The 72,089-nt window shown below is 40.9% G+C and overlaps 1 protein-coding gene across 1 annotated transcript; it reads left to right on the plus strand.

Annotated features, from left to right (window-relative positions):
• Nucleotides 1-12,194: 12,194 nt before the first annotated feature.
• On the plus strand, nt 12,195-48,382 carry LOC127042714 (dynein axonemal heavy chain 7-like; the record flags this gene model as incomplete). Its single annotated transcript, XM_050935965.1, has 4 exons — nt 12,195-12,353; nt 12,876-13,098; nt 47,758-47,884; nt 48,319-48,382. Coding segments are annotated over 4 exons (573 nt in total), but the record flags the coding sequence as incomplete, so codon positions are not given.
• Nucleotides 48,383-72,089: the final 23,707 nt, after the last annotated feature.

Below are 72,089 nucleotides of genomic sequence, written 5' to 3' on the forward strand. Positions count from 1 at the left end.
AAATACCAATTTGAACTCCTTTCAGCCAAATACACATTTGAACTTCTTCCAACCAAATACACATTTGCAAATAAAGAAAACAACCATAAGCCTAACTCGCTTTATCTACCTAGTACTCACTAGTCTGAACTTATAAGAGCCTGTACTGGAGAGATTGGAGAGAAACCTGGTTGCACGTCTGATCCCTCTGAGCCCCCAGAGTGAACAACAACCAAAACTAACAGCACAGCCCAAAAACTTCCCTCCCTCAAGTTTTGAAAGTATCCTGTCCTCTGATTGGTCCTCTGGTCAGGTGACAGCCAGGCTCACTGTTCTTGTTAACCCTTTCCAGGCAAAGAGATATGAAGCAGTTTTGTTCTATTAACTCTTACTTATCTGTTTATGACAGGGTCTCTTTGTATATATGTATATGAAAGAGTGGCTCATCTCTTGCTCTGATAAAATAAGAAACCTTCCAAATGTTCATCCAACACTGGAAATGAATCAAACTCCTTTAAGGGTTTGAAAAAGTTTAGTTACGTGTATTTGTCATTATTTGTATGTCATGTAGTTGTAGCCATGTCGGTCTTAGGATCTTAGAGAGACAAATTGGGTGAGGTATTATCTTTTATTGGACCAACTTCTGTTAGTGAGAGAGAGAGAGAGAGAGGAGCTTTCAAGCTACACAGAGCTCTTCTTTAGGTCCAGGAAAGTATCTTCCCCAGAAGAAGAACTCTCTGTGGCTTGAAACCTTGCCTCTCGCACCAACATAAGTTGGTCTAATAAAAGATATTACCTCACCCACTCTGTCATTATTTGTCATTTTCAAACACTTCTGTGCTGCTTTGGGAACTGGAAATAGAAATACCTGGAGTTGCACAAGTGAGCATGTTTTCACAAGATTTCAAGCCCAAATCTATAGGCGCAAGAAACATTATCCAAAGCAAGAACCAAAGTGATCTTCTAACCATTAGAGGTTCATCCATCACTCCTTCATAGTAAAAGTAATGGCTGCGATTATATCCTTGACTACAGTTAAAAACAGAAGCATTTGAACTCAGTGATATGTTTTATACAGTGCCAAGCACTGTATTCTTTTAATCCCCAGCTGAGCCTTTTATCCCCCTTTTCAGCTGCCTTCCAGGACCCCTTGATGGTTCCATGTGTTTTGTCCTAGCTTCTGCTTCTAACTCACAGTTTGTTTTTCAGGCTCACCTGGGGAAACTCTACACCTCCCAGGACCCAATCAATTTTTCACATCAATCACTGAAACTAACAGCTAATTTAACACACTTCTCATTATAGTCTACAAATGCTTTATTACACACAAACTCCCAAATTCTGTACAAGTTTTTCCTTCAAGAAATAGTCATTCAAAAGGCAGATCTTAAAAAATAAAAAGAAGAAGAAGCAGAAAAGGAAATTTCCAAGGGAGAAGAATATCCCATCACAAGAGGAGAATAAAGAGTAAACAGTGTGATGATGATTTATTGAGCGGAGCTCTGAACCTCTCACTTACACCAGGTTTACACTGACATGGCTCCATTAACTTTAATGGAATTACTTCTGATCTACACTTCTATCAGTGAAAGGAGAATCAGGTTTGATGCTATACTCAGACGGCTAGACTTGACCTCTTGAGGGCCCTTCCAGAGCTACATTTCTATGATTCTGTACTGGTAACCATCAAATGGTCATTCACCCATAGTTGCTACAATGTCTGAAGTTATTGCATAGTCTAAGCATAGGAGGAAAGGTCTCTGTGTGTGATTCTAACTAATCCAATTTGTGACACACATTCTCTCCTAGCCAAACACAATGCATCTGGCAAAGATGCCAGGAGAATCTGTAAGTAAAAATAATGTATCACTATCTCTGTCTAGCCAGACATTGGAGTGTTGTTTGTTTTGTGCCAATAACATTTTTCTGGGTAGCTGTTAGGTGAAATGTAGTGTTATGAATCTCTTTTGAGTCCAGTTTCAGAAGCTCTGGGCCTCTGTTCTGCAGTGAACAGAAGAACAAATGTGCACTAACTGCATGTAAAAGGGACCATTTGGATCAAGTGAAATGTGGAACATAGCTCTTATTGATAAGAATTATTTATGTTACAGTAGCACCTTGAGGGCCCAACCAAGATTAGGGCCCCATTGTACTTGGCACTGTATTCAATACTTGGCATAGGACAATTCCTGTCCCAAAGAATTTGCAGTCTAAAGAGACAAGAAGAACACAGGGTGGGAGAGGAAACAGAGGCACAGAAACATTAAGTGACTTACCCAAGGTCATATAGCAAGTCAGTGGGGAATAGAATACAGATCTCCTGGCTCACACTCCAGTTCCCTGTCCACTAGACCATACTGCCTCTCTTTCTGGGGGGGGTATACTCCCTCTGTGACAATGTACATTTTAAGATATTCATTCTTGTGGCAGGCATGTGCCCTGAGTGATATGCTCCAAATGAAAGGGCATTAATTTATGTGCCAGCTTACTATGCATGTTAATGATGATTATTTCTATGTTATCGCTTTCTCTTGGTGGGGGAAGACGTGCTTAATTGTAGTAGGGGAGTAAATGGCAGCATGACAACTAGCTATCTATGCTGCCTGGGGGCGGGGTGGAAAGAATTCAGAAGATCTGTCACTAAAACCAGATGGCACATTGAGGTCACATTTCCCGTGGATCCTCCAACTTTACAGGGAATAAAGAGTGAAGTGCTTTTTCCATACACAGAGGGCTATTGAGTTCTAAACACTCGTTTTCAACTTCTGTGCATTTTTGCACGGAACGCAATTACTTGCTCATTGAAAATGTGTCCCTGAATGTTGAGCTTCTGTTTTTTATTTATTTATTTTTATTTCTGTAGCATTTTTCTTGAACTATATTTGCCAAGGAAGGTGCCTCATTATTCCTGGATGTAATTCATTTGAAGCAATTAATGGGTTTTCAGTGTGTCATTCCTTTTTTAAAGATGGGACAGTACAGTAACCTTTTGATAAAGATCCATCTCATTTGTTGGCATTTCTGTCTTTCCTGATCTCATTTGGGTTTTCAAGTGAACTGGACATACATGTCTCTTCTTCCACTTTCAACAACAACAACAAGAAATTTTCAAAAAATAGGAAGGAACTGAATATTTCACTTTTTAAAATGGCATATTTAGGTGTTCTCTTGTGTCTGAATTGCAATTTAGAGCCACATTATGTTTTGTAATAAAAACACATAGTTTCCTATATAGTTCATGTATGATTTCATCTGAGAGACAACCTCAGTGTGTGTTTTTAACCTTCCTTTCCTGTGGCTTTTAAATGCTTTTGTTTAGCTTTTAGTTCTTCTCTTGTATTAATGAAGATGGGATCGGTAGTTAGGAAAACTAAGCAACATTTCACTTTCATATGTTAGCTCAACACATTGAAAATAGATCTTAGACTTTAGTGCTTCATGTCCATCTCAATTTGGCTTTTGAACATGAATGAAAAAGTGGCATCATAATTTAAGTTGTTCTGGCAGTAAGCTCTGTACAGCTCTCATCACTTTGAAATGTATTTGAAAGTCTTTTGTTTATTGTTTGAAAGTCTGAAATGTCATTTTAGCCATGTAGGGTTTTTAGTACATGTTTTGAATTGTTGTTTTTCCTCTGACACACATTTGTGTATTTTCTGCCTGTTTTCTTTTTGAAACTGCCAGTTCTCATTGTTGATCTGAATTGCATTTATTGTGTAATAAATTTCATTTTTGTATGGTATGTGCATTTATATGGCCCTGCAGCAGCCTAAGTGTTTCAAATGCACCTTCCTTGCCACCATGGCAGTCACCTTCCTATACACCAACATCCCTCACTATGACAACATCTCTGTCTGCCTCAAATACCTACGAGATAAAGTATAACACTTTGAAAACCATTGCTAAGATCATCCATTTCATCATCACCCACAACAAATTCACATTTACCAACACTTTGTCCAAACCATGGGAACAACCATGAACATTAGGATGCCTCCCCAATTAGCCAGCCTCTGAATAGAATCGGAGAAATGTAGAACTAGAAGGGACCTCAATAGGTCATCTCGTCCACTCGCCTGCACTGACATCCCTGACAATTGTTTGTCTAACCTGTTCTTAAAAATCTCTAGTGATGGAGATTCCACAACCTCCCTGTGTAAGTTGTTCCAGTGCTTATTTACTCTTACAGTTAGGAAGTTTACCCAAATCTCCCGTGTTGTAATTTAAGCCCATTATTTCTTGTCATGTTCTCTGTGAATAAATAGAACAATGTATCACCATCCTCTTTATAACAACCTTTTATGTACTTGAATACTATTATTGTGTCCGCCCCTCACCACCACCACTCAATATTCTCTTTTTCAGACTAAACAAACCCAATTTTTTCAATCTTTCCTCATCAGTCATGTTTTCTAGACCTTTAATCATTTTTGTTGCTCTCCTCTGGACTTTCTCCAATTTGTGCACATCTTTCCTGAAGTGTGGTGCCCAGAACTGGAGTCAGTACTCCAGCTGAGGCCTTACCAGTGTTGAGGAGAGTGGGAGAATTACTTCTCATGCCTTGCTTACAATGCTTCTACTAATACATCTGGGATAGGGTATCCACCCCATACATGGCCTGGGCTGGGAGGGAGTGGAGAATAAAAGAGCCAATTAACCCTATAGGCTGCACCTGGAGGCGAGCCAGGGATGGGTAAAGCCTTACTGAAGATGAAGCCCAGGAGCAGGCTGAGCTTGTATAAAGCCAGGAAGTTGAGACAAGAGGGAACTGCATGGAGTAGCTCTGCAGTCACTTCCTAGAGAGAGAGGGAGTTTGCTAGAGTCAAGGAGGAAGTCTAGGGGAAGACTAAGCCCTGATATCCTGCTCTGGACTACAGAGTCTCACTAGAAGCTGAGAGGGGGAGTAGCCATTAGCAGAGGAGACGCTAAGGCTGGTAAACCCAGAGATGGGCCAGGAGATAGAGAAGTGAGGTAGAAAGGAGCCCAGGGAAACAGCAACAGGGTCTGAGATCGAGTATACTGTGGTTGCTGGGCATAGGGTCCCTTGGCTGGAACTTGGAATATTGCATGTGCCCGAGGTCCTCTACCACCCATGGGAAAGTGGCTCCTGACCTGGATTTGGACTGGAAGACCTGCCTGGCATGGCATAGCACAGCTTGTCTAGTGGGATTTTAACACCTCACAAGGGGAAGACTAATAGTGACCTGGCCGGAGAGCCAAATCACGAAGTGGGAACACCCCGAGTCCCAAAGAAAGAAAGGCCAAGTGTGAGCAACTGGTAGAATGGGGTGCCAGACCAGGTGAGAGCTAATCCCCAGACCCTGCCGCAAAGAGACCCCCCCAGCAGTAAGTGTATCCTGTTATAACATCCCAGAATGATCTTTTCTCTTTTTGCAATGGTATTACATTGTTGTTTTATATGTAATTTGTGATCCCCAATAACCCCCAGATCCTTTTCTTCCAGACTCCTTCCTAAGCAGTCATTTCACATTTTGTATTGTGCAGCAGATTATTCCTCTCTAAATGCAGTACTTTGCATTTGTCCTTATTTAATTTCATTCTATTTATTTCAGACCTTTTCTCCAGTTTCCTGGGCCACTTTGCGGAAGAATTTCTGGAAAAATTCACCATGAAACCAATGATATAACTGAGTTATTCTGATGATATTTTCATGCGCTCATCAGACCACCTAATCTCTCTCATTATTTTCACCACAATAACCACTGCCCATCCATCAAACACTCTCTAGAATGGTCAGATACTAGTGTGAGACCCTGGCACTCGCTCATTCATCACTGTCATATAATTAGGATATGTTTTGCACAAAGTATGCCTTGTGAAGTATCAGTCTAAAAGTCTTGATATGCTAGACTTTAATATCTTGTTGGATTGCATGTGCTATCATCCTATGTGAAGTTATGAAGTTTGGCTATGTATGTGTTACTGAAACATGTTGTGAGGTTGAAAACACCCACAAGCAGGCTTTCACATACAACAGTAAAAACACCAAACAATGTTAATGGCTTATTGAGGAAATGCACACAAGCACAAAGATTACCCCAGGACCTGTGTACAATAGAAACCTCTCAGAGACAGCACTACACAATGGGAACTGTTTGACCCAGGTCATAGCAAAAGAGCTTTCCAGCAAGTGGGAAGAAGATATAAAAGGGGGAAATGACATCATGATGGGACCTCACTTTGCCTAGAACTACACACCTGGAAACACCTGAAGAACAAAGACTGAACTGGGGAAAGTGATGGTCCCAGACTAAAGGAATTTATAGCCTGTGTATGAAAACCTGGGAAACCCAAGCTGCAAAGCAAAGGCAGCTTGTGCCTTATGAATCTGCCATCCTGTTTATCACTCAGGGTGAGAATTTGCTAATTCATATCCTACCTATCTAGTATGTTGAAACTCAGTTTGTGTTTTTGTTTATTTACTAGGTAATCTGCTTTGATCTGTTTGTTATCACTTATAATCACTTAGTTAAAATCTATCCTTTTGTAGTTAATAATCTTATTTTATGTTTTAATCCAAACTAGTGTGCATTTGACTAAGGTGTCTGGGGAAAATCTCAGCGTGGGTACCACTAGTGTGTATGGTCCTCTTCACACTGAGGAGAGGCAGACACGGTATTAAACCCATATACTGGCCAGATTTGACCTGGGCAGGAAGGTACTGCTCTGGGGTTCCAGGCTGGGAAGCTGGTGGTCAGAGAGCCTGCGTGTAACTGCAGCTGAGTGTGTCTCTACTTGTGTGAATGCTGGTGAAAGTGCAAGCTTGAAGGGCTTTTCAGCTTGTCACAGCAGCACAATGTAGAGGGAGCCCAGGCAGGTGGGTCAGAGGCTCAGTGGTACCCCAGTTCCAGGTGGCACCCCGGAGGAAACCCATCATAAGCAGCATCAACTTTCTGAATACTACAATCAGCTGAACAATGTAACTCTACAAATGACTGTACGTAAGAAACCAATGGATCAGCAACACTTACCTCCAGAGAGCCACCAACCACCAAAAAAATTGTTGTCTGCAGCCAGGCATTCAGATACTACAGAATTTGCTCTGAAGAGAACATCCAAGATATACACACCTAACATACTTAAAACCACCTTCACTAAACAAGACACTTCATCAAGAAGTAGAATCACATCATGGACACGGCCACCCAAATACCATGGGCAAAGCTGCTTCAATACCAAAAAAATAAACCCCACCAACTGATTGCACAACCCTAGTTGTCAACTGACACCCAACACTGGAATCCACTGGGGTATCATCAAACAATTGCAACCCATATTTGATGGGAACCCACATCCTTAAATAAATCTTTCTGAAATCCCCTCTTCTGCCCATCAGATCACCCCCCATCCTTGCCAAATTCATCATTAGAAGCAAGTGCACCACAGACCAGGTCATACCAACTCAAAGTGGCACCAGGCCCTGCCAGAACAACAGATGTAAAACCTTCAGATATATTTTCATTGCTCTGATGATCAGTACCCCCCACAACACACCTTTCAAAATTCATGGAGCCCATGCATGTCTATCACAACATGTGATGTACCCCATCCAGTGCATCAAATGCCCCAACAACTTTGTGGGTGAAACCAGACAATCGCTATGCTCTTGAATGAGCTCAACAGAAAAAATGATGAAAGACAAAAACACCATATCACCTATGGACGAACACTTTTCACAGAGTGATCACTCCATATCTGACCTCTCAGTCCTCATCCCCAAAGAAAACCAGCACAACAACTTCAAAAAGTGAGCCTGGGAACTTAAATAAATAACTCTGCAAGGCAGTAAAATCCATGGATTCAACAAAGACACTGGCTTTATGGCTCAATACAACGATTTGTAACATGCCCCACTGTCCACTAACCCTTAATTACCCACTTCATTTTAAGTGGTCTTTTGCAACATGTGCTAGCCTCTTATGCTTAACAATGTGTCCCTCTCAACTTGTATTTAGCACAGACTCTCTCATTTCCTTCCCCAGACCTGAAGAAGAGCTCTGTGAAATTCAAAAGCTTGTACCTTCCACCAACAGAAGTTGGTCTACTAGAAGAGACTACCTCACCTATCTATCCTGGGACCAACACAACTACAGCAACGCTGCAAATGCCTCAGTAAGCAGTTTCATTTCAAAGTTTCTATTTGACTTCATCATAGACCAGTTTTTAAATGTTTCTCTTGGCATGATTTCAACCTAATCTATGAAAAGAGTAAAGCCACTCTGAGGAGAGAGCTGTTTGTGCCATTGGGGACTTAGATTTTTAGAGATTTTTACAAGTTGTAATGATGTATGTGATCTTACAAATATGTGAATAATGTTATTTTTACAGAACTTGTCTGAAATAATAGGGCTCTTTCAAGGTACATTATTGTTAAACATAAAGCTGGTTCTGCTATTTCAAAATAACCATCCTGATATGGATCATTTATATTCTATGGCCAAGATTTTCAAAAGTGACTAGTCATTTTGGGTACCTCAATTTTGTGGGACCCAATTTAAAACACCTTAAAAGAGCCTGGTTTTTCAGACTATGAATGCTCAGCACTTTCTGAAAATCAGGCTTGCTTAGGATGTATCAGATAGGAGACCTAGAAACTGAAGCAGACAGAAACATTAGCCACATTTTAATATCTTGGCCATATACGAATATACGAATCTATTGTGTATGTGTATTATACATCTCTATCTTTCCTTACATACAGATGTACTCTTTTAAGTTATACTTATTTTACAGTATATACTTTCTATCTTCAAGGTATACGCAAGAAACATGGTTATATCATTTTAACTTGGAGCCTAAATGACAGCCTACAGCTATTTTTCTATCATACCCCAATATTATAAAGAATAGTGTTCTTATACTAGCCAAAAAGCCTCGGACATGCCTCCTCTACTGCTACTCCAAGCTATGTCTCTCCATGTCCATGTGAGTGGCTATCATGAGGAAGGCGTCTCAATAGCACTCCACTTTCTCTATCCTGATTCCAAGTGTGGGAAGTGGAATGCTGAGCCCTGGGAAGTGTGGGGGACATACAAATTTGGGAAATGCTGAGTAAGGGTGCACAGGAAACATTTTGCTTATCCTGGGGAAAATTTTCCCCTCCCAAGTTGGAACACAGAGTTGGAATTGTGAAATTTTTCACAAACTGACCATTTGAAAAAATATTCAGTTCAGGTCAATCAAAACATTTTGTTTCAATTTTGACTTTTTTCCCTATAATTCACTTAAATTTTGAAATAAAACATCATTTGTAACTGAAAACATGGAAATTTTGGCTTAGAAAATGTTAAATGGCACATTTCCACATTTTTCTAAACCCTTTTACCTCAAAAAAAATGTTCAAAAAGAGAAATTAATCCAAACTGACACTTTCCCACAAACAGGTTTGGTTTCAACAAATTGGCATTTTCCAATACATTTTTTTTTTTGCTTAAAAATTGCCCTACACTTCTACTGTTGAGTCTTCCTCTGTTCAGCCACCAAGCAGGGATTCTCAATCCCAATAGCTATAGGGGAGAGACTCAAGGAACAAAGGTCAGTTAGCATGCTTCCTCCTCAGCATCCATAAAGGGCGAAAATGAAATTGATTAATGTTACCTCATACTGAAAAATGGTGTCATCTTAAGTATGTCTTTTTGATGGTGGGTTATTGCTAGTTGCTGTGTGTATGTTTATTAATGCATTAATGAGGTTATGTAAGAGAGTGACTAGTTAAGGGTAAGATGCTGTGTTGTAATGGATAAATAATAATATGTGATGATGCCCTTCAGCCAAGGGCAATGAAAATGATTAGGGGGCTGGGGCAGAAATGAGTCTGAGGGAACTGGTCTTATTTAGTCTGCAGAAGAGAAGAGTGAGGGGGGATTTGATAGCAGCCTTCAACTACCTGAAGTGGGGTTCCAAAGAGGATGGAGCTAGGCTGTTCTAAGGGATGGCAGATGACAGAACAAGAAGCAATGGTCTCAAGTTGCAGTGGGGGAGGTACAGGTTGGTCTCAAGTTACAGTGAGGGAGGTCTAGGTTGGATATTAGGAAAAAACTATTTCACTAGGAGAGTGGTGAAGCACTGGAATGGGTTACCTAGAGAGATGGTGGAAACTCCATCCTTAGAGGTTTTTAAGGTCTGGCTTGACAAAGCCCTGTCTGGGATAATTTAGTTGGGGTTGGTCCTGCTTTGAGCAAGGGGTTGGACTAGATGAGCTCCTGAGGTTTCTTCCAACCCTAATCTATGATTTTATGATATGCAGTCATGATGACACATCTAACGCTGATGCCACATCATGGTATGAACATCTCAAGGTAATGCCACAGCTTATGTTGTGGCTCCCTGCAACTCTTCTTGGCGAAAGGGGCTCCTTTGCTGTTAAAAGCTGCGTGTATCTGCCCAGAACCCAGTTCCAAGCCCAAGTGCACTGTGCACTGATCCACTGAGCAGGTGTATAGGACAGTGTGAGAAAAGAATCTGCTGTCAGAGGCCACAAAATAACTCTTCAGCTGCTCCTTGGGGGCTACAGCAGCTCAGAGTCCCCTCATTTAGCAGCTTGCAGGGGAAGAATCCACACAGGAATGGATCTTCTGGCCCTGTCCTAATCCACCCTCACCCTGCCCTCGTCAGGACCCTGGAGCAAGAAGCTGATGCAAAATGGGCTCTGTGCCATGCAGGGAGTGAGTATCCCCTGCATGTCTCCTACTCACTCCATTAGCTTCCTCCCTCTGCCACAGTAGACCCTCACTACGGCCTCTATAGCCATGGAAATTGGGGCTGAATTTATCTCCTGGTCAGAGGTAGATTATGGTTTTATGGGGCCCTGCGACAGACCAAGTGAGGGGCCCCTCTCCACTCCTTCTACCTGCAGTTCTTCTGCCCATCCCACCCTTTTGGCTCTCCTGCCAGAGAAATGGGGTCAGAGTGTAAGGGCTTCCCCGGCCCGTCCGGCACTCCTGCCAGCGAGTGGAGTCGGGGTGCAGGGGCATCCATTTTTCCAGGGCCCCCCAGTTGGCTGGGACCCCTTGGCATGGGCCCCGTTGGCCCAGTGGCTAATCCACTACTACTCCTTGTATATACTAAGAAAATGGCTTTGTCTGCCAAATGACTGCTCTGAGAAGGTAGGTGTACTATATGCTATATGATCACGGTTTTCAATAAGTTAGGCTGGGTGTGATACCCTAACCCAGCTAACCTTTGGCTTTGCTCTGGCACTAGTGAGTTACATGATCAAATTAATTTTACTCTTTACCCTGGTGACAGATTGGAAGGGAAAAAAATGAAACCATGGTTCTCTGTTCAGAGTCCGCCAGCACTCCCATACTCTGTTCTAGTAGTATAAGAAAGGTTGATTTTTTTTAAATTGAATGACCAATTAGTACAAGCATTTACCTTGACTACATGCACAAAGCTGGCATTTCTGTGTCTACTTAGTAGGATTTCATAAATAAATCTGGTATTTATGTGTTAAACTTCCCATTTGCATATACAAATACCTAATTTGTTTATAAAAACCACACACAGATGTCCATTTTTGAAGAATAAATTGATGCTATTGGGTTTGAGAGTCAACACCCCACTGGGATGTATCAGGGCAGGGGTTTTTTAGAGCTATTGTTCCTGACTGTCCTATGCACTCAGAGAGCTCTACATTGATGGATATGAGGAAGGTTTATTTTACAGCCCTAAAGGCTGCACATTTTTACATTAAATTTTGCTGAAACTGAAGGAACTCTCTCGGCAGCGTTGGTTCTTCGCCCCACTCAGAACCAGCTCACTTTGCCTTTTGTCTTTACTGCTGTATGTTAGGATTTAGACAATACGCTGTGAGGAGTTGGCATTTTTTAAGTTGTCACCCTCAGAGATCTTTAACAGATACTTTGATCCCCAACTTTATATATATATATATATATATATATATATATATATAATATATATATATATATATATATATATATATATATATATATATATATATATATATATATATATATATATATATGTTTTAGATGATGAAAGGCCAGAATTTTACTTTTATGTTTCAGTAATAAATGAAGATCCCTCTGAACTGTTTAAAATGCATTTCTTATTAATTGTAGGTGAAGGATTAAAGGGGGTTTAAATAAGGGAAGCTAAACTGATTACTTTAGCGATGGCTCTGACTGCATATTCCTTTTTTTCATTTTCTTTTTTCCAATTTTCATTTCTTGTCTCATGACAGCCCTCTCTTTGATAGCATCATTTCTGACCTCTTCCCAAGGGTTGTCTTACCAACTTCTGACCGTGGCATCCTGGATGTATCCATCAGGGAAATCATGCAGAAAATGAATCTGCAGGCTTTTCTCTGGTACATCAAGAAGATAATGCAAGTCAGGCCATTTCTCTTCTAATTCTTTACAGCCTGAGTATGTAAACTGAGTTATTTGGTTTAAAAGTAATATAAAAGAACTTGAAGCCATCCTAATATATTAATATTTGAAATGCATATGTAGCTTTTCTTATAGTGATAGAATTGCTATTCTGTACCATTTAAACAACTTGATAAACACTTCTGGTGTAAAATCTTTACAAATGAAAATGGTTTCCCTTTGGAGGAAAAGAAAACTCTCTGTTTAGGTTCTCTTTATTTAGGGAAACTGTGATCTTACTCTTTAGAAGAACTGCTTCCATTTTGTATAATTTATTGCATTTCATAACTTTTAGATTCATACCATAACTCCTTAGAGTAAATTTCTACAAAGCCCTCCCTTTTGGGAGAATATTTAAATCTTGTCCTTTTAGAGAGGAAAAAAATTAGAATATGCACAGCTACTACTTTTATGGGGAAATGAGTGATCCCTCTGGGTTAAATATTTCATCATTATATATAAATGCAATTTTTTTTATACAAGAGCTACAAAATCATGCTAGTTCAGCATGGCTTTATGTTGGTAGGAAGCCCTCTAGGCGGTAAAACCTCTGCTTTGAAGGTACTTGCTGGGGTTTTTGAACTGCTGGAAGCAAAAGGTCTAATGGATCAACATAGAGTGGAGTATGTTTTCATCAGGCCAAAAGCTATCACTATGGCACAGCTGTATGGCACATTTGATCCAGTTTCACATGAATGGAGTGATGGTGGGTGTTTCACAAAGCAGAACAGAGCTCCTGTAGTGAAAACTACTAACCATTTTAATTATATTTTCATGTTTAGCCTATTTTGTAGTGCAATTTTCCAGAAGGGCTTGCCATTTGATTTCTAAGACTCAGGAAATTTGTTTGGGTGTTGTTTTGTTTAATTAATTAACAGCTGGTGATTTTTTTTCATTGTAAAATTAACTTAATTTATTTAAACCCACTTTTTTGAATTTGATAGCTAAATGGTAAGAGGACAAATTTCACAAAGACTATTTTAATGTGGCTAAGTGGACTGAAAATAGAGTAACTGCTTCAGACAAACTTCTAGCTACTGCTCGCTTTTGGTTAGGAGAGTAGTCATGAAAGTATCTTTGCAGTGCAGGAATAAAAATAATAAAAGTGATGAGATAGTCAGTTATGGAAAATCCTGCTCTGATTTACAGCCTCTCCAGCCTCATGGAAGTAAGGGCGTTGCCTGCTGTCAAGGCTGATTCCCCACTCTGGCACTTCAAGTGCAGAAGGTGGAGGCCTGCAAGGATTCTAAAAATTAATACTGGCAACTCCAGGCTTGTATTAACTCCCAAGGTTACAGCTTCTCTCTGACCTTAGATGGGTAGATGCTGCCACCACCCAAGTGCAAAACCCCCCTTTTCGGAACCCAAGAAAGCGCACTTGGGAATTTCTTCCTGTGGGGTACCCGCAAGACCTTTCATCCCCCCTTCAGGGAGGAGCTGAGAAAGAGAACAAAGGAAATGAGCTGTTGCCCCCAGCTAATTAAACAGCATATGCACAAACTTCTTAGGACACCAAAACTCCGATCCTGTTCTTAAAAAAGGTAAACATTATTAAAAACAAAAAGAAAGAAAGTACATTGGGAACTTAAGCTTTTGCTAGATTTAAAAGATCCACTTACAAAAATTAAACATCAAGAATAACCTTCTTGAGGTCCAGCTTAAAGGCTACAAGCAAAACGAAAACATTTGGGGTTAGCACAGTGGAGTCCAGAAGCCAATAAGAAATAAACAGAAATAAACCCAATCATCTTTTTAGACATTTTCTGATTTATGAGTAGGTTTTAGGTATGATTTGATGATTTCCATACCTGAGAAAAAGATTTTTACAGCATAGTCCCAGCCCTGTCTCTGCTCTGTCCCTTCTGTCCGGAGAACAACAACAGAACAGACAGAGGGAAGTTTTTTCCCAATTTAAAAAAGTTCTAGCCTTCCCATTGGCTCTTTTTTGTCAGGTGCCAACTCCCTTCCTTTTACCTGTGGGCTTAGAGAACAGCTATTAAGAGGGATATTTATAGCTAACTGGCTGCCTGGCTGGGTGTCCATAAAAGGGAGCTCCCCTCTCCCTTCATTTATCAAACCTGCTTTGAAAATCAGGGCAGAATTTGGCCACTGGATTGAGATTGAAATTTAAATCCAGCTTTCTACAGTTTTTAGATATTGAGAGGTGGAAACTTATTAACTCAATCATTTAAAGAATATACATGCGTCTTTCCTGTAATACATCCTCTTTTGAGCACTGCAATGAATTGGGTATCATAAGAAGATTGTTTTGTACTATCGTTTAATCTATTTCTAAACCGAACAGTCACAAGGGAGCATGAGGAGGAAGCAGTCAAGAGAGGATGGGAAATGAATATCAGGAAGCAAAGACATTTAACAAACAAGAATTTCCAAAATGGAAACAAACATGTGGCTTCAATCAGCAGTGCACAGTCATGAATGTGCTCATTTTCGTAAAGCCCTAGAAGCAAATATGCCATATGAGAGAGAAGCGTAGTATATGACACAATGGCAAAGGCAAGACAAAAAGCTCCCTTCATACAAACTCGATGTAGAAGTGTAAGACAACATTCAATAATTAAGTTACAACATTAAAATATACAGTGGTGGCACAGAAGAAAGAAAGAGGCAAATTAATAAGCCAGGGCCAGGGAGAGTGACTGTACTGTTAGCAGTGTTTTGCAATGATAAGACAAAACTGTCAGACGGTTGGATTCAGGAAGACTGTTGCAGGTGGTAAGAGGGAAAGTGTTTTAATGAGAATAACAGGATTTTCCAAAGGAACAGAGTGAGGGAGGCAGCACTAGGTTAGTGGAGAGAGGAAAGCAGAGAGACAGCAAAGTAATTGCACAATTAATGTTGTGTGGTAATTTTGTGCCACATCCATCTCTTCATCAGCGAAGGTCTCAGTCATACTTTTGCAGAGATAGCTGTTGAGGCTCTCAGTATTTTCCGTAGCAATGCATTGCCCTCACATAAGGAAGTGTAGATAATAACTGAAAACTGTCCCAGTCATGCAGGCAGAAAGACAAGACGTGAGCGGAGGTGGTTTAAATAGGTTTCAACTTTATTAACTTAACTCATCTGGGAACTATCTGGCAATAACCCATTCAGTGCAGGTCATCTCTCCTTCCCTAATCTGCTCATTTGGCAGAGGGCAGCTGTCAGCCTGCCATCCCTGGGGTCTAGCCCATTCCTGGCACCCCATTGCCCTCTCCTAGTATGAGGGTTAAGGGGCTAGGGAAAGAGGGTTGTCTCCTCACTTTACCAGACATAAGGAGCCCAACCATGATCCCCAGTTTCTTTAGGAGATGCTTTCTCCTAAGTCCACTCCCAATTTCAGTTTATCATGGAATCAGAGCCCAGTGGAACAAGTATCTGCACTGGACACCTACCAAATTGTGACAACTTGAACTGCACCTCGTGACCTACCCACTGCATCCTTGGGCTGCAATGAGGAAGGCAAGAAAACCTACTCAGCCTGGCAGTGGGGGAAAAATTGCTTCCCAGGCCCTAAAAAGGTAACTAGTGCAATACCTGTGATGGGTTGGATCACAGAAACCGCCTTGGGAGCTGCCAACCGATGTGCCAAGACTACTTCTGTCCCTGTTTTCCCTGCCAGCTCAGGACTTCAGCCCCCTGTCTTCCTGAGCCAGACACTCCTGTCTGCTTCAGCAAAGACCCAGAATCTGAATTACCTGCCGCAAAGCTGCAGGTTTACCTGAAAACAGCTCACAGAAGTGTGCTTGTCTTTAGCACCCAGATGCCCAACACCCAATGGGGTCTAAACCCAAATAAATCCCTTTTACCCTGTGTCATAAACAGATAGCTAAGGGTTAATGTCTCTTTCACCTGAAGCACCTGACCAGAGGACCAATCAGGAAACCGGATTTTTTCAACTTTGGGTGGAGGGAATTTTGTGTCTGAGGTCTTTTGTCTGTCTGCCTGTTTTCTCTGAGCTTTGGAGAAGTAGTTTCTACTTTCTAGTCTTCTGTTTCTAAGTGTAAGGACAAAGAGATCAGATAGTAAGTTATATGGTTTCTTTTCTTTGGTATTTGCATGAATATAAGTGCTGGAGTGCTTTGATTTGTATTCTTTTTGAATAAGGCTGTTTATTCAATATTCTTTTAAGCAATTGACCCTGTGTTGTATCATCTTAATACAGAGAGCCCATTTGTATGTATTTTTCTTTCTTTTTATATAAAGCTTTCTTTTAAGACCTGTTGGATTTTTTCTTTACTTCAGGGAAATTGAGTCTGTACTCACCAGGGAATTGGTGGGAGGAAGAAATCAAGGGGAGATCTGTGTGTTGGATTGCTAGCCTGATTTTGCATTCCCTCTGGGGGAATAGGAAAGTACTTTTTGTTTCCAGGACTGGAAACAGAGAGGAGGAGTCCCTCTGTGTAGTTTCACAGAGCTTGTGTCTGTGTATCTCTTCAGGAGCACCTGGAGGGGGGAAGGGAAAAAGGATTATTTCCCTTTGTTGTGAGACTCAAGGGATTTGGGTCTTGGGGTCCCAGGGAAGGTTTTTCAGGGGGACCAGAGTGCCCCAAAACACTCTAATTTTTTGGGTGGTGGCAGCAGGTACCAGGTCCAAGCTGGTAACTAAGCTTGGAGGTTTTTCATGCTAACCCCCATATTTTGGACGCTAAGGTCCAAATCTGGGACTAAGGTTATGATATGGTGTTAGCGGTGGGATATAGACAGAATCCAGAAGCCAGTAGGAATATTATATTTTTCTCTTCTCTGCTAAGGGCTTTTTAGCAGAGAGAAACAGTTGGTTTTAAAAGGGAACCAGAGAGAATTTTTTTTTCTGCTCTCTCTGGCAGTTTGTGGCTTGCATGTTAAGCAAGAAGCCATTACCAGACTGTTAAGGGTCTTTTGTCATGCAATAGCCCTCCTATTAGGAGGCAAGTTCCAGCACTATATGAATCCAAACAGAGCCTGTATAAAGCTTATGCAGGGTAAACCCATAAATTGTACGCCCTCTATAACACTGATAGAGAGATATGGACAGTTGTTTGCTCCCCGAGGTATTAATACATACTCTGAGTTAAATAATAAGTAAAAAGTGATTTTATTAAATACAGAAAGTAGGATCTAAGTCGTTCCAAGTGGTAACAGACAGAACAAAGTAGGCTACCAAGCAAAATAAAATAAAAATGTGCAGATCTATATCTAATTAAACTAAATACAGATAAGATCCTCACCAGTTCCAGAATGCCCCCTTTTACAAGCTAATCTTCTTTTAGTCTGGGTCCAGCAATTACTCGCACCCCCTGTAGTTACTGTCTTTTGCTTCAGTTTCCTTTAAGTATCCTGGGGGCATGGAGAGGTTCCTTCTTTAGCCAGATGAAGACTAAATGGAGGGGTCTTCTACAGGTTTAAATAGACTTTCTCTTGTGGGTGGAGACCCCCTTCTCACTCCTATGCAAAGTCCAGCTCCAGGATGGAGTTCTGGAGTCACTTGGGCAAGTCACATGTCCATTCATGACTTAGTCTTTACAGGCAGAAGCCATTGTCCACATGGTATCTTGTATGTCTCCAGGAAGTCTTCTTATGTGGATTGGAGCCTTCCAAGCTCTTTCTTCTGTTAAGTGCTTCCTGACTGAGCACCTAATTTGCACATTCCTTTCCCAAGAAGTGACCAAATGTTCTAACTAAGGCCACTTAGAAATTAAGCAATTATATGGCCAATGTTCATAACTTTGAACACACAAATGGTGCCTGCATACAACTAGATGAACATAGCCAATAGATCATAACCTTTAGATAGATATGTTACATGGCATATGTTGCAAAACCCTATTCCAGTTATATCATACATACATTTATGAGCACCCCCACCCCATAAAGCCTTATGGGGTACACTGTCCCAATACCCATAGCAGAACAAAAATCCCGGGGGTGGAAACAGTTGATCTGGGAATGCAGTGGTGTCTCACTGCAGACAAAAGGCTTATATGACCTCCCCTTGTGTGTGTAGGAGCCAATGGACATCCGCTGAGCCATCCTCCAACCAGTCAATCTGCTCGGCCAATGCTAGCCCCACTTCCAGCTGCTCCTCCCTCAACTCACAAGGGAGCTGGCTTTTAGAAGAAGGGAAGGAGGAATAAAGATGAAAGAAGAGAACCCCTTTAATGATCCACAACCCCTTTCCTCCTGCTAGGTCAGACAAAGACTCCACACCTTTGAGGCTGTATAGGTGCATTTGTACTGCCTTTGGACAGTTGTTTCCACTCATGGCCCTACCACACACTCTACATCTGTGTTCACAATAATCATCTGATATATGTCGGTCAATTTGATCATTAGTGTAACAGGTGTGGCTATCAATAGAGATGTGTTGCCTGATCTGAAGACTTCTTATTGAGCATAATGCAAACTACACTGAAATGGACTGGGCAACAGAGTGCCATGGGTAGGGGGCAGGGGAGAGAAGAGAAAAACAAATCAGAAAAGCAGATAAAATAAATATAAAAAAGGAGATGGTGTAATCAATTTTTGATTGTTTAGCTTTAATGGGACTACCTGGAGTGCATCAAGTTAAGCAAACCTTTAAGTCTTACTGGGACATTTTTGTTTATGCAGGTGCTCATCTTGCCACACATACCTTTTAATTTATTTAACGAAATTGACAGTACTGGATTTCATAGCACAGGAAGGTAAAACCTAGGGACTGGTGCCAATTTAGTAGGGTTGTAGCTTCCTGAGTATTTTAGGATAGAACCAGTGTAGAGAATATCTTACTTAAAATACTTTACATATTAAAAAACAAGCCGAGGGGAGGGAAGAACATAAAAGGATTCAAAAATCTATAAAAACATTCACCAACAGATGAACTGTTGTTTTGCTAACTTGACTTTTTCCTATGTGTGAAATGTTTTAGCTCAAATATCAGGTTTTGCTTTGGGAAAGTGGTAAAATTAAATTACGCATGCTATGTTGATGGTAAAAGTTAATAGAAATTTTAATGAAAGTGCAAACTATATAGGGTTTGAACTCAATATCCTTGAAATATAAGGACTTTATCCCCTGGCAACACAGCTTTTGGTAACATCCAAAAACATGAAATGTGTTTTTCAAGGGATTAGGAAGAGCAGAGTTAATACTCTATGTGAAATGTTCTTTCTTATTAAAAAAAATTGCATTAATTAAATGCAATTAAATTAAATTAAGAGTTGAAAATGTAGTGATCCAGTTATTATTATTTTTCATAGTGTGGACTACATTTTAGTAGAGCAATCACCTCCTCTCCAAACCTCACAGTTACAATTGCACAACATCTCTAGAGCAACAGCAATAAATGTGTACGTAGAAAAGTAATATTAAGAAAGTATTTTTATATTTTAATACACTAAGATTTTTATGTCTTCTGTCACTGTCACACTTTGGGGCTCTATAAAATAATAAATTGTGCAACTTTAATGAAGGATCAAATGGTATCTGCAATATGTTCCGTATTCAGCATATTTGCAGCCACAAAATATTGAAGTGGCTGTTTCCACGAACTGCTTAGAGCAAAAAGCAGGGGAACAGGGCAAGGTGTGTGGACGCAGATCTTGTCCTCTCCCCAACAGAATCATCACGGGGGAAATCTGTGGAGCAGAACCTCAGCTGGTGCAATTGTCTAACTTCAATTGTGTAGCTGGCGGATCTTTGCCTGAGACCAAATCTATGTTTCCCACCTGCTATGCAGAAATAATCCCCACTGCAGACAATTTGGACCGATAGGTCCGTATAACTTGAAATACAGTTTGGACATATGGCTCAGTTGCCTGCAGCTAAAATATCAAAATAGAATTGTATTATGTCTCATTTAGATGACAGAGATACTGTTAACATGTTGCAAGAATAATAGCTTAGTACCATGTACTGAAGCAGAAAGGAGATGTTTCTTCTTATGTTCTATTCATAGCTTTTTAATTTAAATTTAAAAATACACTTTTCAAACTCAGTTCTGCCAATCTATGCAAAATGGCTACACTTCAAGGACTATTTATTTATTTATTTATTTAGATCTGTTAAAGCCCTGATCTGTAAAAGAATTTAAGCACATATGTAAGTCCTGTGGGCTCCAATGGTACATAAGCATACGCTTAAAATTAAGCAAGTGTTTAAATGCTTTGATGAATAGGGATGCACTTAAATATGTCCTTAATGTTAAGCATGTGCTTAAATGTTTTTGGGCCCAAAATGCGCTATCCAATACTCTTGGTCAGTGGCTCTCAAACTGTGGGTCAGGACCCTTTTAATGGGGTCACCAGGGCTGGTGCTAGACTTACTGAGGCCTGGGGCTCAGGCTTTGGCTTCAGCCATGGGCAGCAGGACTCAGGTTACAGCCCCCTCCCCTCCCCTTCTTCTCATTTTTTGAAATCACTTAAGAGATATCTGAAATAGGAACAGATGAGTCTCTCTCTCATCATCTGTAAAAACAACAAGCAGCATTGATAAGGATGTCAAAATTAGATCTGTGTAAATAACAGGTTTTTCGGTTCACTGGCAATTCTGAAAAATAGGGGAAAAAGTTTGTTTTGCATCAACGTTTTTATTTTTAGGGGGGCAAATCACAGCTGAAAAAAATTGCTTCTGATTGAATGAAACTTTCCATTTTGATTTTTAACATTTTAAAACACTATTTAATGTTTCAAATAAAATTAAAGGAAATAGCAAAGCACTAAAGTTGTTTTGGATAGAAAAACTGAGATGTTTCATTCTGAAAATGTAAAAACAAAATGTTGAGACTCTTTTGGACTTTTTGTTTCATTTTATTTTTGACCAAAACAATTCACCGAAATCAGCACAAATTCACAAGCGTTTCAGTTGCACCAAATCTACTTTCTCTGAGAGACTCAGGAGGCCTGTGGCTGGACACTGAATGGCAGGAAGGCCTTCTAGGCCTGATGCAGCCACACTTTCTCAATTTGCTATCAGTACTGTTGCCCCAGAATGGAGGGGTGTGTTACCCCAGAATTTGATCAAGCTAATTGCAATCATATTCTGTGCATTCCACCACCAGGAATTAATAAAGTAGAATACCACATAGTTAAGGGTTAATTTGAACAAGCAAGGCTTCTGGCAGCAAGGTCAAATGCTAACTGCAGGCTTGCAATTTCTTCTAATCAGAATGGAAGGAAGGGAGCAAAGAGTCAACAAATTGAAACTGAAAGAAAATAAGTGGATGGAGACCTTGAATTTAGGCACCTTTGATCTTGAAGCTTATTATGACAAGGGCCCTATCAAATTCACGGCCTTGAAAAATGTGTCACGGATCGTGAAATCTGGTCTCCCCCCGTGAAAACTGGTAATTTTGTGCTTTTGCCTGATACTATACAGATTTCACAGGGGAGACCAGTGTTTCTCAGATTGGGGATCCTGACCCAAAAGGCAGTTGCAGAGGAATCACAAGGTTGTTTTAGGGGGGTCAGTATTGCCACCCTTACTTCTGTGCTGCCTTCAGAGCTGGGCAGCCAGACAGTGGTGGCTGTTGGCCGGGCAGCCAGCAGAAGCATATGTGGCAATACCATACCATACCATGCCATGCCACCCTTACTTCTGTGCTGCTGCCTTCAGAGCTGGGCAGCCATAGAGTGGCAGCTGCTGACTGAGGACCCAGCACTGAGGGCAGCAGCACAGAAGTAAGGGTGACAATACCATACCACGCCATCCTTACTTCTGTGCTGCTCCTGGCGGCAGTTCTGCCTTGATAGCCAGGCTCCGAGCCAGCAGTTGCTGCTCTCCAGCTGCCCGGATCTGAAGGCAGTGCCACCATCAGCAGCTGTACAGGGAGCAGTACTGCAACTCCCCCTCCAATAACTTTGTGACACCTCTCCCCTCACACAACTCCTTTTTGGGTCCGGATCCCTACAATTACAACTCTGTGAAATTTCAGATTTAAATAGCTTAAATCATGAAAATTGCTATATTTAAAATCCTATAGCCATGAAATTGACCAAATTGGACCGTGAATTTGGTAGGACCCTAATTATGACTACATTAGGAATGTTTTGTTGATAAATAGTTTATTGAAGTTAGAAGAGGTGATGACCCAGTAGGGGTCACTATGAGCTGGATGTTTTGTAAACATTTGTTATAAAAAACCTGGATAATAGAATGTACTTTGGAGCAGTTACCTGAAGCTACCTTGAGAGATTTTTTCCTGACACCAAACTCCCTGGCGGAGAAGCAACCAGCCATTGTTGAACTGCTGCTAATTGCTCAATACCATCTTATATTCAGAGTAATTATTTGGGATGACCTAAAGCTATTGTTTATGTCTGTTGTGCTTAAATTAATAAATAGTAGTTTTAGATAAGAGCACACTTACTTGTATTAATCTTTCATCAGTCAGAAGTGCTGTGTGCTCATTGACTTATTCCTGATGCCGCATGCAGTGAAACAGTTAAATTACCACTGCTTTTGGTTCTGAAAACCATGGGTAACATATTTGGTGAGATAGTTGCCAGGAGTGGTGGAGAAGGGGGGACAAATGACACAATTACTTTGTTTTTGTTTGTTTGTTTGTTTGTTTGTTTGCAATAGTGGAGGGGGACAATGGAACAGGGTCGCAACCTATAATTTTCCACGTTATAGCCCATGAATTGATTAATGGTCACATTCCGTTACTGATTCAGGGCTCAGGACTAACAGCCTGGTTGGGTAAAAAGATATGTCAGAAGGAAAGGGAACATCTGGAAAGAAAGAAAAGTTGGAAATGATTTTGGGTAACAGCCTGGCAGATTTTATACAGGAGCGTGATAATGGTCTCTGGAAGCCTGAATGCTTTACTGGTCCTGGAGCATTCCTGCAGCTCTGTAAGCAGATGGTAGTGATGCTAGTAGATAAATGAAATAAAACAGTTAAAGGCAGAAATAGAGGAGTAAAAGAACGAGAACACTGAAAAAGACAAAGAAATATACAGCCTGAGGACAGCTCAGATAGTGGCACTGCAGAAGCAGGGGTGTGACAGTGAGTGAGAGAATAACAGGTTGCAGCAGAAGTGTGTGGCTTGAAACAGCAGACAATGGAGAGTGAAGGAATTGTTAGGGCCTTACCAAAGAATTCCCAGGATAAGACCCTAACCCTAGGCAGATCACAGGGAATGTAAGAGACAAAGTTGTGCTCTCAGAGCCACGTTGGGAGAGCAAAAGGGAATAGTGGTCACAATTTGAGAGAGTTGTAGCCTAGGAAGGGGCAGGCAGGTCAGCAGAAGATGTCTACTTGTGTCCTTCTCATTATGAGTATGAGAGGAGCTTCCTTTTCCCTTGGGCTCTTCTGGGCAGTCCCCATATGGTCCCTTACTTGAAACACTGGAAGAGCTGCAGGCACCCATGCCCATAGCCCCCATGGTAAGGAATATTGGTCCCCAGTGGGGGTAATCAAGCAGAAGAAGAATGAGTAGAGGCCAGGTCCTTCACCCCTGTCCAGGCTAGTGCTGCAGGACAATTGATTGGCCCGTTAACCCAGAGCATAGCCTTGGGATGTCTAGCAAGGATAGCTGGCACCCTCTGTCTCACTCCAGCAGCAACTCCCACTCTCCTCTTGGATCGGGGATTGGAGTATGGGTTTGCAGATGCTTTGGTCCATGGAGCCCTACTTCTAGATTTGTTGTTGCTGTGTGTACTTTTCTTGGCTTAGGTTTTCCTTTCTCCCTAAGCCATTCTACATACGCACACACACACACTACCCTCTTCTTTCACTCCCTCTCTCTACGCTTCTTGTCTCTTCCCCTTCTCTCTACTTCCTCTCTCCCCCCTCCTGCTCCTTCTGCTTATTCCTCCCCTACTTTTTTGTGTGTGTGTGTGTGTGTGTGCTTTTTGTTTTCAAAGTTAAGGGTTAAATCTACAGTTGGCTTTACTGAAAGTATTTTATTGTAATTGGCGTATCCCACTCATATAATCTTGAGTCATATTCTTTACCATGTTGATAATCCACACCTGCATTTGCATGCATGCCAGGGCCAAGGAAATATTACTCTGAAGGGCACCAACAGCCTGTAGGAGACAGAGGTGGTCCTCTTCTTGGGATTGCTCCTATTCCTCTAAATGTGTTCCACCGCATCCTGTATGGATCTTATCTGATCTCAGGATACCTTCAGGAGTTGCTAAATCCTTTAGATGTTGACCCATTGCATTCATTTCATTCGCAATCACCTCCTCATTTGTGCTATGTGTTAGGACATATTGCTGTTGTCTATGTCTATGTATACATAGAGACGGGTACTCAGATGGGGAGATTGGGATTGGGTTGAGAAGCGAGGGGCTTGGCAGGGACAGGACAGAGAGAGAGAGAAAATGGGGAAGGGAAAAATAAGCGTCTAAAACCAGAAAATAATCAAAAGAAGAGGGGAAATCGCTTGATAAGAGGAAAGGAGGATGGACTTAGAGAAAAAATATGTAAAATTGTAAAAAAAAAAGCTTCTCTGGGAAAACACCTCTGATGAAGTGGGTTTTAGCCTGTGAAAGCTTATGCCCAAATAAATTTGTTAGTGTCCGAGGTGCCACAAGGGCTTCTCATTGTTTTTACAAACACCAAAAGTGTCTGAGAAAAGGAAAAAGCCGGACACAAGAGAAAAGAACAAGTGAAATGAACGAGGAGGTTGAGGAAAAACAAAGTGCACATAATTTATTCACTAGAAGGTTTGCTGCCAAAATGTTGTGATTATGTACACATAATTGAGCAATAAGGCATGACGGAGTGCGATTAAGAATTAATAATTACACAACTTGGTGTTTGTTAGGTACGGGGACAAAGGCTGAGGCTTGCTGACTGCCAAGGTTTCTTTATTTGGTTTACAGATTTCTGCATTTACTCTGCTCTTTTTTCAGCATTACCCTCCTCCCCCATTTCTACACCCTCTGTGCTCTCTTTGCGTACACCTGCTTCCCTATTAAACGGTACATGGGCAGTAGCTTTAGCTTCAGCCCACTGCACTGCAGCCATTACACTCTTGTTTGCACATTCCAATAGAGATTGTGCATGACACACCCCCATGGATCTTTATTTGTCTCTCTCACTATATATAGATCACATACATAAAAACTATGTTAAGAGAAAATTATTAAGGTTGCGAAGTTAAGTACTCAAAAGTTAGGAAATGTCCAATGCTTCAGAAGAGATTACTTTCTATTTGGGAATCACTAACAGGGCATGGTGAAAATAATGGGAGGAAAAATCAAGCTGGTGGACTGTGTGAAGAAGGTTAAGAATAAAACTGCAAATAAGGCTGAATTTATAATTTGCTCTGTGACTATTTAGCTGAGTCTGTTTGCAAAAGTTCAGCTGTCGTCCAGTGGAAAGGCAGAAAAGTTTGAGCTTAAATTGAGAATTAGCAAGTGCAAAATGGGAATGCTGGAGCATTCTTAATAAGGAACATCTATTTATTTACTCTAAATGAGAACTATCAACTTGAAGAGCAAATTGAACCTTTATTGTCTGAGCCTTATGGCTTGTCTGAAAAAGTCTTCAACTTGTGAGCATAAATACATTAGATTTTGAGGCACTATACTGGTACTATAATGATAGGGATCCTACAAGTATCAAGGATACATTGAGCAATAGATTTTATTCCTTCAAAATCCACACTCACATTTTAGAAGCTATGAATTTGGAAAATATGATTCTGGAGTGCATACTGATGGTTTTCTGACCCTGAATTCTCTATATATCAACATTTAGCCTTCTTATAAATTGGATCTACTGAAAAGAAAAAAATAGACCAGAGTTGGAAAGTTTGGATCTGGAACAGAATCAGAATTTAAACTTACTCAGAGGTCCTGGGTGTTCATATTGGTTGATGCAGCTCAAATTATTTCAGAAATAAGCCTGAGTCACAGAGTTCAGATCCAGATCTGGATTTGGACTTCCCCAATGGTTTTGATTGGTGGTTTATGGATTTAATAATCTGGTTTGGGTTTAAAAGACAAAACATTATTTATACAAGTGAATGGGAGAGACCCAGGCTATTGTATAATTATCTTGTAGCTACTACAGCTTTCAGTTGAAAGCAGGGGACAATCCTATTTCTTTTGCAACACTAAGGAAGCAATGACATTTGTGCAATCTAAGTAACTGGTGGGAGTGATGTTTTGTAAAAAGCCATCAGATCAAGGAGAGGACTCAGACTGAATTCTAACCAATGAAAATTGTTTTCCTTCTTTTCAGTTCATGGGAAATTTTCATTTAATTTGCAATAGGTAGCTGTGGCTGAATGGATAAAATACAATTTCAAGGGGACTAGATTTTTCTAGCTTGTCCTGGCTGATATTTGTTATCTCTACAACCTCTCTCTCTCATGTAGGCTTCCAAAATGAGATGATATCTTTCCCCAGAAGGAGGTAGGAGGATTTTTTTTCCTGAGTAACAAACATGTACGTATGTTTAAATGTTTCTTAAGTTATCATGGCAAGTCAAAATTAGTTAAATGTGTGGGGCCAGAGGTCAGGGCCAGATTTTCAAGTGCTCAGGACCCAACATTAGAGCCAGATTCTCAAAAAAGCTCAACACCCAGCAGTCCCCACTGTGTTGAGCTCTTTTGAAAATCTACGCCAGATTGTGGGTGAAGGACCAAAATCCTCATGCTATGTATATAAAACCCTGACACAGGCTTGCTTTATTGGCAACTTTTTACAGGCCCAAAGTCCAAAGCTTGGTCAAGAGGCCTAGGGGCCTAGCAAACAGTGAATAATATTAGCTAAGAGAAGCTGAACAAAAAAGAGACAACCTTGTTTTTTACTAAAATAAGACCTGGTCAGCAATACTCCAGATGGGGAACAGTAATTGGCATCCTTATCAGAGGCTTCAGGCAGACCAAAGTATTGAAAGGAGCCCACTATGTCCATGTCTATGTCCATTCCTTCTGCAGGAAGAGAGAGCCATACCCTCCCCACATACCAACATCGAGTTTATGGAGAGGCTAGATACGACATCCTCCCTCCTAACTGGTGCACCCACTCCCTCCCAATTGCCAGTGTCTGCCCTTGGAAATACAATGGGGCAACCTGAAAAACAATTTCTATTGCCACGTAAATTTTCAATGCCTTTTTGTTTTAACCCCCAGGAATGTACCCGCTGGACTATCAGAGGAGCTACCTCATTCCTACGGACCCCAAATCACAATTCAACATATATATTTTATAATTGTACACTTTATACATTGTTTAAAAGAAAACAACCTGTGTACTAACAGTATGTTACATGTTAACCTGAAACCATGGGTGAAGACATTATGTAATCTTTAGACTATCGGCTTACTGTGCTTATCATGTCTTGCTGCTAGACCTATCCAGGGGCTCAGGACCTCCCACCCCATCGTTACCCTCCGCCCATGAAGATTCCATGTAATCTCTTGTAATCAATGGCTTGGCAGTGTCTCTGAGCCGAACAAGCAAAGTGACACTCCCCCAGCGCTGTACGTAATAAACCCACGTGCTTGATTCGACACAGTGTTCATTTTGTTCCTTCAAGTGGGTGTTGAGCTAGTTTTGAAAATTCTGGCCTTAATATTTTGCTAGTATGTGAGGAAACTGTGGTCATTGGCAGTCAGTTATCCTGAAGGGAACCTTACTATCTGCAGTCAGTTTTACTCCCGCTTTGTGGTGTTAGGGTTTGTTTAGTAGTGTTAGGCCAAATTCATTAGGGGTTTAGGCTGGGATTTTTAAATAAGCCTAAACTAGTTAGGCACCCAACAACCATTGAAATTCAGTGGCATTTGGATGCCCAAGTGCCTTAACTGCTTTTGAAAAGCCCTGGCTTAGATGGTGGCATAAATTACATGTGGTGCATAAATGGGTCCAAATACAGTCAATGTTGTAGTAGTGTAATTTGCAACAATTTTGTGTTCAGTGGGTGTAAAATAGGCCACTTCTCTGATGGTGTAAACAGATGCAGCTCCATTGGCTTCAGCGCTGTTTCACCAATTTACAGTAGAGATTTCAGTATAGATTTTGACCCAATGAGTACAATCTACAAGCAAATAGAGAGAAGGAAGTATAACAGGAAAACCAACTAAGAGGAAGGTATAAATTAAAGGGTGAGGAGGGCCTGTTTCATTATATACCCTGCTGTAAGTTGCTTTACCAGCAGCACTCCTGTAGTGAGTTAGTTACCCTAGCTGCACTGTACACATTGCATGCTGCATAGTGTACTTGCCAGTCTTAGGATATTTTAAGGGCGCGTCAGCACAGAGACTTAGGGAATGTCTACACTGCAATCAGACACGCTGGCCTGTGTTAGTTGACTTGGGCTCATGGAGTTGTTTAATTGCAGCATAGACTTTGGGCTCATGCTGGAGCCCGAGCTCTGAGACCCTCCCTCCTGCCACTATCCTAGCTTCCCCTAACCTGCATATTTACCCCACACTCACACCTAATAGCAGTAGTACTTGTCTCCAGCACCCACGCTTCATCCTGTCTGGCAGCATGGACATTTCATGCCCGTTTTATTATAACGTGACTGCTCCCTTCCTGTTATTCCCTCTATTAATGAAGCAGGACTGAAGGGTACTTAATCCTTCCCCATCCCCTCCCAATTACAATGAGTTCTCCTAGTGAGGCTCCTCTTGCCCCTCAGAGGGTGCCACAGGACTGCCTGACCCTGCTGGTCCTAGGAGGGCTCCTTTTCAAATGAGAACTGGGTGTGGTCTCTGCAGTCCCCAAAACCACTTATTTTTGTGTGCATAATTCTCATAGTGGGCAGTTCTGATTGCAGGTTCCTTAGTACTTAGTGAGCACCAAGGAGGACACACTAGTTTACATTAAATGAGAAAAGAACCTGTTCCTGTACCTCACCTTTCCCTGGATTATGCTCAAAATTATACAAAAGTGCTCTGAAAAATTCAGCAAGTTCAGCCTCCACTATTTTCCTGTGGTGTCTCTCTCCCTGCCCAGTTATTGGTGCCACAAGGCAGAGTGCCAAGAAATCCATCAGTCTGGCAGCTGTGGGATTTTTTAGGCTGATCCAGTAAATATTTGCTGGGCCATTTGCACCATCTGCCATACAAGTGTCAGTCAAGGGGAGAATAGCAGACACCCGGGGATATCCATGTTGAAATACCATTTAAAATGGAAATATCAGTTCCAGTGGCTGTGAGAACAAAGATGATGAGGAAAGATGTGAGGAGCAGATGAAGTCACAAATGTTACAATTCCTGACTCCTAGAGGATCTTCTGCATTCATTTTGCCATCATCCCCTCCCTCCCTCCTGCTTTATAGCTCCTCTGAAAATGAATATGGTGGTGTAAAATAGCTCCAAACCCTTCCACAGACGTCAGTGAATTTAGGAAATCAAGAACAGAGGATCATGGCTCTGCACTGGGGATGGGCAAACTGGTTTGGATAATGAAAGGTGGAAAACAAAATCTTTGTCCAAAACTAACAACAAAAACGGCTCTTCTGGGATTTGAGAAACCTTTGGTTATCACTTTTGTCATCTTCTTTTCTCTTTCAAATATGTTCGGATGTTGCTGCATTTCCAGCCACAACCAGGAGGAACTGATATACTGCACAGTGAGCTATTATTCTGATGTGGCTAATACGGCCAAAGCAAAGAAACATTAAAAGTCATGTGAGAGAGACCAATTCCCTTTTTGCTTTCCCAGCCAAAGAGGTTCAGATACATTGAAACATGCTGAAGGTAAATATCTGAGGTCTGATACTCCTTTCATTTATACTGATTTTAGCCTCTGACCATCTCCTTGGATTCGAAGGGAGTCACTCCTGAGTCACACTTGTATAAAAGACAGAAGGATCAGGACTCAGAACTTTAGAATGCGTATCTTCTTAATTCAGAGTGCTAGCCGTGTTAGTCTGTATCAGCAAAAAGAATGAAGAGTACTTGTGGCACCTCAGAGACTAACAAATTTATTTGAGCATAAGCTTTCGTGGGCTAAAACCTACTTCATTAGATGCATGCAGTGGAAAATACAGTAGGAAAAAATATATATATATACACAGAGAACATGAAAAAATGGGTTTCACCATACCAACTGTAATGAGAGTAATTAATTGAGGTGAGCTATTAGGTGAGCTATGATCAGCAGGAGAAAAAAACTTTTGTAGTGATAATCAGGATGGCCCATTTCCAACAGTTGACAAGAAGGTGTGAGTAACGGGAGGTGGAGGATTAGCATGGGGAAACAGTTTTACTTTGTATAATAACCCAGTCTTTATTCAAACCTAATTTAATGGTGTCTAATTTGCAAATTAATTCCAATTCTGCGGTTTCTCATTGGAGTCTGTTTTTGAAGTTTTTTTGTTGGAGTATTGCAACTTTGAGATCTGTAATTGAGTGACCAGGGAGGTTGAAGTGTTTTCCGACTGGTTTTTAAATGTTATAATTCTTGACATCTGATTTGTGTCCATTTATTCTTTTGTGTAGAGACTGTCAGGTTTGGCCAGTGTACATGGCAGAGGGGAACAGCTGGCACATGATGGCATATATCACATTGGTAGATGTGCAGGTGAATGAGCCTCTGATAGTGTGGCTGACGTGATTAGGTCCTGTGATGGTGTCCCTTGAATAGATATATGGGCAAAGTTGGCATTGGGCTTTGTTGCAAGGATAGGTTCCTGGGTTAGTGTTTTTGTTGTGTCGTGTATGGTTGCTGATAAGTATTTGCTTCAGGTTGGGGGGCTGTCTGTAAGCGAGGACTGGCCTGTCTCCCAGGATCTGTGAGAGTGAGGAATTGTCCTTCAAGATATGTTGTAGATTCTTGATGATGCGCTGGAGAGGTTTTAGTTGGGGGCTGAAGGTGACAGCTGGTGGTGTTCTGTTAATTTCTTTGTTGGGCCTGTCCTGTAATAGATGACTTCCTCGCTTACAGATATATATATCTTCCTACTGCATTTTCCAATGCAAGCAGAGCCGGCCCTAGGCACCAGCACTCCAAGCGCCCTTTTTTTTTTTTTTTTTGCTTGGGGCACAAAAAACCATGAGCCGGTCCTGAGCTGTGGCGATGGGTGGCGCGAGGAGGGCCACAGGAAGTAACCCTGGGGGGGGGGCAGAGGAACCACTCCCCCCCAGCTCACCTCCACTCCACTGCCGCCTGCTCCCCTGAGCATGCTGCCGCTCCGTTTCTCCCCCCTCCCTCCCAGGCTTGCCAAGTGAATCAGTTGTTTTGAGGCAAGCCTGAGAGGCAAGGGGAGAAGCGGAGCAAAGGCGGCGTGCTCAGGGGAGCAGGCGGAGCGGAGGTGAGCTGCGAAGGTGGGGCGTGTGGGAAGGGCCGCAGGAAGTAACCCTGGATGTGGGGGGCAGAGGAATCGCTCCCCCTCCAGCTCACCTCTGCCTCCTCCCCTGAGTGCACCGCTGCTCTGCTTCTCCCCCCTCCCTCCCAGGCTAGCCTGGGAGGGAGGGAGGGAGAGGTAGGAGGTGAAATGCAGCACGCCCAGGGGATGAGGCGGGGCCGGGGATTTGAGGAAGGGGTTGGAATGAGGTGGGGAAGGGGCAGAGTTGAGGCGGGGCTCGAGGGTGCAGGAAAATGTTTTTGCTTGAGGCGGCAAAAAACTTGGAGCCAGCCCTGACTGCATGCATTCGATGAAGTAGGCTTTAGCCCACAAAAGCTTATGCTCAAATAAATTTGTTAGTCTCTACAGTGCCACAAGTACTCCTCATTCTTATCCTGTTAATGGAACCAACCTCTTTGGAGTTTGTTAGATACATACAAGATTAATTAATATTCACTAAAGTTTTACAGATTATATATGTCCCAGGGAACAGTGAAATCCCATGGGAGTTGGAGGAATACACTGTGGCAGGGAGGAAGAAAACAAGAAGCTAACGTATCTTTAAAAGGGCATGTATTTCACACTGATGGATGCAATATAGAAACCTAGGTAGACTAATTTTGTGATGGATTATGTTTTCTCTTTCTGTGAAACACAATGCAAACTAGTGAAATGCAGTATGTTAGGCATCCACCACTCTGTTGCTGCTGCTTCCATGCCATGCCATGCTATGCATGCACACGCCTGCTGCTTGACTTAGAATTGTTGAAGTAATTGAGAAATTGCTGAATTTCACTTTGCTCCACTGAAGCATTCTCACGACATTTGCCATAGTAGCAAATCATGTTACCAAAAAATGAGGTATTCATGTCAAGACAGCGGAACAATGACTTACAGACACTGACAGCAACTGGAAACCAAATACTCAGTACTGGGAAGAGTGTTTGCTAATGGAAGAATGGCTGTTTCCATAGAAAACCCCAGACAAAATTTGGCTTTCCCTTGGCAAAGTGATAAAGTAAGCTACCACCAATGACTATCTTGGAGAACAAGATTCATTAAATCAAGATGTATCACTTTTCTTATTAAGACTAACCAGTTTATACATTTCAAATTAATATTTGGTGAAGGAATTTAATTATTATAGACCATAGATCAGACCTTTGTACAATAAAAGTTGAAAACAATAAAAGCCTTTAAGATCAGCTCAATTGACTGGTGATACTTTGTCAACTATATCTTTTTCTAATTAAAAAAGCACCCTACTGTTGCAAGAAAATTATAAATAAGTCAGGCGTTGGTAAGAAGGAACTGAATATTATTCAGGAAACCTATTTTACTTCTTCATATTTTTAGTGCAGGGGAACAAAACTATTTTTACAGAGTGATTTTTTTCTGTGTTTTCTGTTATGGTGTAACGAGGCGGTGTGGCTCCCCTCCTCATCCGGGAGGGTCGAGCCCCGTCAATCATCCAGAGGGGCGGGGCCTCTAAGCAGAAGTCCCGCCCCCCAGAGGGTCAAGCGGCGACCCGGAAGAATAAAAGCCGGCCCTCAGGCCTCAGTTGGAGCCCAGCCACTGTCAGGAGCAGACCTGTCTGCAGGAGCTCCTGACTGGGAAGCCGCTGAGGCCGCAGGCCGGTGTCCGGACTGGCCAGAACCTCCCCGCACCTGCTACGACGAGGAGCTGCTGGAGCTGCCCCGCGCCTGCTGCGACGAGGAGCTGCCGGAGCTCCCCCGCGCCTGCTACGATGAGGAGTGGCTGGAGCCACCCCGGCCCTGTTGCGGCCCCAAGGACCCCCCGGAACAGGCCTGGCCAAACTTCCCAGAAGAGCTGCCGGACCTGCCGCCCAGCCCTGGCCGTGAGGAGCCGATGTGGTGGGACGTCCCTGAAGGTGATCCCACAAGCCAGGTAGGCTCGGAGAGGGATACAGGAAGTAGCCCGGGGAAGCCAGACACCAGTCAGGCTGTAGAGCAACCCTTGCCGATATCAGTGTGTTTCGGTCAGGATTCCCTTCCCCACTGACTGCTACTAGTGGCGTCAGCTGCTATTAGGGCCCCGGGCTGGAACGCAGAGGAGTGGGTGGGCCTGCGTTCCCCCTGCCACCCATAACCGGGTGGCAGACTCCCCCCTCTTCCCAGCCTAGTGTCACTGCTCGGCTCTGCTCCCAAGGGCAAGAGCTAACTGCTGTGTTTGGTGCCCCGCCCGAACCAAGGGCTGGGCCCCTTTGACTTTGCCACTGCTCTGCCCTGCTCCAAAGGCCGGAGCGGTTAGAACTGTGTTTGGTGCCCCGCCTGAACCAAGGGCTGAGCCCCCTTTGACTTTGCCACTGCCCGGTCCGATCCACAAAGGACCGACTACCCATGCGGTGGGCGACAGTCCCGAGAACCAAGACCCGCAGAGAACAAGTCGAGGCCGGTGTGGCTCCCCTCCTCATCCAGGAGGGTCAAGCCCCGGCAAGTCTCGCTTATATATGAGTAGATATTTTTCAAGTTGTTAGGGAGGAGAAGTAAGAGATGTGTTATTTTTTTTCTTTCCTGTTTGTAGGGGAACAATGAATCCATTCACTTCCCTAAGACATCGAAAAAAGAAAGAGTAAACTAACTAAAACTGAACTAATGTTGCTAGGCAAATCAGTGGCATATTTTCTTCCTTCCATGCTTCCTTTGCTACTGTGTCGGCTAGCTGTGTGAAAAGGAATTGTTATACCAGAGGGGAAGTCACGCTAGTGGATTAGGAAGAGGATACAGAGGTGAGTGAGTCTGAGCCTGTTATCTCTCTATTGTTTGACAAGACAAAAGATAATTTTTAACTCAACCCTGTCTGTCATTTTAACTCAACCCTGTCTGTCCTCATCCCCTGCAGCCCAGTCCATCTGTCACCCTGACTCAACCTGAGAATTCTGATGCCCATCTCTAGGAAATGGAAGGCACATAGTGAAAATAATGAGCATTGCTTTTTGCAGTATGCTTTTTGCAAAAGCTCCCACTGATGTGGGTGGCTTATTTATTTGTTCCGATTGCTTATATCCTCTATTATGTAACATAGGTAAAAAAAAACTTGCCAGCTATCAGCTGTTAATTGATTTATCATGAGGGGGAGAAGGTCAGTCTCTGGTTCTTTCGAATTTTGTTTTCAGATAATTTCTTTATCATTTTTAAGCAATGGGTTCACTCTCCGTTTATTCCTTTGCTCCTTGCTGTTACAAGGAGGCACTTTTCTCTCCTTCAGGATGATCAACACCCAGATCCAGCGAGAAGTTAAAAGTCACTGTTCCCCTATATGCTTTTCTGCCCTGATTGCCCACAGTGGGCACAGGCTAACTAAAGGGATCATATCCTTAGAGATAACTAACACTGAGACGTGAGAGAGTGTTCTGATGTGCTCCCATACCATTACCACAGTGGACCAGCCACATGAAAAATGGAGAGAAAATGCTATGTGTTTTCCTAAAAGGAATTTACAGTCTTTGAAAGACAACCAAGTTTGCTAATTTGTGTCTACCTAATGACAAACTCTAGGAGATGGTTCACCATATAGTATGTGATCTTTTCTTAGGATCCTCACTGTCAATGCTGTGCAGGCAGAGGAAACACATACAGTGTCTCAATAATTTTGCTTTCGAAGAGCTATCATACACTTTGGCATTGAGCAGTCCATTTATATTGTACTTTTTTGGGGTGAATGACTACTGGTTGGAGGCTGGGGCATAAGTACTGTATTAATCTTAATTCACATCTTTGTGGTTCATTTTGTCTATAGTGTCATTATGTGAGGACACCCTAAAGACAGTGTTTTCTTTAAAACTGCAGACAATTAGATTCCACGCGTAGTGTCCATGAAGTTCCAAGACATTCACTGAATTACAAACTTGGCAGTCTGAAATGCCTATAAATGCCACATTTTCCTTATCTGCCTTGTTCTGGTGGCCTAGTCTTGGCACAATATTAACAACAGTTGTGATCAAGTGTAAAGGCCTTTAGTGCCAGCGCTTTAGTTCTTGTTGAGCATGAGGATCTATGGCAGAAAAGATGGCACTTGCAGGGTTAGGCAGAGTGCCACGTAAAGCTTGGCACAAATCTTCTATGCCAAGGTTCTGGGCAACTTTTGAACGGGCACTGTGCCTTCCAAACAGATGGACATGAACATAGGCAGGCAAGAGACCATTTATTTATATCAGCTTTGTTTGCTGAGGAAATTATTCCAAATTGGAACATCAAAACTTCATTCTATCCAAAGCTTCTGCAGCTATGATTGAGAGGATGTATCATTGCGAGTCCAGCTAGATTAATTTTGAAAAATAAGAACAATATATCTGCAGCACTTAGGGATATCTTGTTGGCTCTGTATAATTACTTGGAGTTTTGCACAGGAGTGGTGAAAGTTAATGAACTTCCACCTTCGGTCCCCTCTTTGGGTCTTCATGGAAATGAGCCAAATGAGCTTTCACAGCCAGTTAAAATTTAGCCAAAATAGGCCAGCCAGGTGTAGAAACTACTCTGTGATCTTTTCCATAAAGAAATTTTCAATGGAAAATAGAGCTCTAAATGACATAGCTTATTTTTCCATAAGAAAATTAACTTCTGAAAGCAACTCCCCTTTAGTATTTACTTAATTCCTACCTAGACAACTGGCAGATCCAGCAAATGATCCCCAAGTTGTTTCTTGCTCTCTATGGTTAAAATCTCTTGGCCTGAAAAAACTTCTCTCATTCCCACACAATCCAGGAGCAGTTACAGACCCAGATGGAAGGCTAGCTTCCCCCTTTTCCAAGAGGACTTAGAAACTAGAAATCACCATCAGGAGGCTCCAGCAGAAATTCTTAATCTTCTGCATGTGAGTGATCAGGTTCTCAGTCTCTTGACAACATCGGAATTATTCAGTGTTATTCTTGGAGCCTTCAAAAATTAGTACTGTCACCTCTTTGGTCAACAAAAGAGCCTGAAGTCTAGAGACTTCCATCCTCTCAAGATGAAAACTCCTTGACCGGGGTCAGGAAGACACACCCTGAGAGTGTGGTGCTAGGCACTGTACCAACAAATAGAAAGTCATAAAAAAGAAGCACATAGGAAACATGGTAACTGAGTCAAGCTAAACTATTTTTACATTAACTATTTCCCAATCAATTAATTTTCTTGCTACTACTCATTTATAATTATGCTGTAGGTCAGTGATATACTTATATAACTACATAGGTAAAAAATCATTTTCCATTTGACTAAGTCAACATTAAATCTGCTTGATTTTTTCTGTCCAAATTCTTTTTTTGATGAAAAAAAGCCTTTTTAATTTAATAAACATTTTGGCAAGAAAGTACATTTTCTTCAAAAAAATTTTGGGGGAAGTGGTCAAAAATTGACAATTTTTGGTCAACTTTTTTGACAGTAAATTATTTATTTATTGACCAACTCTTGTTAGAATATGCAAACTAATGATTATTCAAATATTTACTGTTAAAAAGGTAGTGCCTGATTCCTCTAAGATCTATGCACAGGAGTGCAATTACTTTTGGGTAAGAGGTCCTTTGAAAGTCAATGAGAGGGAATCCTCATGTGAGTACAGTTATTCACATGTAAAAGTCTTTGCAGAATTTGCCCTTCAGTCAATCAAATGTTACAAGCTATAGGGTGGATCAGTTCATTAATAACTGAATTAGTTCAAGTAGAGCAACTCATTCTATGAGATAAATATTGGTGGCTGTATGACAGCAAATACCTTGGTTTCGTGCTAAGCATGATCAAACCAAATAGGAACTGATTATAAACCTGAAACAATATTTTAATGGCAAAAATAAAGTATTCTGTGAGAAAACAGTATCCTCATTTATGAAGGAATTTATTGTAATGTATTTTTAATACACAGAGGATAGCTAAAAACTGGAACTTGGCTAGCTGTCAGATAAAAAATGCAGAGTGATTCAAAAATTTATAAACCACTATTGAGTTATTACAATTCCGTTATAGATATCAGTAATCATTTTTGCTGAAATACACTCCCTAGATTATTTTACTGCTGAGACATTAGGCTCCTCACTCCCTGCTACTCATTCTTTTGGAATAACATACAATTAAAATTTTTAATTTTTACACAGTAGATGATTTAGCCCCAGTTCAGACTTGGATTGAATAAAAACAATAGAGTTAAAAATAATGGCAGTATTTTTCCTTTATGGACTGTATTTTGCTGACTTGCATGAAAAATTACGGCTATCATATTCAGACAGAATTAATTGCTTTACAGAATCTGTAAACTTAATTTGTTCACGCACTCAAGCACTAGCAGAACAAGTGAGACTGTTCAGAAAAAAATAACCTGGTAAAATGCTTTCCCATCTATGGATTTTCTTTGGTGTGAGTGTTTTAAACTTTTGTTACCTATGTTATTCTTATATATGAGTTCTGTTCTTTGTGAATGCCTGGATCTTTGGTGGATACATTCTAAAAGGGGCATATGAGATTGTCAGTATCTCTCTGTTTGTAATTCTGAGGTGCAGTTGTCACAGTTTGGAGCAACTGCCCCTGTGTTCCCACTCTGTGGTCCAACAAGGGCATCCACTCTCAGGCTACTGGCTCCCCACATATTACCTCTTTTGGGCAGAGACATGTATCTCTCTTCCTGCTGACCAGGGTATGTCCAGGCTGCACATTTCCCTCCCCACCTTAAGCACATCTGCTTTACCTACCTTCCTTGGATGCTATAAATAATGTAATTCCTACTGTTAAGCTATCACACAGCTCTTTCTAAGCAAGCACATTTTTTCTTAAGGTGAAGCACTACAGAGAAAACACAATAAAAGAATTTACATGCATATAAATAAGCTTACCACAAATCACCCCCACTCCCAAAAGGACTCTGGCCAGTGAAAAGCCCTTCAAATCCCATCAAGAGATTTTCCTGTGGTTACAGGTTCATAATCACTTGACTCACCCCCATGAATCTGTGAGTCACGTCTTTGATCTGTCCTCACGTAACAGGTGATCAGCACATAAAAGGTCCCTAGCTCAGAAGGTAGCTTCAAAAGGCTGAGTCTGGAGATGGGAAATTTGCATTCCCTTGCCCCGTAGGAAATCCACTTAACTTTAAAGGTACACGTTGTTTCAAATAGTGCTTTGAGGCTCATAAGGCTTCCCAGGGTTTATATTAGTCAGAGCTCCCCCTTGGAGTTGTTACTTACAATTTCACAGTAATACATAAACATTTGCATTTTTAATACAATGAACTCCTAAAATACTTAAACTTAATTCAATAATGTTTAACTTAATTCAGTAAGGTTTTTCCAGGAAATTGCCATATCTGTCATAATAGTTTCTAAACTACATAATTATCATAGGACAATTGAAAACAAAGAGAGCTCGAAATAACAGTTCTTCTGCTAGATTTTGGATTTGTCTGTCTCATTCAGAATAAGCAATTTTGTGTTACCAAAAAGGTAAAAATTTGGCTTACGTAGTTTAAAGCAATGGAATTCAGAACTGGGCTAAAACTTCACCTTCTTGTCTCCCACTGTACAGCAGAAGTCTCAGAACAGAACATGTGCTTGCCAAATAACCTGGCTCCTAGATACATTTAAAAAAATGTTCTTAACTTGGTTTAGCTAACCCCAAGTTAGCAAACTCACGTTAAAATAGCAGTGAAGAAACAACAACTTGCTTTCAATTTAGGTTAGCGGTTTGAGTTCAATCCCTGAATCCCCGGTAGGCTGTAACTCAACCTGCTAACCTGAGTTAAAAGCTGCATTGCTGTGTCTTTGTTGCTATTTTAATCCAGATTAGCTAACTCAGGTACCTAACCCAAATTAAGATCATACCTTTTTTCTGCAGTGAAGACAGACCCTCTAAGATTGGAGGCCTTAATTTTTTTATTTCCTTGCTTTCTTTTGTCAGATTGTCAGCCTTTGCCTTTATTTTCATGTTGATTTATTATTTTAATAAAATAATAGTTATCTGCCTTTTAATTAGTTTTCATCATATGAGACAAATTGAAAAAAAAAATGCTACCCAGAAAAGGAATCTTTAGGACCACCTATTCCTGCCATGATTAATTCAAATTTTTGGAAATGAGGGAGAAAAAGGGATTTCTGGGGAATCTTTTAAAGTGTTTTGATAGATGAAAACCTTAAAACAGTGTACAAGCTTTCTGAGAATTAATCTTTTTATATATCTGCTAATTCACCTAACCTATGAATGCCAGAAAACCAGGAGCATTCATCCACTCATAAAAAAGCACAATGAACCCACACTTGATATCATGTCCCATGAATAATTCTCTTTATCTTGACATTTCCTTCACGTCACAGAAAATGTTTTCAGGAATGGGAAAGAAATAAAATTGCTAGGTTCTTTTGAACAAACAGTCTGCTGTCAAGTTTATAATTTTACTATGGTATAAGCAGTTTCCTTAAGTGACTCTTACACATCAAGTCGTGATCTTGTCAGATCTCAGAACTCAGCAGGGTCCAAATTACTTAATACCTGACTGGGAAACTGAAGAAAATCAGGGGAGCTGCAAGAACAATAGGTTATATATACATAACAACATAGTTCATTAAAATGAACAGACTATACTAAGCTTTCTCACAAATTCCTTCGATTGCAACTGCTTAAGAAAAAATGGACCCAAGATTACTCTTTAATTTAAAAGAAAACCAAGTTGATAATGCAGTCAAAATTACTGTTGATGTGTGAGGAGCTTTGTATTCATCCTTCTGGCATTTAGTAAGTGAAGATGCTAAGACATAATTCCAAGATTGTAGTGGCTATTAAGTGTCAGATTCTGATACCCTTTCATTGTGTAGGAAATAACTCCCCAAGTGTGATGGTTAGTGGTAGCAGAAAATAAGTATATTATAATAGTTCCCAAACTCCCCAATTGCAGTCAGGGTCCCATTCTGCAGGACTCTGTACAAACACAGAAAGAGTCAGTTCCTGCCCATTGGGGTTTACAAACAACAAGGGGTAGGGGATGGAGACACAACACAGAAGCAAATGAATATGGTGGTGAATTAGCTGAAAATAAGAGAGATACAAGTAATAGGTGCTTATCTTTGCTAGATCTTTCACTGTTACTAGCAGGATGAAATGGATAATTTCTTTTTGAGTGCAACTGTTCATTATTCTTTATCTCACGTTCTTTGTATGTGTTTTGGAGTATACAATCTGTGTATTTTTAATCATAAATATGGTAGTAACTAGCTTTATTGTTACCTACATTTTGTAACACTCCCACTTTACTTTGGTTGCACCTGAAATTTTCCACACCACATGGCCTTTTCCAACTTCCAAATTAAATGGTACAAATTAACATTTTCCCAACATATAACTTAAATATTTAATTTGATCTCTAATATATAAATGCATATAAGCACTAATATTTCTATCACCTGTTACTATTGTGACAAATAAATCATGTTGAACTCATTCATTAATTTAATATAGCAAATATTACTATTTGACCTTGCAGTTATATTTCTCTAGAAAGAGGATTTATTTATTAAGCGGACACTTGCCATTTCAGGGGCTCTTTCTTCAAAGCTTTTTAAACAGTTTTAATTCTCTCTAGAGTTAACTTAATCAATTTCCTTTATGTTAATGATATTAATTATTGTAAATGGGGTAGTTAGTCTTCTCTGTTGGTAGCAGCTTAAGCACCGATTCAGATTTATGTAACAATTTGGTTGTCTGCATTTCCACTGATAAAGCATTTCTATGAAGAGTAGCACCTTGGTCCTTGAAATTCCCTTTCTTTTGTACTTTTCAGTTTCCTAATAAAGTTCACTTATTTAAACTCTCTTTTTAATCTACTGAACAATCATTTAAAATGTTTAACTTTCAATTATTTCATCTCTTTTCAAAAACTCACTTATACTACGTGATTAGCTAGTTTTAGCTTGAACAAGCTTAAAGTCCTATATGTCATTCTTGGGCAACAACTAAAGCTGCATTTCTGAATTTAAGTTAAATTCCTATAATTCAATAGCTAATTAAATAAACTTTTGAACACCCTAGAGGTGCATTTAATATTTCTTAACAGACGTATTGGAGCATGAGCTTTCATGGGTGTATACCCAAGAAAGCTCAGGCTCCAATACATCTGTTAGTCTATAAGGTGCCACAGGACTCTTTGCTGCTTTTACAGATCCAGACTAACAAGGCTACCCTCTGATACTTAATATTTCTTAAGTACTATGATATTTAATATTTAGGTCGTTGAGATAATATGATTTATATTTATGGAATTTAATTCTTTTATAACAGCACCTTTGAAATACATTATTTAATTCCAGATTTATATTTTTGGTATCCACTACTTATATCTTTATCCTCTGAGTCACTATTGAGCTATTGCCATAGCACAGTATTGGGGCACTGTTATTATCGTTATTGTATATGTTACAGTAGTGCCCAGAGGCTCTAAGCCTGATTCTGCCGGTGAAGTGTGTCAATCCCTGCCTCAAAGATCTTACTCTAACTTGCCAAGACACACAAAGGTTGGGAGAAATTAAGCATTATCATCGCCATTTTACAGAAGGAAATAGAAATACACAAAGATTAGTTAGTTTCCCCAACTCACATAGGAGGTCTGTGCCAGCAATTGAGCTTAGATCTCCCAAGTCCCTAACAGTGCCTTAGCTACAAGACCATACTTCTCCAGTGTGCTGTTGAGCTCTCTTTCAAAGGCCATATAAATCTGACATCTTGGCCTTTTGTGGTCATTAAAGATCCCAAAATGGTTTTTTCATAAGTATATCTAGGATGATGTAACTAAGTGTCCTGGCTAAATTCCAGTTTGGATGATTACATTCTGCCTTACTAAAATTCTATAGTTTCTATTGAATAAGTTATTTTTCACGTGCTGTCCTAAACTGTTGCCCAGTGTTGCTGGCAATATTAAGCAGTTACTGAGTTTCACTTCACAGGCAATTACATTAAAGCAACTGGGTAAAATGATTTACATATGCAAGGCCTATATGCGATTCCTATATACCTATATGCAAAGGATTTCAATGTGCAGGATAACTTTTGTTATTTATTATTTATTAATATGATTTATTTATTTGTTTGTTTGTTTATTGGCCCTTTAGCAAAGTAAAGCACTTTGAAAACATTCTGGATAAAAAGTGATCTATTTTTCTTTACTATTCTGTTCTATTTAGGTTCCTTATACCATGTGTAATTCATGATCACTGAATATTTCAAAACTCTCAATACGCCCTTTAATTTTCCAGAGGTTTGCTAAAGTCTGCTATGTCTATATCAGCCTATAACTTTGTTATACACACTAGTAATTTTGTTCAAAAAATTCACTTCTAACATAAATGGAACGGTCAAACCCAATCAGAGTACTGACATATTTGCAAATTCTGTTAAAAAGAATAGTCAAAAACCAACAAAATGACCCACTCTCACACCTGCCCCATGTCTGTTCATAAGTTACCAGCAAATGCCCCAGGCTGGCACATTTCTGTTTTTTTCAATCTAGGAAAGAGAGAACCCTTATCACGGATCAGGGCATTCAAGAGTATCTTGCAGCCCTGATAAACTTCAGGGCTGCAGGCCAGGTTAATGGAACATAAGAGATGATGGGGGAAGGTCTTCTGAAGCCTGTAGCATCCTATTTCTGTTATATTCAAAAATCTGATTGTTTGATTGTATGTTTTAATCTCAAAGTATTTTCCTCCTGTGTGCTGTTGAGCATAGCAAGGTAGTGTACATCCTTCAGGTAGCAGTCAATTGTAACAACGAAGTCTGTGTTTGCTGTTTTTCATCTCTGTGGAATGTGCTTTGTTTAAAATGCTAGGGATGATTTTGGACCCTCTGTGCTGAATAATGGTAGCAGTTCAACTTCAGCAGAACACTTCATCTATACAGATACTGTTTATAGCATGTCCTTCCAGACTTACCAAAGAATAATTATTTACCTTCCTCAATCCATCTGAAGTAATTTGTGTTGACATCAGAAACACCTATTGGCAGAAATCAACCCAAACCACTGCAGCATTCCATGTTATTCACTAGCTACAAATTTGTTCCTAAGATACTGGAATGCCTCCTGGTGCAATTTCTTTTCCTCTCTGGAAGAACAATGCTAACATAGTTCACATTTGGCTCCAGAAACTTAATAACAGGAGCTGACCTGACCAGAGATGTCAGGATTGCAATGTCTCAAGAGTTTAGTTACTAACATAATGAATCATTACTCTAGTGAACCAACCTTTTTGCTTGCTGTTTGCAGCCACATTAAATATAAATAACTGAACTAAATACAAACCATTGAATAATAGTCTAATTAAATTCTGCAATGAGATAGTCTCTTGGCTTTTAATGGTTTTAATTCCCTGTGAAACAAAATATTGCACAAGCTCTTTCCATCTTGCTCATGACTGGTAGCCTGATAATTGTTCACATATAGAAAGGCTAAAAGCAGCTGCTGTTATGCAGTAGTTAGCTAAATACCTGATCCTGTGAGCGCACACATCTGAGTAAACTAATTCACAAGTAAAGTTACTCAAGTGCCTAAATCAGGGGTAGGCAAACTACAGCCCATGTGCCAGATCTGGCCCGCCAGCCATTTTAATCTGGCCCTCAAGCAACCACTGGGGAGTGGGACCTGGGGCTTTCCCCACTCTAGTGCTCCAGCTGGGAAGCAGGATCAGGAGCCACTCTGCGCGGCTTCTGGAAGCAGCGGGATGGCCGCCCTCTGGTTCCTAGGCATAGGGGCACCCAGGGGACTCTGCTCTGCACGCTGCCCCCTGCCCCAAACATTACCCCTGCAGCTCCCATTGGCTGGGAACCATGGCCAATGGGAGGTGCGAGGGCTGTGCCTGTGGACAGGACAGCAAGCAGCAGAGTCCCCTGGCTGCACCTCCGCATAGGAGATGGAGAGGGGATATGCTGCTGCTTCTGGGAGCCGCTTGATGTAAGGGCCACCCGGAGTCTGCACCTCTGAGCCTCCCCCTGCACCCAAACCCCCTTCCCTAGCCCTGATCCCCCTCCTTCCCTCCAAAGCCCCTCACCCTAACCCCAGAGCCTGCATTCCCAGCCAGAGCCTTACCCCCTCTCCCCTTGATGCCTCTCCCACCCTCCAAGCCCCTCAGTCCCAGCCCGGAGCCCCCTCTTGCACCCTGAATTCCTCATTTCTGGCTCCACCCAGAGCCCGCAACCTCAGCCAGAATCCTCACCCCTTTCCACACCCCAACCCCAATTTCTTGAGTATTCATAGCCTGCTATACAATTTCTATACCCAGATGTTGCCCTTGGGCCAAAAAGATTTCCCACCTCTGGCCTAAGTGTTTGCAAGATCAGGCTCCAAAAGAACAAAATATTTGTTTAAACACAACTATGCACTCCTTAATCTCATTTGCACAACCCCATTCACTGGAACGGGAAAAGTACCTTGCAATCCAGCCCAAGAAAAGGGCAGAACATCGCTGCACTACCCAAGAGCAAGAGAGGTACTGAATTGTGACTCTGAGTCCTTGCTTCCCCCTGGCTCTGTGGGGGAAGATGCCCTTTCCAGCTACTGTGGGAGAGAGGGATGGAGCTAAAGCTAAGCCCACTCCCTGCCCCTGTCTCTTCACGTCCCATCCACCTACATGGACGTGAGAGTAGCAACCTGACGCCATCTTCTCTGCTCGCCTCTTGTGCAGGATCTCATGATGTGAGCAGCCCATGCAGGGGGATAACTGAATTTTTTGCACCCCTTAGCTCCCTTGTGCGGGAGCACAGCTGGACTCACAATTGCACTCCATGTTGTTAGTGCCTTGATAACCAAATCTTTGGTATTACTGTGAAGATTTGAGCTCTCCACCATTTTTTGACATCTTTACAGTTCTTCCTTCCTGAAACAGGTTTACTCAGCAAAACAAAGATAGTGATAGGTTTTGGTGGGCCTTGTGTGAGGTAATATGTGCAAACTTTTAGATTGCCTTGGTAAACTGTGTTGCTAGAGCTGCATGACACCTTCAGGTCAAACATCAAAAGTCCTCTTTCCAAGGCCAAGCTTCTTCTGTAAATGTGTTTCACACTGTTTGTTTATTTTGCCATTCCATGGGTGTTGGCAAGCATACAGGGAAAAATTTTGCATTGCATTTATAATTTTGAGATGGTTGGTCACTAGGTGAAAGTCACATGATATTTCCACTGTTTCTCTGATTGCCTAATGTGCTGAGATGGGTCAAAGTAGCTATTTTCATTAAGTTTTGCATGAGGTGGTTTGGCATTAAAAGTGCTTTCTGCTTCTCAATGTGAATCTTGTTTACTAGTAAGGAAAAAGGTTCTCCCATCTCTCAATTCACTGTGGCTTTTGGATTCCAGCAGGCAGTGGTTTTGCATATTGTATATTATAAATCCTTCAGTTAGTGGGAAGTGTAATGTTTGCTATTTCTCCTCACATTATATCTGATTATAGCTTTACAAGGGAAATCAGAGGTCAATATTGTGTGTCTGAATTTCTGATAGAGGCCAAAATTTCTCTCTTACCTCCTGGAATTTTCTGTTACTATTGCCTGTTAAATGGTTTACCTCTTAAAGTCTATGTAATTTCTAAGAATTTTGGCACTGCTGAAGCATGGTGTTTTCACCTACCCAAGAAGTGCATCAATAGCCTACTAAAGCATATGGTGTTGTGCATTATTGATAGTGGATATGGCCGATCAATTTCAAATATCTTTGTTTAAAAAAATAGTTCATAATAGCAGAGATGAGAGAAATCAGAAGGTAAAATTTAGACCCTTTTCCTCTACTCTTTTCAGCATATTCATTGCTTATTGATTTATTTGTCTAACTATTCTATTTATTTAAGATTTTATTTGAACCCTCCTCCTCTTCCCCAGAAACCCATCTGTCATAACAGCCACTTTCAGCTCATTTTCTATCAGCTAAGGCTCTGATCCTGCAAGGTTCAGAGTCCTGTAAAAATCAGTGGGGCTCCATGCTGTCTTAAGGATGTCCCCACATGAATCAGATTACAGGAATGGGTGTAAGGCCCATGTGACATGCTCTGTCAGGCATTGTCTGCCCCCTGCTGACAGCATCAGCACCCTGACCCCCTTGCTCAGGAAAAATCCACTCACTGGGTTATCAATAAGACAGTCCTCCAGAGGTCTAGAGTGGCCTGGAGAAAATACTGGCCAGTCAAGACCTAGGAGGCCAGTTAAAAAGGCCTGCCTGCTTCTTCTCAGTGGCACAGTGGAGTGAGACTGGGATAATGCTAGACGAGAGCCCCAAGACCAGGTTTACAACACAGGCCACCTTGCTCCAATCAGGCAGCCAAAACGTATGGACTAAGGCAGGAAACACCGGCAGTACCACTCCTGGTCCCATAGGGGGATGTTACAGAGCAGCCCCACCTGCTACACTCCAATCTTGGAAATGATTTATGCACATGCTTAACTTTAAGCATTTTTCATTGCAATCTGTGGAACTACTCACATGCTTAAAGTTAAGCAGGTCTGTAAGTCTTTGAAGAGTCAAGGCCTAAGTTTTACAAGTGAGTTAGAAGTGGCTGGATGTCTACATGCTGTTTGTTTCCTTTCCTCAGCAGTCCCTTTTATTTAAAGCGTTCATAATATAACTTTCTTTGCCTGCATTTAATTCTCCCTAAAGAAGCAGTATCTATTAAACTTCTTATGGTTTTTAGCCAAGTAAATTTCCTCAGAATTACAGTCTTTTCACAAGCAATCCCCATACTCCATTTGTTTAGCTCAGTAGCAGTACTGTGTAGAAAATACCTTCTAGCACTTCCACTTCTGATTACGATAGTGTATTGGGGAAATGTCCACTACAACAGGTGTCCCTGAAGTTCTCCCCACATCCACCCTCCCAAAAAATAAGATATGTTAAAATCACTACTTCTAGATGCCTTTTGTGGAGAGGGAGGGGGATTTGTGTTTCTGACATTACCCTCTGGTTGCAAGTTGATAAATATCAAAGAATGAAAACCCTTTTGATTTGTAGAGAGAAAAAAAAGGCAACACTCCAATCTCCAGAGCCATACTGGATAGTTTATTTTATTTAGCAAAGAGAGTGATGAAAATTGCACTAAAAGTATCAACACTTTGGTACCCTGAAAGCATTTTGGCATTCTCAAATTGTATAAATTGAATTGAGAGAAACAGTTCTATTCCCAAGCTATCATCTTGCTTTAACAGGTGTGTTAGTAAATATGTGTCAAAAGCATGCCACCAGTTTGACAAAAGGCAGAAAATGGTGCATTTTTGATGTGCCAGTGGCTGCCATTTGGATTCAGATTATGAACACATGTCCTAATGATAATAACATGTAACAAAACAAACAAAATATGACCTTACTTACATCTCTGAGTAGAATGTTTTTCATGCAGTTTGTAGCTTCTCTAGGATTAATAAACAATATACTTTAAATCGAATCAGCAAATGTTTTCAGAATATAACACATTATGTGGGCTTTAAAACTCAGCAATCATGAAAACTCCTTTTGGCTGATTCCCAAAATGTACAGGCTGTTACAATATCCTAATTGCAGGGTTTCTAAATAAATATGTTTGTGCTACCAGAGTAGAATATTCTTATAGTCTTTTTAAACATTTGCAAATGACAAAATTGTTCTTATTGTAATTAATGGTGCTGACGTGTATGGGGATATTGGGGAAACATGCCTAAAGGCTCTGACAATAATTCTATTACTAATATATTCCCTTGGTTTGCCTTTTGAACTCTGTCATTCCTTGCCTTGCAGCTGTGTTTAATGAGTGGTGAGATTATTCAAATGAGCCTGCAGGAAAACATCATTTTTTGAGGGTCCTAGATCTTGAGCAAGCATTTCATGCCACAGTCAGTAGGTAAGACCTTAGGATCAGATTCGGTTTTATACTTAAGGGTTTGTAAGTACTTTTGTACCCTATAAATATAATCGTGCTCAGCCATGATTTAGCTGATCTCAGCTTAGAGCAGCTGCCAATGAGCAGCAATAAAACAAAGGGAAAACAGATCAACCTGTCACTGATGAGTGAAAAGCCAAGCATTGGTGAGCTTATGTTATAGCATTCAAGCTTTTACATGTAGGTGGTGGTGTACCTTATAGGATATCCAAACACAAACACAGTTATGTATGGAGCTTGTAGCCATAAGTTAACTCCTGTTCTTAACTGGTGAGTTTAGTCCCAGGGAGAGAAAAGGAAGACAAAAATAAATTTAATTCTATACAAAAATATACCATCTGAAATACATTTCCAGCAAGGAAAAAAATTAATAAGATCTAATTTAAAACTGATAAACAGTCAATTCAATATGGTAAGCTTAAGGATTTTTTCTAAGGACTTTACAAAGAGATAAGTATTTCATGAATAAATAAATTCAGAGAGAACAGACTAAGGTGTTTATTGATTTGCAAGCCATTTGTTTGAGAGTTTGCCCCAAGGAGGGAAGTACCCTATTATTATTGATGATATTGGAGTTATAGTTATAGCCGCAGACAACAAACTACATTTAATTGATGTCTCAAGGTTGGAACACAAACCAAGCAAAGCCAGGAAATTCAAAATTAAGTCGGACACTATGTCATGCTGCCCAGTGTCAGTACAAATAATAGCTATGTCTTTGCATATCCTGGTGGTTTATATCTCAATTTTAATGGTATATAAGTGGTATTATTTCTTTTTGAATTCATTTTTGTTTTCTTTATCATTTAAAAAATACCCTGGGTGCATGTGGTGAATAATGCAATAGGCCACAATCAATCTTTTATGGGTGATCCTGTCTGCAGTACAAACACCGTTTTACCACATGCCTGAATGTGAATTTGTTGAATTAATGGTTATTACATATTAATTATGGATTTGTATAGCAAAGCAACAGCTAAGGTGTTTTTGCAGGTGGGTCAGAAGATAAGATCCCTGATCCAAAGAGCTTATAACCTAGGCAGACAATATGGCAACAAAGGAAGGCAGGAGGTGAAGCAACAAAAGCAGTGTGACTGAGCGGTGAAGGATAGTGCACCTCTTAGTCGTTCCATGATTTTGTTGGGATTTTTTCTAAGGTGTAAAGATTTTCAGTCATCTAGTTTATTAACACTTGTCAGGGGAGAGTGCTATGAAAAAAAACCTTTTCTAAGAAATGGGTTTTAAAGAAGGGACTGAGAGAGGAGAATTATTTTTAAACCATTTTATGCTCTTCAATGAACAATGGCAATTGTGGAGCTTGTGTAGAATGCCAATCTAAATATGAAGCCAATGCAAATATGCTGATTTACACTGACCCTGTGCATGTATATTCAGGGACAAATGCTCCTCACAGATCCACACTATGGATATCAGAAGTACACAAATATTTTGCAGTAAAACATTGATCAGAAACTATGGCTCAGATCCACATCCCAATCTGTATCGTGTTAGTGGATCTTCTAGAGGAAGCATGGTTAATGCTAAAAATGAGCATTTTGAGCAAATAAATATGTTTTTCCACATTCTGTTCTTTGGGAGACATGAATACAGAGGCAAATCAGTGAACTTAAATCATAATTGGCAGGAATATTTTTTGCTCCTGTAGCTAATAAGGAGCTTTCAGACTATATGAACTTATTATCCTTTTATTTTTCAACTTCAGTAAGTCAGATCCAAATGGAAAACCTAGGACTCAGTGACACATGTACATGTGTTGCACTAAGATTCATAACTATATATTAAGAGGAATTACTGAGGGGCTTCTGTGTTAGAATCCAGCAGGCATGCAATGAAGTAAAGGATGGAAAGCCTATCTCCTTAGAAAAGAAGGTTCAGAAAAACAGGGCACTTTAGAGGGCTAACAATGAGTTTCACGTTTCACAGAAGAAGGCTTTAATAAAAGAGCCAGATCTCCCAGCTGGAGAATTAAATCAGCAATGCAGATTCCTGTTTTGCAGATCTGAGTGTTGATTTTAGTGTGAATATGCAGGATTTACTGAGGAGGCCATATCTGAACATTAGGCCCAGTGTTTCATTTTTGCTTGCCTGTATCCCAGCAGGCACTTGCCTGCAAAATGAATCCAATGTTCGCATCCTATGCTTTTTGTGGCACAGCAAATGTGGAAATTTTTCTTATTTTTTTCATATTTTTCTGGTGCAATAATGACCATTTTTATTGTTTCTTGCAGGTGTGGAATGATCGCTATAGAAACTGGACAGAAACAGACAGTGCAGGTCAGATCTTTGTGACCCATGTATCATCTGGGGGGAAAGAAAATAATTGTTTTTAAGGCAATTTTACAAATAATTTCTATTGAGTTAGACATGGTCAGCATTTCAGAATGTGGTAAATAGCAAGGTTCATAGACAGGACTTTTTTTCTTTTGTTATTTTGATACCCATACCCATACTGTAGTTATGCTTCTTGTCAGGTGTTATAAAGATAAATGCTCTCCAGAGCTATACTGTCAATGTATTCAAATATAAACCAAAGAACAGCACACTCATTAGGTGGGTGGACTATACTGTTTGTCTTGTCATTGCTACTGAATGAGTACTATCCTGAACCAACAATATCTTCAGTTCAGGAAATATTTAAATCTGTACTTTTTGCTGTTTTCAGCTCTGCTGTGGCCTTTTTTGCATCTTCAGGATGAATGACCCTGTTGTGCAACTCTGAATGTTGTCAAAGTTTCTTTATGGTTTGAATTATCCACCAGCTCTTAAGATCCTTTGGTGAGACAGAAATTAGAAAGCAAGGTTCTTCTTTCAACATCAATGTTAGCATGAGAGAGAAAATGTATTTTAATCCAACAGATTTCATATAGATGACCATTGGCATGTTCAATACTGAACCCGATCGGTTCCATATGTGCTGTTTGGATGTTTGCAGGATCAAATGGTGGGACACGATTCCAAATATTGAAATCCTTAATTGTTGTCAGATGTCTGGCATTCAAAGCACGCTCACAAAAACTCAGCTGTTTTGGTCTGGGCGTCTTGTTCATACAGCCAACTCAAGAATACCCAAGGCCATATTTTATGGTCATCTGAAGCAAGGGACCTAGTCTCATGGTGACCAGTAAAAATGATACAAAGACACACCAAAGTCAGACAAGGTGGCAGCAGACTTTTCCTGTCACTGTTAACCACTTTGAAGCAAGGCACATTAACTAATATCTTAGATGAAAAATGTGAACAGTGCAAAGTAAGGCTACAAGAGTCTGTAATGGTCCTGGACAGTCTTGTCTGTCCCACATGTAACTATGTTTGCAGTTCTCACATTGATTTGACCTGACATATACGTGTTCTCCTATAGTGTTTGTTGAATTGACTCCATCAGTACTGAACCTGTACAATGTGATTTCCAGAGATAATGGTTCATGACTGTGAACTTTCTGTTTTATTGTGTTTTTATTCTGAAGAAGCAGATGGGATTTAGCTTAATCGTTAAAATAATTTGTCATGTGGAAGAAAACACAGCAGATTATTATATTAACACTAATTTTAATGTTTCATCTTATTATTACAGTTGCAGTTGCCATGATACTCTGTTCAGTATATTCCTTCAAGAAGCTGAATGCTATATCTTACAAACTGAGATTCGAGTACTAACATATGGTGTATAAATAGATCTTACCACCTGGAGCCCGTTAAAAATCTGTAAGGAAGAGATTGCCACAGTGTTAACTCCTCACTGCTGGAAATCAATTTGCCAATACCAGACATTTTGAAGAAACTCTTAGCAGTGGAAACTCCTGATTGGCTGCTGTGCCAAAGGGTTAATGATGGTAATTGCATTGGAATATCTGCCTTAACTTAGTCTTTCCCTTTTCTGATTGTCTTGGGAGTCAAATTGTTTTTAAATTGGTTTGTCACTTGAAAGCTGTTGTAACTTTGTGGTTCGGGTAATGGAAAGCAAGACAATGTCAAAGTTATATAGCAGTTCTTTCCTCAATCAATCTCTGCCTTGTTTTAGACCTACCTAGGAAGTGTTCTGTATCACATCAGAATAAGCAGATTTAGGGTAGAACATACAGCAGAGAAAACTCTCTGCTTGTAGTGTATGCTTTGTTTCCTTCCAGAGACTGATAGCTGTATGGAATGCACCTATGAAGTTTGCGTTTCCGAGGGACAGTCCCACAACTATAGTGAGTCACCATGCACCAGCTTAGTACCACACTCAAAATGTGCATAAAAAATAACCTTTCTCTTAAATCTGAAGAAATTTTGTTTAATGTTGTTACCTGCTTTCCTTTTCTGCCTTATGATGGGCATAATTAAATTGACTCAATGCCCACTGAAGTCAATGGCAAACGGGCAGAGGGTCTGGCCTAGTGGATCTACAGATATTTAGATGGGTAATAGGAGGCACTAATATTGTTTCATGCTCTCCAGTCTGGTACAGTGGAAGATAACTATGATAGCAAGTCTCACAGCTTTTCATTGGTCTGTATGGACTTCTTATTTGTTTCTTTGTTTGTGTCACATTAAGAATATTAATTTATCACTGTGGGAGAGACCGAAAAAGCAGTATGTATACCAATAAGAATATCTCATTCACTGAATGAGTTTTAAGGAAGTGAGTCTAATGGTAAGTGGCGATTTAGGGGGAGGTAACAGTGCCTACATTCTGTAATGACTGGAGCACTATAAATGCTCAAGATAGATGGTTAGATTTGACAGGAACTCGGTTACTCCAACAGGGGCCAAGTAAAGAGCAAGTAATTCCCCAGAGAAGAAAGTGATAAAAGGAAAGGGGGCTTAGGTGGAATTTATTGTGGGACTGGGCAAAGCTTGCTGTGGATAGAGTGGGATTATAATGAGGGTTGAGTGGTAGTAACAGTCAAATAGAAATAGTGGAAAGGGATAAAGGAGAAAAGAGACTGAAGAAAGATGTGATAGGAAAGAAAGAGAGAGGAAGGTATAGAAATAGGTGTTGGATGAACAAGGAGTGGGCATGGGAGATTAGAGGTTGGGAGGGAAAGTATAATAAGGTACATAGGGAGAGTAGGAAGATGGAGAGAAAATCATTCAAGTACAGACATGGAAGAGGTAGGGTAGGAAGTAGCACAGAAAGGAGCAATGAAAGTTAGCCCTGCAAACAGGATGAGAATGAAGAAGAGGTTATGAGAGGGAATGAAAATTGGAGCTGAAGCCATAACACCATCTATATAATAAGGTTTCAAGGTTGTCACTCTGTGTGGCCTAGAACATCTGTTAAGTGTACGTGCAGTGATGGAAACTCCCAAAAGCATGGTTGAGCTCTTTTTGTTCAGAATATCATCAGGCTGAATCATCACTGGTGGTGGGGTACAGCTACCATAAAACAAGTATCTGCCCCAAGATACTTTAGATCATTATGTCTTAATGGGGAATCTGTGCTCAGTTTGATGAAATGTGTATATAATATTTGTTTTTCTTTTAGCTGCTGCACACCTGGTCACTTTCACTTGGATTCTGTTGAAAATTGGTGTATGTTTGTGGTGCAGTCTTCTATATGCATTGGACCATATCATATTAAACCTTTATACCTTTATGAATACTTATGGAATCATAGCAGAAAACATATAAAGAAAACAATATATAAAATTACAATACCTTATACATGACATAATATATGAATTGTTTGGGAACTGGTAAGATAATGGAAAAGTCTTTCCTAATTTACATTATCTGTGAGATATATGATGAACATTTTCTGTGCCTATTTTGTTAGAGATATCAAATTGTAATATTGTACTCAACCTGTCTTTTTGTTATTTCTAAATGGATTTTAATCACGTCATGTCCAATAATTACTAATGCTCCATTAAGGATTTGAAATGCAATTTATTAGGAACTCCCCGAAGTCCTTTTTAAGCTGTGCAATCTGTGTTTTGTTAAAACTTTACATAAAATCAATATTATCAAAATTATAACAGCACAAATACATAAACAGTTCTGAGTTAGCATTATATTTCAATCTGTTTTGCTATTAATAGTTTTGGAAATGTATATACTCTCCAGCTGCCCAGCTCTGAAGGCAGTGCCACTGATAGCAACAGTGCAGAAGTAAGACTAGCAGCACTGTAATCCCTTACAATAACTTCGTGTGACACCTCCCCCTGACCTCCCCATCCCCCCCACACACAACTTCTTTTGGGTCAGGAGCCCTACAATTACAACACTGAAATTTCAGCTGTAAATAGCTGAAATAATCGAGGTCTCAGGGATGAAGAGGCACCAGTTTTGTTGCTATGACTAATCAAATGCAACAAGAGATCACCAACCTATTGTTGGCCTAGAGCATCCTTGTATTTTGGGTGGGAATCCTTTGAATTTTTGGAGGAATCCTAGATGTATTTTCGAAACTAGGGCAAGTGAAATTTTTAATTGTATGAAATGTTACTAGGAAAATGCTTAGACCTTAACATCTTTCTGAGAAAATAAATTTTGGTTGTTGTGTCATTAACTAAGGTCCAAGTCATCTCCTCTGCTCCAGAGATTGAGGACAAGTGGACAGAAGCAGGTGCTGCATTAGCGGAATCAAAACACACAAATGAAAAATAAACTGCAGTATATTCCGTACTTGAGAAAATTACTCTCACCTTGTTTTCCACCCACACAACCAATTTATTTACTGAGATAACTGCTATATAAAAATATTATACATTTAAACAGAAACCTTGCATGGTAAGTTCAGCTGTTTTATTATGAATAGGGCCGTACCAAATTCACGGCCATGAAAAACGCATCACGGACCATGAAATCTGGTCTCCCACTGTGAAATCTGGTCTTTTGTGCGCTTTTGCCCTATACTATACAGATTTCGCAGAGGAGACCAGTGTTTCTGAAATTGGGGGTCCGGACCCAAAAGGCTGTTGTGGGGGGTGGGGCAGGGACACAAGGTTATTTGTGGGGGTCACAGTATTGCTATCCTTATTTCTGTGCTGCCTTCGGAGCTGGGTGGCCAGAGAGCAGTGGCTGTTGGCTAGGTGCCCAGCTCTGAAGGCAGCAGCACAGAATTAAGGGTGGCGATGCCATACCATGCCACTCTTACTTCTGCACTGTGGCCTTTAGTGCTCAGAGGCTGGAGAGTGGCGGCTGCTGACTGAGGGCCCAGCTCTGCAGGCAGCAATGCACAAGTAAGGGTTGCAATACCATACTGTTCTACCCTTACTTCTGCACTGCTGCTGGCAGTGGCTCTGCCTTCAGAGCTTTGCTCCTGGCCATCAACCACCACTCTCCAGCTGCCCAGCTCTGAAGGCAGTGCCACTGATAGCAACAGTGCAGAAGTAAGACTAGCAGCACTGTAATCCCTTACAATAACTTTGTGTGACACCTCCCCCTGACCTCCCCATCCCCCCCACACACAACTTCTTTTGGGTCAGGAGCCCTACAATTACAACACTGAAATTTCAGCTGTAAATAGCTGAAATAATTAAATTTATGATTTTTAAAATCCTATGACAGTGAAATTGACCAAAATAGACTGTGAGTTTGGTAGGCCCCTAATTAGGAATCAAATGTTTGTTCTGCTTATTGAAATAAAGTAATGGATTAGTCAGAGCTGGTGTTAAAAAGTTTTTCATGTACAGCTTGGCTGCTTCCTGTATATCAAAACAGAGATCCCAAATGTCACATTTGTACCATTAACAAATAGTTCAGACCAGAAGCTGGAAACATACGTATTAATTCTCTTTTTTTCCTTGACAAGTAATATTTTTAAAAAATCATCTTAAAAGTCATTTCAGGACACATTTGCACTTAACAGACACCTGGATAAAATGGACAAAAGGCAGATTTTTTTATCATGTTGATTTCCATTGTATTATTTAGGTATAGCGGCATTTTCTGTGTTTAGCTTGTTAAGGCACACACAGTAACATATTTACAAAGGATTTAAATAGCCCCGTATCTCACATGTTTCATTTGTAGATTTGGTGAGTTTTTTAAAACCCTGCTGTCAGGTTTTTGAGATCCCAAGACCAAAAGAATTTCAATTCCTAAGAGCTTTGCATACCCCTGAAAAGAGAAATTCAATTCCTAAGAGCTTTGCATACCCCTGAAAAGAGTTTTCCTTCATGGTTTTCATAGAATAATCTCTTCTCACCCATCATAATGGAAAAGAATAGAAAGACATGCAATGTTATGCAAAAATAAAGATATACAGTATGGGTCACAGCACTGTTATCTTGGTAAAACAAATTGAAACACAGTAATGCAACCAAGCTGTTTTGCTTAACACCAATCAACATACATAAGAAGAAACTATGTTTTTGGATTTATGAAAACATTGACAATCCTTTGCCACACAAATATCCTATTTTCTTTGGAGGCATAAAATCTAATTTCTTGATGAGGAGATACGTAGATCTTATCAAACTGCAGTTAATGATAAAAGCAAATCTTATAAACAGACAGACTTTAAATAACACATTAAGCTTATCACTGTTGATATCTTTAATTATATGATAGAAAAATGTAAGACAGTCTAATGGGAAATACAAATTACTTGTTAAAATTATTAACAGAGTTAATGTGTTTACATTTGTTTATGTGTATGGGAATCATCTCAAATATTTGACTGCAATGACAATATGTGTAAAGATCAATTAAAAGTCATGGAGATGAGATATTGGATTTTCAGACCTTAATAGGATTTCACCTGCACTTGTTATATTATGTTATTCACTTATAATTGAGCTTCCATCATATCATAGAATCTGTCACCTCACCAATTTATTTTTCCAACCTCTAATGAAACTTTTATTCACTATGGAGACTGTTTTAAAAAGCATTATCGTAGAGGAGCTGTGTGGCACAGGGATTAATCCACACCAGATTTTCACTTCTAGAGACTTGGGTTCAAATTTGTGATAAGCAAAATGAGTTTGGTAGTTTGTCCAGTTCCCAGTAATCATTTGTTTATACCACAGAACCACCAACCAGCTGAGTATAATATGGTCTGAAAGGTAGCCTGCACCCTGAAGAGATTTTAGACTGGAATAACACCAGAATCCATATGACACCTGATATGAAATGGAGCGACAAAGCTTGCAGAGAGCCTGTCTACACTGTGCCTGGCTCTGCGAATAATTTACTATCTTTAGTGAATTAAAAAACAACAACTAAAAACAGACCTAAAATGCTTTTGCTGACTAGGGGGCCTGATTCAGGCCTGCTCTTGGAAGGATTAAAAACTCCAGTGCCTGCACCAGTGGGGCATTCAGTCTTGAGGGAGGGAGGTAATTATTCTATAGCCTCACTCCCTGTGGTTCCATTCACAGATGGTCGCTTTGATTTGTGGCTTGCGTGCCATGGGAGCCCTGCTGAGGAAGGATGCTGATCCATTAGGTGTCCTGGCCGTGCCACCTCTCCATCCAGCTCTGGTTATTCTTTAGGCTGAGCTAACTGGGTGCAGTCTTCCTGGGGGGTTGAGTGCCATGGGCAGGTACACTCACTACTGCTTGAGACTCTCTGTTATGACAGACTCCAACAGAAACCAACACAGACCCTAGAATTAGTTAAGCCCACTATCTTTAATGTCATCAAGTTGAGGCTAGAATAATAAGCCCAATTACTCCAAACAAATATCCTTGACATTTAACTTATTTTTAATTCTGATTTCCATTAACTTTTCTAAAATAACATGTAACACTGATAGACCCCAGTTGTCGGCAGGCAGGATTGAACCTGGGACTTCTGGAGCTCAGTGCATGACCCTCTACTGAATGAGCTAAAAGCCAGCAGGCTGTTAGCTAAGGCTGTAGAGCAAACTCATAATCTCTCTCTAAGGGTATGTCTACACTACAGGATTATTCCAATATTACAGAAACTGTTTTTTTAAACAGATTGTATAAAGCTGAGTGCATGCAGCCACACTAAGCACATTAATTCGGCAGTGTGCATCCATGTACCAAGGCTAGTGTCGATTTCCGGAGCGTTGCACTGTGGGTAGCTATCCCATAGCTATCCCATAGTTCCTGCAGTCGCCCCCGCCCATTGGAATTCTGGGTTGAGATCCCAATGCCTGATGGGGCAAAAAACATTGTTGCGAGTGGTTCTGGGTACAGCCTTACCCCTCCCTCCGTGCAAGTAGCAGACAACCCTTTCGCACCTTTTTTCCTGGGTAAACTGTGCAGATGCCATAGCACGGCAAGCATGGACCCTGCTCAGCTCAAGACAGCAATCATGGACGTTGTAAACACCTCGCACATTCTCGTACAGTCTATGCTAAACCAGGACCTGCAAAACCAGGAGAGGAGGAGGCAACTATGGCAGCGCGGTGATGAGAGTGATGAGAACACGGACACAGAATTCTCTCAAACTGTTGGCCCCTGCACTTTGGAGATCATGCTGGTAATGGGGCAGGCTCTAGCCATGGAATGCCGATTTTGGGCCAGGGAAACAAGCACAGACTGGTGGGACCGCATAGTGTTGCAGGTGTGGGACGATTCCCAGTGAACTTTCACATACATAAGGGCACTTTCATGGAACTTTGTGACTTGCTTTCCCCTGCCCTGAAACGCCAGAATACCAAGATGACAGCAGCCCTCACAGTTGAGAAGCAAGTGGCGATAGCCCTCTGGAAGCTTACAACGCCAGACAGCTACCGGTCAGTCAGGAATCAATTTGGAGTGGGCAAATCTACTGTGAGGGCTGCTGTGATGAAAGTAGCCAAAGCAATTATTAAGCTGCAGCTACGAAAGGTAGTGACTCTGGGAAATGTGCAGGTCATAGTGGATGGCTTTGCTGCAATGGGATTCCCTAACTGTGGTGGGGCGATAGATGGAACACATATCTCTATCTTGGCACTGGAGCACCAGGGCACCCAGTACATAAACCGCAAGAGGTACTTTTCCATGGTGCTGCAAGCATTGGTGGATCACAAGGGACATTTCACCAACATCCACGTGGGATGGCCGGGAAGGGTTCATGGCTCTCGCGTCTTCAGGAACACTACTCTGTGTGTAAACGGCTGCAGCAAGGGAATTACTTCTCAGACCAGAAATTAACAGTTGAGGATGTTGAAATGCCTGTAGTTATCCTGGGGGACCCAGCCTACCCCTTGATGCCATGGGTCATGAAGCCATACACAGGCAGCCTGGACAGTAGTCAGGAGTTGTTCAACTACAGGCTGAGCAAGTGCAGAATGGTGGTAGAATGTACATTTGGCCATTTAAAGGTGTGCTGGCACACACTACTGACTCACTCAGACCTCAGCCAAACCAATGTCCCCATTGTTATTGCTGCTTGCTGTGTGCTCCGCAATCTCTGTGAGAGTAAGGGGGAGACCTTTATGGCGGGGTGGGAGGCGAGGCAAATCACCTGGCCACTGATTACACGCAGCCAGACACCAGGGCTATTAGAAGAGCACACCAGGAAGCGGTGCGCATCAGAGAGGTTTTGAAAACCAGTTTCATCACTGGCCAGGGTACGGTGTGACTATTGTGTTTGTTTCTCCTTGATGAAAACCCGCCCCCTTGATTGACTCATTCCCTGTAAGCCATCCACCTTCCCCCCTTCAATTACCACTTGCTTCCTAAGGAAATAAAGTCACTCTCATTTAAAAATCATGTATTCTTTATTAATTAATTATAAAAAGAGGGAGAGAACTGACAAGATAGTCCGGGTGGGGTTTGGGAGGAAGATAGTAGGGAAGGAAAAGGCCACTAAAAAAAATTTCAAAATAATGACAGCCTTTTGGTTGGGCTGTCCACTGGGGTGGAATGGGCGGGTGCACGGAGCCTCCCCCCACGCTTTCTTAGTCATCTGGTGGATGAGGAGGCTAAGGAATATGGTGAGGGGGGACGGCGGTTATACAGGGGCTGCAGCAGCACTCTGTGATCCTGCTGCAGTTCCTTAAGCTCCACCAGACGCCGGAGCATGTCCGTTTGATCACACAGCAGCCCTAGAGTTGCATCTTGATACCTCAGATCTTTTGCTTCTTTGGTTTTCTGACAGGCTTGTCTGAGCTCCTTAACTTTCACACAACACTGTACTGAGTCCCTGCTGTGGCCTCTCTCCATCATGGCCTTGGAAATTTTTTCAAATGTTTTTTCATTTCGTCTTTTGGAACAGAGTTCTGTTAGCATGGAATTCTCTCCCCCTATAGCAATCAGATCCAGTACCTCCCGTGCGGTCAATGCTGGAGCTCTTTTTCGATTCTCTGACTGCATAGTTACCTGTGCTGATCAGCTCTCCGCGCTGGGCAAACAGGAAATGAAATTCAAAAATTTGCGGGGCTTTTCCTGTCTACCTGGCCCGTGCATCCGACTCCAGATTGCTGTCCAGAGCAGTCACAATGGTGCACTGTGGGATACCGCCCGGAGGCCAATACCGTTGAATTGCGGCCACACTAACCCTATTCCGAAATGGCAATACCGATCTGAGCACTACTTCCCTCGTCGGAGAGGAGTACTGATATCGATATTAAGAGCCCTTTATATCGATATAAAGGACTTCATTGTGTGGACAGGTGCAGGATTAATTCAGTTTAACGCTACTAAATTCGGTATAAACCCGTAGTGTAAACCAGGCTTAAGTGATCTTGGTGCCACTAGATGGAACAGAACACCACACCCAGGAGATGTGTGGGTTACAAATAAATTGTGCATAAAGTGTATTTTAACCAGTGAATGTATACCTAGTGCTAAATTTTCAACAGAACTTCATTACATACATGTTAACCCTGAAACTAACAGATATTGTTTTAAACTGGTATAAATTAAGCTATTTTGTTAATTCTTAAAAACATTGTTTTAGCTCAAATGATAATGAAAGAGAAAAACACTGGACATGGAGGATGTATTAATGCTGTATACGATGACCACATTCAGTTATCTGGCCAGACAATACAATCTTTATTATTAGAGGGTAAAATAATTTAAGTTTTTGTTGCCACCAAACTGATGTTATTTAAGTGTTTTAAATTCTCCAGTGCTAAAGGTCATTTCAATTCATCTCTCTTTGAATACTAAGTAGTGTGCCTCAAAGGCAGTCACATTAGATCTATCTCCTTTTTTATTTTAGTACAGGTGTTTAAAATAATGAGTTTTTACAAGTTGGGAGAAAGGGAAGAAGAGATTTTTTAAAAATGGACCAAAACCTCAGCTGCAGATCTGGCCCAATACTTATTTACAGAGACAAACACTATTACTGGGCTATTTATTAGTGATATGAAAAGAGAAAAAGGCAAACTGAAGCAGGCTTGCAAAATAAACAAATCAAACCTTTAAGAATGAAAACAATTTCAGACTATGGGCTGTTCACAAACTGAGCACTGAATATTCATTCATGGTATACGAATAGCCACCTAAGTCACATGGCATTGCTTCTGTTCCCTGATTGGATCACAAGCATGTTTTAAACAGCTGTATAATGAATAGCAAATACTTTTGTCTAGGCATAAATACCCTTGTCTGTGTGGAAATGAGATGTGAAAATATTCCATTCATTTAAGTATTTGTGAATAACAAAGAATATGGCTGTTGGAGCAGCAGGGGGAAGGGCACTTTACCCTGGATCCCAGTTTGAGAGGGGCCTCAAATCAAGTAACTTTATATCCAGGTGCACAGGATCACAGCATCACTCAGATTTGGTCTGCTGCCCTCCTCCATCATGACCAGTGAAGTGGCACCTGGTGCAGGGAGCAGGGCTCATCCCCAAGACCAAAGGCGGCTCCAGGCCCCAGCACGCCAAGCGCGTGCTTGGGGCGGCATGCCGCAGGGGGCACTCTGCCGGTCGCCGGGAGGGTCCACTGGTCTCGCGGTTTCAGCGGACCTCCCGCAGGCATGCCTGTGGTGAGTCCACTGGTCCTGCTGCTCCACCGAAGCTGCGGAACCAGCAGACCCTCCGCAGGCACGCCTGTGGGAGGTCCACTGGAGCCACGGGGCCAGAGAACCCTCCGCAGCAGGAGATCCACCGGAGCCGCAGGACCGGCGACCGGCAGAGCACCCCTCTCAGCATGACGCCGTGCTTGGGGCAGCGAAAAGTCTAGAGCCGCCCCTGCCCAAGACACAGGAATCACTGCTGTGGGATAAGTGTGGGGCAGGCTAGTTCTCCAATCCCCACTCTCAGTGGTAATTTTTAAAAAAAAAAAGTAGGGGGTTCTAAGTTTCAGAGTTTCCTGCATCCCCCAAAACCAATGTGGCCCTGACAAAGAATAAGGCGTATGAGGACGGCTGAACCAAACAGGGATTAGCATGTCAATGAATGTTTGCAAACACTGTTTTGAAAGTATTCAAACAAATCAAGATTATTTATTATTATTTTGAATAAGCTAAAGTAAATGTGTGGGTCCATATTCTCTCTTGGCTCATAAAAGTGAGAAATCTATATTCGGCAGGCATAAAAATGAGCCAGCGTTTTGGACTGGTTGTGTGGGATTCTTAAAATCTACAGGATGTTGGAAGTAAGGAATGTATCCCTGCCTCCCCTACAATCTACCCTGGCAGGCTCTGTAGGCCAGGAAACTCTGAGCATCCTCCACTAACTCTCTTCCTTGCTCCCCACTAGCCTCAATGGTACAGGTAAAGGTATTCCCTATGTACTCAGTGTATGGTAGCATATCTGGGGCAGGAGGGGGAAGTGGAGAGGGAAAGATAAAACAGACATTGTCATAATATAATTCCCAATTCTGAACCTTAGCGTCCAAAATATGGGTACTAGCATGGATTCCCCTAAGCTTAATTACCAGCTTAGATCGTGTAGTGCTGCCACCAATCAGGACTTAGAATAGAGTGCCTGATAAACTCTGGTCTCCCCCAAAACCTTCCCTGGGGACCCCAAGACCCAAATTCCTTGAGTCTCACGACAAAGGGGAATAAACCATTTCCCTTCCCCCTCCTTTCTTCTTCCCAGCTCTTTTCCGCCCTCGGTACACTAGGAGATCACCATGATTTAAACTCCTTGAATCACCACACAGAGAGGAATGATACCTTCCCCCCTCCTCTTTTCCCTTCACCCAGAGGCAATCCAGATTCAAACTCCGTGAATCTAAAACAAAGAGGAAATTCACTTTTCCCTTCCCCCCTCTGCTCTCTTTCCCTTCTCCCCACCAATTCCCTGGTGTGTACAGACTCAGTTCCTTTGAGCCTTAACTAGGAGAAAAAAATCAGACAGGTCTTAAAGCAAAGCTTTTAATAAAAAGAAAGAAAAAAGGTAAAAGTTTATCTCTGCAATTTAGATGGTAAAAAGTTACAGGGTCTGTCAACTTATAGAAACTAGAAAGAAGCCTCCCCCCCCAGCAAAATACAATTTAAAATACTTCCAGCAAACTACACATTTGCAAATAAAAGAAAACAAATAAAAAGACTATACCGCCTTTCTACCTTTGTACTCACAAAATTGGAATAGAAGATTAGAGAGCCTGTAGGTACATGTGGTCACTCTCAGAGCCCAAAGAGAACAAAGCAAAACCCAAAAAACACAAACAAAGGCTTCCCTCCACCGAGATTTGAAAGTATCTTGTCTCCTGATTGGTCCCCTGGTCAGGTGTTTGGTTTCCTGTACTAACTCTCTTCCTTGCTCCCCACTAGCCTCAATGGTACAGGTAAAGGTATTCTCTATGTACTCAGTGTATGGTAGCATATCTGGGGCAGGAGGGGGAAGTGGAGAGGGAAAGATAAAACAGACATACTATGCTGTAAAGTATCTGAGGGGTAGCCGTGTTAGTCTGGATCTGTAAAAGCAGCAAAGAATCCTGTGGCACCTTATAGACTAACAGACGTTTTGGAGCATGAGCTTTCGTGGGTGAATACCCACTTCATCAGATTCACCCATGAAAGCTCATGCTCCAAAACATCTGTTAGTCTATACTGTAAAGGAACTCATTCCAGCTGGTAAATGGCATGTTAAATGTGGAGCTATCCTATCTACACAGTATTTAAATATATACACACATTGCCTAAGCTCATCTCTCTCTCTTTTTTCTTTCTTTCTTTAGTTTACCATTGTTAGAAGTAATGGAATGTGACCAATTGTTGGTTTTGCCAAGGTGAATTGGAATACATCCCCTGTAGTCTGTGGGGGAGGAGGGTAGTATGATCCTTTCTGAAGCTGCTTGCTTAACCCTTTTGACATTCACATGGATGATGTGAAGTCAGATTTTGTTCCCTGGTGTTTACCATGCTTTCTTATGCTTTGTGTAAACTAAAATGTTTTCTATTAAGCTATAAACCAACATGTTTATGGTGATCACGCACACACAGACCACATTTATGTATATATGTTACTCTAAATAATCTCAGACATATTTTAAGAGTCAGTTTCCCGTATCCTGTTAATTTTCCCTATGATGTGGGTACCCAACTGCCTTACATTTCTTTGGAAATCCCAGCCTCTGGATCTACAGGTATTACCATAAAACTGGTTATTTTTAGCTTTTAACTTTGCCATTTCTTGATTTTTAGAGTCCTTTGCCTTGAATCCTTAGTATTCGTTTAATAAATATTTTTGCAGTGAATGTATTAGGTTATTGAAAAAAGAAGAAGAATAGAAAAATGTTCCGCAATGTGGAAGTAGGTGTTAGACAACATTGGAATGCTCTGTCCCACACAAGATGAGTCTCAGTGAGGCATCAGTTGCTGTCAAGTCCTCCTTTATTCAACATGAACAATAAATGATGACATACAGTAAGTCAGGCATATGCAGTTATGATACTGTTCGCATGTATGACCAGATAGGAAAATTGCCTGACAATTGCCTTAAGAGCGTGCTTAACTTTCAATACCAATGAGCTAAAACTTATGCTTTCCTTAAAAACAAGAGGCAGCTTTCATTATTTTATTTGCTGCAGTGTTACTAAGGCAACATTTATATAAATAATTCATTTTTTCTTTGGCTTTATCTTAACAAAGTCAAAGACCGCATTCTAAATTTCAAAGCAGACCAAAGGGGTTTTATACTCTCCAGCTAGCTTTTGTCATCCTTTACTGAGTGACTGTGCCTTAAGAGAAGAATCATTCCTAACTATCTATCATTGGTCATGTATTGAAATTAAAAAATATGCACTCCATTCCATGATATTTGCACAGTGACAATTATTTTCGTGCCACTCTTTTTGTTAGTGTTCCTGACATCAATTGAGCTCCCTAAGATAAACTATTTTTAAAAGAATACCATGAGACATTAAAACCCCCTTGTCATTTTCCTTCGTAACTGATACTCTGGAGCCTGAGGAGAAAGGGTTCCCAACTGTGGTGAGTAAAATATAATAATTTCATTTTGATGATGAGGCTTATTATGCTACCCATAATAGTGAGTTGTCGTTATCACTGTTTCTAGGTTTTACCATGTGAGCCAAGAAAGATACACTACAAACTTACTGCCATCCAAGAACAGAGCTGCATTGTTCTTATCTAACCACTGGAACTGAAAATAGGCCAATGCAGAAGGCCACAATAAGAGTAGGTCAGAGGTGGTGCCGGGGTAAGGGCTAGGGCATAAATCCATATTTATATGTCTAGTGTCCCCAGTACCCCGTACAACTAACCATCGATGAACTACAGCTGCTGTTCCAACTGAAAAACTGAAATAGCATCTGTGAGGGAGTAAGATGAGATAGCTGCAGAGCAGCCTCACACATTGGCTCTTGGTTGTGGGGGCTGGATATCAGTTTAACAACCACTTCCCATTCTACTTGTTTAAAGCCAAGATACTCCCAATAATTCTGTTTGCCTTCACTTACCAACCGTGCTTTCACCAGAAATCTAGTAGTAGTACTAGAAATGAAGTAATCTCTATCGAATACTCCAAGGTGCATGTCAGCTGCCAAAATATTAATAAGCCACTCTAGTGTCTGTAGTCCATGGGGCTTCATTTGGCCAGAAAAACTAATTCTCCAGCATTTGCTTGTGCAAAATATTTTCATTGTTGCACACGTATGGAGTAATTTCATAGATTCACGATGGCTTCCAATGCCTCTGGCCAGAGTCTTGTTTTTAATTTAGTAGATCTTTTGAAATGTGCAGTTTCATATGAAGGCACTGCAGAAGTTCCACTTTTGATCCATTTTCCTCAAAAGGCACCCTGATTTGTATTGACTTAAATTTATATGAAAAATATGATTTATAGAACTTTACTTCAGTTACATAAAATCCCATGCAAATGAAGAAGAACTGTCAATACTTTTCATAATGTAAAGAATCCACTTTGGGATAGCTGACATTTTATAACATCAAAAAAATAGCTCAATTCAATTTTTAATACATCGGACAACTTCTGAAATGAAAAATGGAAAAAATTCTGTTGACTTGATTTTTGACTTGATACTGATATTTTTATGAAGCTCTCTGTTAATTTCATATATAGTATGTGTGGCCAGAGACCGGGCTTACATTTTTTGCCATACTAACTATGCAAAACATATAACACTCATAAGGTACAGTGTGCAGAATATCAGTTATTGATTGGTTTTCAACTCTTCCCACTTATGCAGTGACCCTCTCAGACCTCACTAAGCTAAGGAAGGGTAAATCATCACTACTTAGATGGGAAACCTCTAAGGAACAAGCAGTGATGGGGTTTCAGTAGACTGAACTTTTCCCTCTAAGTCAGAGGGAAAAGTGCCCCAATGGTGTCAGAGGGTGCTGTACTGCTGGAGATGCCATCTTGCAGATGAGACATATAGCAGCAGGGGTCCTGGCTACCTCTGTTTATTAAGGATACTTGGCACTATCTCTAAGAGTTGGGTTGTTAATGTTGATGTCTTGAACAAATTCCAGTCTGGGTGAATCTGTTCTGCTACCTTAAGTTCTCCCTGTAGTTTCAGTTGGAAAAGCTATTCTTCATTTTATGTCCTAACTTGATGTGTAATTTTATTCTGCGTTGTTAAATGGTTGCTGAATTTCACCCCCACAATGGCTAAGTTTCAGTGGTGGGAAAAAGTGCTCCTGTCTATTGTTTGGGGGTGTGTACGTGTGTCAGGAGTAAGACCCTCAGCTATGCCTGCTCAGAACTTCTGATGCCCTAATGAGCCAGCCAGAGTGCTTCTCAAGCTATCTGATGTGGGGGACCAGCAATTTTTTTTCCAATGTGCCAGGGACCGGTGCCATATTATTATTATTATGAGGAAACTCGCCACGGACCAGCAGCCGATGGCTCACAGACCGGCACCGGTCCATGGACCACCGCTTTGAGAAGCACTGAGCTTGACTACCTGATGGACCACGCTGGTTGATTGGCTGAGAAAGCCAGCCGGCTGGTTCTTAAACATAGCAGCAGCAGTAGCTTGGTGGCTGCTCAACACAGATGCCCACGGACTCTCTGCCTCCTTGTGCTTGGTTCTCCAAGCCTGCTTTTCTCCTCACAGCTCCAGCCCAGATTCTGCCCTGCACCAGGTCTTGTTCCCATTCTGTTCCAGCATTGCTCCTGCCTCAGAACCAGCTCTGCTTCTGCCTTTGCAGACTCTTTTAATCTGGTTCCAACCCTTGGCTCTGACTTCTGACTCCAACTCTGCCTCAACCCTTGGCTCTGGCATTTGAACTCTGATCACTAAGCCTGACTCCCACTCGGACCACCAGGCTTGACCGCCCATGATCCAGTCTGCTGAGTGTGTGTGTGTGTGTGTGTGTGTGTGTGTGTGTGTGTGTGTAAGGCACTTTGGGGTCATCCATGATGAATATCACTATGTAAAGTCAATACCATTGTCATTTTTAGTAAAGCCCTAAGACTCAAGATTTAAAAAAATCTTTTCTCAGACTTTAACTCTATTAATCAAAGTAGTGTGGTCTCTTTTGACAGAATACCGCAGATAACTAATTTATGGATTTGAGTTCAAAGCACAATCCAGTAGTTATTTGAGTTATAACACTATGAAGATAAACACTGTACCTTGCTAATACAATTATGATTGCGGCAAAGATAAAGTTTTAATGGATTCTACCAAATTGTTGTAATTAATATCACCTACAGCTGAACTCTTCTTACAGTTATATTTATTCTAAAGTACTGTACAATACTTTCCTGCAAGGGACTCCATTTTATATATATTACCTCATTGTGGCTACATCCTGTGAGTCAGTGGGGTAGGGTGATTGAAGTAGAGAAGCTGTTTGCATGGGAAATGGTGCCTGATTTTTTTTTACCTGACAGTTTCACCGAGCTAGGACCATATAAGATAAATAGTTTGTTTCTTCTTTAATACTTTGTGAAAAATAAATAGCCTTTTCCATTGATTTTTATCAGAAGAAAACATAAAAATATACTGCATCCAACCAGAAAAGACCAATATGCTTATCTCCCTTTATTTTACATGTGCCACATTTTAAATATGTTGGCAGTCCCTCTATTCAGAGACCCAGAAAGGAGCTGATTAGGTCACATGCTGGGTGTCAAAGCTCTTGATTTATTCCTATGCTCTACCTGGGCTCCATAGTGAGCAGCATCTTATTTTTAAGAGACGTGTGTGATAATTTAAGCCCTGATTCAGGGAAGTTGTCTAATTCCAAAAAGGCATTTAAACACATACTTTTTAAGCCTGTGCTTAAATCCAGGATTTAGTAATGTGATTATAGTAAAGCAAATTATTTAAGTGCGGTTTTGAGTAGGGATGAATTTAAGCATATGACTTAGGCTAGGTCTATACCAGGGATAGGCAACCTATGGTACCTGTGCCAAAGGAGGCATGTGAGCTGATTTTCAGTGGCACTCACACTGCCTGGGTCCTGGCCACTGGTCTAGGGGGCTCTGCATTTTAATTTAATTTTAAATGAAGCTTCTTAAACATTTTAAAAACCTTATTTACTTCACATACAACAATAGTATAGACTTTCTGTAAGTCTATATATTATAGACTTACAGAAGGAGACTTTCTAAAAACATTAAAATGTATTACTGGCACCTGAAACCTTAAATTAGAGTGAATAAATGAAGATTCGGCACACCACTTCTGAAAGGTTGCCAACTCCTGGAATAAATGAAGACTCGGCACACAGCTTCTGAAAGGTTGCCTGGTCTATACTATGACAAGGGGTGTGATATCTAGCTCACGTGCACATATTCAATGAGAGCTAGGACATGTATAAATAGTATCATAGCCATGGTAGCATGGGCAACTTCAGCATGACTTAGCCCTACTGAGTACAGATCTGCCTGTATGAATGTCTCAAAAGGTTGATATAACTCTACTACAATCTTTTTGGGTACCTAGAAGGCAGGCTTGAGGGGGAAATGAATATCTGCATGCTCTTTTAGTATGTTCATACACAGGAAGGAAAAAGGAGACTCTATCCAGAAAGTTTTCACATTTCCCATCCCGCAGCGACCATGCTGATTTTATAACTTATTCTTCAGTTTCATGAACAAGTTGTAATATATTAGTGAAAGCAGTTGCAAAGGATTCATATAGCTGACAGGAATCTTGAGAAATGGTTTATACAGCATTGATATCCCAGGAGGCCCAAAATAACAGCCTAAAATGTATGGGACAGTGATCACTGGGTTTATTACTTCAGTTTCAGCCTAGTATTTTGCAATTTATAGTTTCCTGATAAATTGGAATCCATTCAGCTGATACATATTATGTAGGACTATGGAACTGTCTGTGGTACACTGGAGGATTAGAATGAGTTGCAAATGACTTGGAGGTGTTAATTTAGCAAATTAACGTAGATGGAAAGCATCTTTGCCCCTCATACACCATTATTGAGAATAAGACACAGTAAAACAGCAACATGTATAAGATCATTTAGGTAAGAGTGCATTTCCAGCAAAGTCTCTATTTTCAGGGATTTCACATTTGACTATTTGAAAATGTTGCTTCAAGTTAAAACTTGGATTTGTAATACAAGATTTCAGTTCAATGACATATTATTTTCCAGGAATATTTTTAACAAGTGGAGGATGGGGGGGGAGTCCAGCTGCCACCTTATTTAGTTAAGAAGAGTGGAGAAAAGAGTAAATTTTGATAGTATCAAATATATTTTTACTCTACTAATTAGCTCCTTGGCATTAGTAATCTGGTTTTCCATCTCAGGTGTCCACTGATAGGAGCAGACTTGCTGTAAAACACTGGTGAGAATTATTTTTTTAAAGGCTTTGCTTTTTAAGCTAACATCTTTGAGATTATCTATCTTGAACATGGATTGGTACTTTAGAGCATGTTGGTTGCAAAAATATTGACACTGATTACATTGTTTTGTTTGCACATGAACGTTAACTTTTTTCAACAAAAATCTGCTATGGATTTTAAGCATTCAGATTTTGGAGCTTTTGCAGAGTCTATTTTGTGATTTACTACTTTACATGGTTTACAGAACAGACTACAACACTGGAGAATCCATTAAGGTCTCTTATTGTATCTTGAGTTAATAATGCCGTAACATGAATTTACACTATAGAACAAGACGGCGGCCTCAAAAAAAAAAAAAAAAAAAAAAAAAAAAGGTAGTACCAGATCACTGACTCAGTACAGCCCAATCCAGTTTAAGCCTTGAACATGTATCTGCATAAGTGCCAAATTAGTGCAACAATCTATTAAGTTACCTAGTCCTCTAGTTTGGGGAAATGGAGGGGAAAAGTGGTGGCACTTTTCCAAGCTTTTCCCACAAACCAAGCCCCACCCATTTGAGACACCAAAATGAGACACCACTCACGGCAGTCTGTGCAACCATTCAAAAATATGATCAGGAATGGTCTGATGGGCTCAACTAAACTCCTCAGGTTTGGTTCCTGCTCAGCAGAGTTTGGATACACCCATCAAGAGAGCTGGGTTAAGGCATAATGACAACAGGCCCCTCCTACGACCCCAGTTCTAGAGTTAGATGATGATGTCAGAATCTAAGCTTTCACTTAAAAAACAAGTTATAGTTCTGTCCCTCATGGAAGCTAATAAACACTCGATAATGAAACATGGCTGTAACTGCTACAGTGATGTCTGTGTGAGCCTTCAGAGAGTTGGCAGCAGCTCCTAGGAAGAAAATTACTGTGCCCGATACCCCTACTACTAGAGAAGATTAGGTCACTATGGTATTCAAGGCTCCATGCTGCTGCTACTCAGCGGGGCTTTGCCACTACTGCTGAGAGGGGAGACAACCTAGTGCCAGTCACATTCCAGGTGCCTCCTCGTTTCCCTAAGTGGCAGGAAAGAGAAGAAGAGACCTTTAACAACCACTACTGCCTCCTCCAGGTGGAATTTTGAGGAGCATTTGTCATATCTCCTTGGAGCAGTAGGACAGAGAGGAGTGGTGTTCCTCAAGCACCATCATGGCACTAAATTAAGGTCTCACAGACTATTGTGCAGATCTCATAATATACTTGCCCCTTTCCTTTCTTAAACGCTTTCATCTGCAGTGAAATACTTCAAGCCAACATTTAAATCAACACCAACAGGCATCTGAGTTAAATCCCCACTGAGATGAACGGGCAGTTCATACCTCTAAGACCTTTTGTTTCCAGCTCTCTCTACAAACTCAGGAGGACATTTCTGTATTGGTTATACCATTCATATTTTCATGGTTTTCCTTGCAACAGACTTAGGCCTTGTCTTTAGATGAAAATTGCCTTAGTATAATTGTCCTCATATCAGTGGGAACTACCACGTGTTCACACACAAATTCTTCCTGTCAGTGGCTCTTTGGA

Source organism: Gopherus flavomarginatus, chromosome 1 (genome assembly GCF_025201925.1).
Source record: "Gopherus flavomarginatus isolate rGopFla2 chromosome 1, rGopFla2.mat.asm, whole genome shotgun sequence".
In the NCBI taxonomy this organism is placed as follows: domain Eukaryota; kingdom Metazoa; phylum Chordata; order Testudines; family Testudinidae; genus Gopherus; species Gopherus flavomarginatus.